Below are 71,540 nucleotides of genomic sequence, written 5' to 3' on the forward strand. Positions count from 1 at the left end.
GCAGTGCTGGCTGTCAAGACATTTTTTCCCTACCCAGTACCAGTATGCTCCAGCCAATGAGCATGCCAAATGCTGTGGTTAATTTCTTCAGTCTTCTGTCTTTCATCATGTTTTACCAGTGGCTTTAGGAGCCAGTAAGGATTGTACACACTATTACAAGGCCTCAAATAAATACTTGTATTTAATGTGTACATAAAGAGTAGTTGTGTTTAAAAAGAAAGCTAAAAGCAAAGAGATCAGCTCTAACCCCAGGTTTACCCATATAAACCAAGACCCTCTCCACTGACACCACAGCACCTATAGAAAGAAGGTATGTAAGAGTGGGAAGCTGGTGGCACTCTGCTCCATCGGGATCCAGGATTTCTGCACTTATTATCATATGTTTAATATTCACCTCTCAGATCGTGACAGGTGTATTAGCACTAAGAAAAGCTACACTAAAATACATTCTTGTATACATGAATGAGTTTTGTTCCATTGTGCCTGATAGTATCATCATCATCATCATCAACATATTAGCATAAAGATCCACTATGCAGGTCATTTTTGCCTTTGTATCTTTATGCTACAATTCTAACGGTGGCATATTCTACTCCTGAGCTATTTATTCATCATGAAAAATGGGGTAATAACTGGTGGAAAGCCACATATTTGTACAAACAGTAGAAGGAAAATAAATAGTTTTGTCAGTAAATATTCCATTTGATGGTTAAAATAAAAAAAAAAACCCCAAACTTCAAAGCTTAAAAAGTTTACTTACTTAAAACCACCTGGAAACCCAGAACCAGTGCTAAGCTTCACTTCGATACTGTGAGACAGAGGTTGGTAGGAGATTTGGGGGTAGAAAATTTGAGGGAGAGGAGGTTGCTTCTGACTGCATGCTCTGGAACTGCCATGTACTGGAGAAAGACAGGGTTCTGGCCTACTGATAGGTGGTACAATGATAAACGAAGATATGTACTCAATGGAAACGTTGAGAAAATGTTAAATATTTAATATACACTTGTACTAGTTTGAAAACAAACCAGTGGGAGGCACCAAGTCAGAATAACAATTTAATAGGGAAACTAAAGAAAAGGGAAAAAAAAAATAAGAGAACACTGGTTCAAACTGACAGAGTCAAGATACAACCTGACTCCCTGTTGTAGCAGTCTGGTAGAATGGTGGCTGCAGTCCTCTGAAGCGGTGATCCTGTAGAAAAGGGTCTGCTCTTCCTCAGGAGGTCCAGTGGTGGCTATGTAGCTCCTGTCCTCTGGAAATCCAGTGGAAGGGCTGTCCCTGAGTCATGAGGCCAAGTGTTGATTAGGCTCATTAACAGAAGATAGTCCGGAGGGAGTTATCTCTGAGTCAGTCGGCAGGACAATGATGGGCCATTAACAGAAAGATAGTCTGGGGGGAGGAGGCAAGGAAACACTGCCCCACCTGATTTCAACAGCTCATGAGGATGGTAATAGAACACACTGCAACTCAGGACAACACTTTTGACTCATGACTCCTTCTTGCTCATTAGATCTGTGTAATTTCAAGGTTTCAGATTGGTACTTATATTGTTGCAATACTGCTACAGATTAAGACACTCTTTTGGGATTCTGGATTTTCCCTGGCACTAAAAGGAAAGATTTTGTGGCAACTCTGACATGTATAATTCAGAGTGTCTAAAGTGAAAGACACAGCTGTATCTGGCCCATATAATAACCATTATTTTTATATATATTAAATTATATATTTATATAATAAAATTGTACATTTTTGTCTCTGAAATATCTCTCATGAACAGATCAAGATACTTATTAATCTTTCACATCCTCACTTACATTAAACTGACTAATAATTGAAAACATTTTAATTTAGATTTAATTAGAACATAAAGATTTATGTCTGTATATGCATTTAGAACAATTTAGAATACATATGTACATCAAAAAGACACTGATACAACAAATGTAGGTATGCTGATTTATAGCTCATTAATTTTAGCTTAATGAAACCCATGTTGCCTCATGCTTCAATTAACTCCGGCTTCTTTTCTTCTTACATTTATGGTTTTGGCTGTAAGTAGAACAAAGTTATTTTTGAGAAAGAAAAATAATAGCATCGTAATTAGAAAGTGCTTATGGATAACTCAGAATAGAGAATGTAATACTAATAACATATTCCAAAACAGAAATGGTCTGAACTTAAGGAATTTATGGCTCCTATTTGATAAATCCTTCTGAAATGTGAAAGAAATAGCACATATGGACATACATAAAAATAATGACACCCCAATAATGCTCACATTTCTTTTCAACCTTGCTGAAGGAAAAATATCAATTATCTGGTCATTATTTCTACATAATTTTCAGCCAAACTTGGTCAAGCTAGTACAACACCTTTTTTGCTCAAATACGTCTGTGTCAGCTTCTTCAAAAAATGTTTGCTATTTTTCTGTTTTCAGGGAAGAAGAGGCTGCATCAGCACCTTGCAGTCCCCACAGTTCTCACACACCAAATATTCTTAGACTCCTGTCATGATACTTCCACGATGATGACAGCTACAAACATCCTACTCCAAACTGATCAGAGCTGAAGTCTGAAGGCAGTTCACAAATGAGCCATCCGATGGGCAAGCAGAAAAGCACTGCAAGGCACCACCAGTGTGCAAGTCACAGCAAATGAGAACAGAACTGACTCAGCAAGACATAAATGATCTTCCCAAACCCCAAAAGTAATGGAAAGTCCTGTGTGCCTGTAGCGGGTTCAGTTTGTAACCGTGCACTCATCAGTCTCTCTCTCTCTCAGTCTCTCTCTCTTGCTAAGGGAAAGAAATACTGTAGGTGTGTAAGAGCCACTTCTAAGGATGTCCTCTAACAGAGAACATCAGTATTCATTAATTTGCTACTACACATAATTTTATATTGTATACACTTTTCTTTCTGTCCTCACAGTATGCACTGTATTACATTCATTGTGACTTCCAGCTCTGCACCTTTTTGTGATAGAGGTAGTAAAATATGAGTCATATGATGGTTAACACCAGACAGTACAAACATCATCATTGCGGTTGCCAGATGCAGGGTTGGATGTGGAGCAGCTGGAAAGATGGGTGGGGTGTTTAAGTTGGGTATCTGGAGGTTATCCAGCTGCCTGCATCAACAAAAGTTTGCCATCAGTCACCACATCATGGCTGCTCTTTTGTGCCCTACTGGTGATCACCAAAATCGAGTGAAAAAGTAGATTCAGCAAGTCTAAATGTCTGTTCTTATAGAGACATACACTCCATCCTGTTATTGAAACCAGTAGTTTTAAAAATATTTTCCATCAAGTACCAGATTATCAATGCCTCTCATAGGCATCCACTCAAAAAGTTAAAAGTTCCATTTATTTGAAGAGTTTGGTGTTGGTAGCAATAGAAGTAACTAATTAAAATTGCATTGGATATCTTATATCTGATTGTTTGCTTAGTTGGAAAAATCAACAGCGTCCTGACTTTGAGCCCTAACAGAATGTATTGGACCTCACCATGTAACACGACACTCAGAGGTGAATTCTGATAAGAAGTATCGAGAATGCTCCCAGAATCACAGCTCTGATTCCTGTAATATGCTGTCATTATATCAAGCAACTCTTGCCTTGTAATGCAAGACAATAAATCTAAGATGAGAGCAAATCTTTTCATACTGCAATTCCAGTTGCAGTAGCAGCTGTTTTGCCACATGAGTACACCCGCTAGAAATAAACTAATAATCCACAGCAACTCTGGCATCAATGACAGCATCAATCTTTATAGAGGAAATTGTGAAATTGCTTACAGCAAAGATTCAGTTGGGCTAGAAAAATTCACTACTTGGAATACTCCGCTATAAATAAATAAAATTATACAGTGGATGTAACCTGCAAATAATCTAATAGAAACACAACTGTCTAGAGATGAGACTAATGCACAAATGAGCACACCTCAGTAACAGTGAAAATGTGATTATCAGGATATAGAAATTCAAATCCAGGAAATCAAAAATAATCTGCAGAAAGATTCCAAAGTGTTTCTGAAAGAGGTGTAACAAAATTGATGGAAACAATAGAACACAAAAAGGCGAAGAGAGGATTTTTAATCTTGATATAGGTATACTCAAGACCAAAACCAAAATTTAATTAAGAGTAGCACTTAGATAGTAACGAGGAAAGTATTATTTTTTAATCAAAACAGGGTTCATTTAATCACAATCAGTGCATTTGTGTCAAGCTAATAAATGACTAATGGATAAAAGACCTTACCAGCATTGCTGGGAACTATCAATTGCTACTTGGCCAAATGCAAAACACCTGCTGCCTTTAAACAAGACAAAGTTTGTAGGGAAAGGCATTGCTTTGGGTTAGAATAGCTGTGCTTAGCTGAAAAAAAAAAAAGCTGAAAAACAACCCCCCAAGCCCCTAGGAGCGGAGTTCAACTAGATAGTTTCATCTATGTTTAGAGACAGAGAGATTTGCAAGGCTCCAGGTGACACTTGGCTGCAGCTGAGTGGAGGAGCGTGCCCAATTATTGCCTTTAAAACAGTGAGAGGCCTGTGGGAAGGGGATGGGAAATTAATCGTACCAGAAAATCAGTATTTCTACAGACTATGTGACTTTTAATGTCCAGTACACATATATTTTTCTGCTGCTTTGGGGAGGGGGGAGTTGGGGTGGTTTTGGGTTTTTTTGGTTGCTTGGTTGGGTTTTTTAAAATCTTTATTTTCTTTTTCCCCCAAGCCTGTGAGATTTTGTTTTGTTTTGGGGGAGTTGTTTGGGGCTGGAAGGGTGGGTTGGTAGAGGTTACTTAGGCAAAGCAAGCAGACAGGAAAAAAGCAAAAAACATGTAAAGAGAAACTAAGATTGTGGGTTGCTGTGGTTTTGTGTGTTACTAGTAAGTAAGTGGGTCTAATGTGTGTATATTGCTCATAATCTTTCATGTTGAATCCTAAAGAAAATATGGGTTTTTTTACATCATCTCATGTCTCCAAAGGGGATTGTCAGACTGCATCAAGGGCTGGGTTTGCAGGACAACTTATTTGCTAACAGGAATGCAACACCAACTTTAACGATATCTATTGATGAAGTAGGACAGTAAGCTAAACATTTATTTATACTACTGTAAAAAATACATAGATGAGGCCAGCAATGCTGAACTGGACAAACAAAAATTACATGATCTTGCAAGGAGTAGGAAAGGACAAATGCATGCATATCATGGTTTCTGTCATGATCCACGAGAATTTTTCAAGTTTGAAATCAGATTGCCACACCACATCCAAGCTGTAATGAATAAAACCAGGAAATTGGGAATAGCTGTAAGAAAAAAAAAAAAGTGTAGCAGCTAGGAAATGCTGACTTAACACAATCGAGAATACCATTTATTCTGTTAGTAAGACATCGTTTAGCTGATTTTTTCTCTCCCATTTCTCTCAGTGTTTAATCAACGTTCAGCACGCCACAGCCAAGATGCATATGAGCACATAGAAGATACAGCTCCCTGACGCTTGTCGGGAAAATCCACAAACGCCAGAGGTTTATGTCCAAAGAGGAGACAGAGGAATCCTGCAACTTTATTCTTATAAAGGGATAGAGTCCACTGGGCCACACGCCTGCAGGGTATTCTCTCTCGAGGTTTTGGAGGGCGCAGCCTCCTTTTATCCTGAACTCCGGGCCGCATGTTGCCGTCTTCCTTTCCCCAGTGGCTGAGGTACTAGGAAGGTACAGCCTTCCCGGACTGCCTACCCCATATCCCCCCTTGAACCTGTCGTTCTACCCCAAAGTTCAGAAGCTCGGGACTGTGTAGACCCACTTGTTTCAGCAGCCAAGCTGTCAGGGCTCTGCAACAAACCTGCTGGCCAGAGTTAACAGAGACATTAAGACCCATTTCAAAGACGTGAACACCCATACCTTCACCCATCAAATTGTTTGTAAAGACATTCGCTTTCCTTTTACGTTTGTCCTACACTTCACGGCCTGGCTGCGGGCAACCCTCGCAGCGCAACTCTAGAGTGCGAAAGACTCATCCTGCTGCTGCTGCTGCTGCTGCTGCTGCTGCTGCTGCTGCTGCTGCTGCAAGAAGCGGCCACTGAACTAAAGCACCGCAGATGACAGATTTCCATCTCCCGGCACCGCCATTTACCCGCACTCGCTCGCTCCGCCCCCGCCGCTGCCCCGCGGCTGCTGAGGCGGTGCCGGGGGTGGGCGGGGCCAGGGGCGGATGCGCGCGGCGCTCGCGCCGTGACGCGGCGCCGGGACGCACCAATGGGAGGCGGCGGCGGCGGGGTTTGAACGGCGCGTGGCGGCGGGCGCGGGTGGTGCCGCCCCGCGGGGCCGAGCGGTCGCTCCTGCGCTTCCCCGGGCGCGGCCGGAGCGGGACCCGAGCGCAGAGCGGAGCGCAGCCGGGCCGCGGGGAGACAAGGAGCCGGACGTGCGGAGAGGGGGAGGAACGAGCTGCGGGAACAGGAAAACTCCGGGCCGCTGCTGCCGCTGCGCCTGGACCCTTGCGGGCCCTCCCGCCGCCGCCGGGGACTCGGGCGGCCGCGGCCGGTCGGTAGGAGGTGCCCGGCTCTGCACTCGCCCTTCCGAGGAGGTACGGCCGGTCGGTGTGGGGTGCTGGGACGCTGTGCCTGCAGCGTTAGAGGAGCAGGGGGCCGGCTGCCGGCGCCTCGGGAGACCCCTCCCCAGGCCTTGGCTCCGGTGCCGGTGCTTTAAGCCCTCCCCGGGCCCGCCGCGGGCGCCGAGCGTTCTGCAGTTCAGACAACGCGCGGCCGGGAGAGCGGGCACGCTGCAGCAAATGGGGTGAGAAGGGCCAGAGCTGCGGGTCTTTTCCGGGTTGCGGGTCTTTGCCGTGTGTGTATCTCCGCCTAAAACTGCCACGAGCTTTACTCGTGTGTCCCTGTGCCTTTTCTTTTGGCGTTGGAGGAGCGTGGTGCAACCCCAGCTTCATGGGTTCTTCACCTCTTCTACTTTTAAAGGTAGAAGATGGCGGAATACTCGAGGAAGTCCTTTAAAGACAGTCTGAGTGACATCAAACAACGTATGAGAGAGAAAAGAACTCAGAAATGGTCAAGGCTGGGTAAAACTATCCAGTTCTCCACCGTAAAGGCCAAAAGAGCAAGTAAGATGCTTAAATATCTTAGGATTTATAATTTATTTGTTTTGTTTTGAAACCCAGTTGAAACACTCACTGTTCTCTTGCAGCCAACGACTCCAACAAAATCAAGATCATTCAAGCAAACAACAGAGATCTGGCTCTGTCCTTGCAAGAACAAAAGCTCAAACTGAGGGAAGCTGAAGCTACCATTCTTCAACTAAGGAAAGATTATCACATTTTGAAGATTCAGATGTTTGACTTGCAAAGAAATCATAGGTTCCAGCGAGAACAAGGACTTGTGGAGGTATTTTTAATAATAACTTTATGAGCTGGTGAAGCTGAAAATTAGAATCTGCACCAATCCACTGATTGATATCTTTATATGTTTTGATGTGTTTCATAAAACATTAATTCAGTACATACAACAGGGGTTTTTTAACCTAACTTGGTATGCTGGTTTGGATACCATGACGCCTGGTAATGAACTACTTTTTTTCTCACTAGTCTTTTTTATTTACTTAAAATATGAAAGAGTAAACCTAAAATCTTAATTTAAAAAATATTAAAGTCTATCTTCTGTGAATTTCATAGGGGTTTTCTCACAGGTGAGGGCAGCTGACAGGTTTCTTCAGATTTTAGTTATCATAATGCTGATAAATTTGTAGTTGGTACTGGAGTATGATAGTAACAGTGTTACTGTCCTTCCATTGTCCATCAGAATCGACTATCAGCCTTGAATGAGATAATTTCCAAAGTCTCTCAGAATTTACTGGACTCAGTCACTCTCCTTGGCCCAGCAAAGAATTTGTGTTCCATAGATGTGGTAGGTACCTCTTCCTCTTGAGGAGCAGGACTTCTGTTACTGATTGCCCTCACTCCTTCCACCATAGATGCACACAGATTTTTAGATCTGAGCCTTAATTTAGTGGAAGGACTACTCCCACAATTCCCAGTATGCCATGGTGTGCACACTGTGGGGCTGTGTCAGTAGGCTGTAAGTAGGACTGAGGCTCTGCTAGGAGGTGGTTGGGGCACCCTGATTTTCTGGGGTTTTGTGCACAGTTCCTTCCCCTGTCCACTTGCTCTAGGATTGGGCTGGTGATGAATGTGCTGATGTGCAGAGGCTGAGAAGGTGGCTGGGTAACAGCCACAGCACTTGGTGCTAGCAAGACAGACAGAGTCAAGGGCCTCTTTGGTCCTTCCTTGGGTAACTTGGCTGTTGTCTAAAATTTGTAGATGGTGCAAGCTTGTTTCACCCATTTAATCACAGTAAGATTTATTTTTTGACAGAATCAAAGAGTGCTTTCTTCAGGTCCTGGAAGCAGTTGCAGTGTCACAGGACCAACACATTCAATGTAAGTATCATTGATTAATGCCTGCTTATGTTTGGAAATTCTGTTACAGGAAGTTTAATTTTCTGACTGGAAAAAGGGAAGAAACCCAATGTAATGAAACTGTTCCTTGTCATAAATTTTATTGCTGTTCAGTAAATACTACCTTTGGTATTTTCTCTAGAGGACCTCTAAAGTGTGTTCTTGAAGACAATCCTGTACCTCCAAGTGGGATGGAAGCTGGTGGTGACAGAAATTCTTTGTCAAAGATCTGTGTGGAATCTGACAGTGACATTTCCTTTACCAAAATAATTCCAAGCGAAGGTAACTAAATCAAAGTATCAGATACTGCTCTATTTTGGATTAGGAAAAAAATGTGTGAGTACAAGTTTAAATAACTGCTGCTTTTGAAGGAACTGACAAGTAATTTTCTGCTTATTTGCATAAGGGGGGAATACTAATGCTGTCCACTGGTAAAATGTTTGAATGAAAATGCCCAGCAAAATGGGGAGGAATTTGAAGCTGCTTTATCTTCTCTATACCTGCAGTCCAGTTTCATTATCTACTGAACTGTTCAACCAAGTAAAATTACCTTTAGACAGGCATTAGCATTTTATGAAATCAATAAAAAATTGTTAACAAAGCGAAATACCCAGGAAAATAAATGACCTGTAAATAACCTTTCCAAAAGGAACAGTTTATAGGAAAATACTAATGTTATATACCTAACTGCTTTCTGCCTGGAACCTGCATTAAACAGAGCTTATCTCAGTTGCCAAATCCTAGTTTATAAAAATCTGGAGAAAACCCAAAGAATAGTCTGAATTTTTGACAGGTTCAGAATTTTTGCACAAAACCTTAACATGGTGTTTCCGTTTGGCTTTAATATGACATTTTTTCTTCAATCACAAGGACAGCCATCTGATTTTCATCTGAACAACACAGAGTCAGAACTGGAAAACATTTCTTCAAGTGTAAAGTTTGGATTTGGTAGAGCATTACCGAAAGGTGTGTCCACCAGACGTCACTTTTCAAAGATGAGGAACCTTGATATAATTTGTACTGGTGTCTTGGACCATTTAGAAGCACCTGATTCAGTAAAAGAACTTTCTGAACAGAATGAAATTAGGCTTGAGGAAAGTCTAGAGGAGTGTGCTGCAGAAAACATAAATGCAGCTATGCGTGACTTGAATGAAAGCAAGGTCGATTCAGGGCTCGTGTTGAGCCAGAAAAATTCTGGAACTACACAGTTCAAATTAAAACGTAATTCTGATCTTAAACAACTGGAGTGTAAAAGCAGAGAAAACCCTCAAAGAAAAGAAAAGCGCCAGAAAGGAAAACCGCAACGGCCGCTTACTTCCCAACAAAGACCAGGAAAACAAGGTAAAGAGGCTTCTAAAGAAAAGCTGAATTTCTTGAGTGGCAGCAGTGATGCTTATGACTTCCATTTGGAAGAGAGTGTCCATCTTACACCTTTCCGACAAAACAAGGTGAACAGCAGTGATACTGAAGTGGAGGACGAAGAAGACTCAGATGAAACCAATACCACTGAGTCAAGCAGTACTGCAGAGGACTCTGATGACAGCCTCTATGAGCCTTACAAGAAGAAAAGGCGAAGTTCAGTGGACAAGAACCCTACATCACCAATCCATGCAAGGCCAAGGTCTAAAAGATGTTTGGCACAGCGTGAGCAGAAACACTGTCATGAAGAAGAGACTGAAAACAACAAATCAAATGATAAGTCTACTAGTAAGTGCAGAAAGTGTTCTGTAATTGTTTTTGTTTCCTTGAAAGATAACATTGCTTAAGAGGTTTAGGCCTTTTTATTTTAGGGTTTTAGCAACTAAAACTAATGTTTTAAGAATGGTTAGATTTTCTTTTAAGCTTGCTTACCTGAATGACTGGACCTGTGCCTAATTTCTTCACAGGGCAGCCTTCTGAGCCATCTCGTGGGCATCTCTGTGATGTTACCAATACAGCTGCAGTGCCCCCCAGCACTGGGGATGCAGCAGCTGTCCCTGACGGTGAAGAACCTCAGACTCCAAAACGCAATCGGCGAAGCTGTACTGTTACTGTGAACTACAAAGAACCAAGTATTGTAGGGTAGGTTTCTTTACTTTCCAGTTTGATACAAAGTTCATGATATTCCATCCAACAGAGGACTTGAGAGGCCTATTTAGATCTTGAAAACAAGACCTTAACAAAAGAGCTCATTCAAAAAAGTCTGGAGTTAGTAACACAGCCTAGTTCATGTGGAATGGAACTCAGTAGCTAAAAGTTACTGTTTTAAGTGATGTCGGGAAAAAAACCTCAGTTTTGCCTTTTTTTTTTTTTTTTTTTCCCAAACAGGAAACTCAGGAGAGGAGATCCATTTACGGATACAAGCTTTCTGTGCTCTCCAATTTTCAAGCTGAAAAAAGACGCTAAACGACATTCTCTTAAGAAAGATTCTACAAAAAAATACAACGAGAAATTGGTTAGTTGTCTTTGAGATTTTCTGCAAAACCATGCTTGTACCATGAAGAAAGTAATTTTCTGGATGGAATATTTTGTTGCACAATATGTTATATAAATATGTAAATAGCTGTGTATCTCATATTAAGGATATCAGATGAAGGGGGCCTGGATTTTTTCTAGTGACATGTTTTTAATGATACAGATTGATTACTTTTATAACTGAAGTGATTCTATTCAAGCTTCTTTTGAATGGATCTGGCAGTATATGAGAAATCTGTGATGGATAAGATGGTGAATGTCATTTCATGGGTGAACCTTAGGCACTTAAGATGTTTTGGGCAGGAAGTATTTTTAATACAGATCTGTGTTTATACAGATCTGTGTTTGTACAGATCTTGTTTATGTGATGGTTGTAGTTTCATGTTGAATCTTACAATAAACATCTTAGTGTTTGGAAACAGCTCTGAGTGGGTTGGTGTTCCTGTGGCAGTTTCCATAGTTACTCCAAGGGCACTAATATCAGCACTGGGCATTACAGAAGCCTGTATACTCTGTCCCCATCTTGTGTGGTGGCATAAGCAGTGTTCAGAAGCAGTTTACCAGCTGTAATTTGATTCTGTAGCTGCAGCTCTCAAAAGCAGCAGTTTAGGCTTAGTCGGTCCTGCACTGAGTGCAAGTTAGAATCAACCAGATGGAAACAAAGCAAATTTCTCGTGAAGGTTGGTGAAGAAGGCTCCACGTGGGTGGAATGTAAACTATTAGTCCCAACTGTTGCAGGACATTCATAACAGTTTATAATAATTTTGTCCCTGCTTTGCACAGTGCCTTTCCCAGGGGAAGAGCTGCCACATTGGAGCTTGTGCTATCTATGAGAACAATTGCATTATCAGCTGTCCACCATTCAAACTACTTTTACTTTGCCTAAGACACACTTAAGTATTAAAGGGTACAATAACTACCCAAATGAAAGCTACATTCCAAATAACTAATGGGAAAGTACAAAAACTACACACTCTTCATTTGTTTTGCAAGATTGCCTGTCCCACTTCAATAGGTGCAAGATCTCTCCCTTTCTGTAATAAAAATGTTAATTACTCTTTTACTTGTAACTTCTTGCATGACTCTTAACAATAACACTAGCTGCAGCTACTGAGTGTTTGATAGTTGTTCACAATACAGCCTTCGAATGTTTGAACGGAAACTTAACTTTACCTTTGTATCCTAAAATTCTAGCCACAAGGCCTCACCATCTCAGTCTGGAATTCTAGTACTAGAGGAACTTGAGCAGAGTGGTTGAGTTGGTTACAGCCTAGTGCTAATAATGCCTACCTTGTGGGTTCAATCCCTGTATAGGCCATTCACTCAAGAGGTGCACTTAAAGATCCTCGAGGGTATTCTGTGAATCTCAGGTGCTTTCATGAAGCAAATCTGCAACAGCTGTCTTATCAGGGACAGAGAAAGGAACAGGGTGATTGCAAAGCAGCCCATGGCAGGTGTGGTGGGTCTGGGTGGGTTTTTTTTCTTATTGGATTGAGCAAGCTTGAAGAATTGAAGTGAGGGAACTGTGTAAGGAAGAAATCAGTCCTTCCTGATCTCAAATGCTTTCTCTAGAAGTGTTCAGTAAAACAACTCTTGGCCACTGTTGCTACCCTTTGAACAGAACACTTTCACAGGACCAAATCTGAGGGGATGGGGGAAAAAAAAAAAATCTCTTCCTCGATCTATAATTATCTGTCACATATTGGACAGGTGCAGGCTTTGTTTATGTGACCATCTCAGTACCATTATGGTGATGGTGCAAGCTCAACCTGGACTGTAGTTTGCTGCTATATATATTACGTATTGTGAGTAAAGGACTCCTGAAGGCAAATACCAGCAAATAGCATAAGCATGCTTTGAGGTGAAAACCCCAAAACTTTGGAACAGCTAAGTCAAGGAACTGTTGAGGAGGTGGGAGTAACAGCACTGTATCCCAGTTACCATAAAGCTGGGAATGCTACTTGGACTGGTCACAGCTCAGCCCATCGTCCTCTTGGTGAACTCAAAGGCCATTTCACATATTTTCTATCCGACCTGGAAGAGGCACTGACAGCACTCCTGTAGCTTCAATGTGCTTGGTTGTGAAATTGCTTCAGTATGTATGTTTGTATCATAAGTACTAAGTAATGAAAAAAAGAGACCAAAATAAGTAGGGTTTTGTACATATATAATTTAAAACTATTCTGTACCAGTACAATATATTAATTTGACAAATGTAAGGTTCATCAGCTGTTAAAGCATTTGCAAAACCACATATCCTACCATAACTTTATTGCACAGTATCTATGAAAATATCAATTCTTAAATTAGAAAACACGTTTCAATATAGAAGAGACAATCTGATTGAAAGACGATAAGAAAATCTACTCTGAAAATAAGAAAAATTCACAGGTTACCAAGCTTAACAGGTGCATCTGTAGGCCCAATCTACAAAACAGGTTTATAGCATCCTGTTCTGGCTATTAAAGAAAAAGTACTCACTGTACCTTTGTTATAGATCCCAATGCAGGTCAGATTAAATTCATACAAAACACGATGGCAAGTCCAGCATTAACATTTTGAATACCTTGGGTAGCACATTTACTACTTCTAGATAGTTCCTGACATCTTGCTGAATTGATCTGTGATCTAACATTGCACAGGCATTTTGCAGGAATAGATTCTTTGACTCAGCACAGGATTGCTTTTCTCAGTCCCATAACTTGAATTTTACCAGTGTAACGTCTGTAAATATAAAACACCAAGAATGAAAGTTTAATCTGTTTTTCACAAAAGTAGTTATAATTTACAGTTACAAACTCTAATTAGAAAATGTCAAGGGACAGCTTTTTGGCCTGTACTGATCTCCATTAAGGATTTAGGTGTACCTCTCAAATGTAGTGTAAGCAGCAAAATATATATATATATTTTATATATATATATATATATATATATATGAGTGTGTGTGTTCTTTTTGAAGATATAATAAGAGCTGTAAAATGTTAATATGTTCCTGGGTCTAAATAATCACAGTTAATAAGCATTTACAATAAAGCTTAGTAGAAAATCCAGTTTACCACAGAGCCAAGTATCTAAGCTTGAAGCTGTCCTATGTTGTCTTCTTTTGTGTACAATAGTCTTATTTCTGCTGAACAATCTAAAGAATTTAGCAGTGAAGAGTAGTAACTAGGGTGGATCATGAAGTGCATCAAAACCTTAACTCTACTAAGCCAATTAAAATTGTCGAGTAGATGCGAAATAGTCTCTAAAGTTATTTTGGGTACTTATGTCCTGCATAAGCCAAGTCACTATGACCTTACGCATCTAGCCAGATTTTTTTTCTTTTTCTTTTTTTTAAAGAGTGGTTATGAGATTACAATTTGCAGGTAAAATATTTATCAAAACTGAAAATGAATAGAAAAACTTGCATCTATCAATGATTACAGGCAGGCAGTCCTTTTTCAGAACTGACTGCTCTTCTCTCACAGCTTCTCAACCAGCTGAGTGTTTCTTTTAAAAAATAATATCTTATAAAAAGATTCTACAAAGAAACAAGTGTTTCAGAACCCCCCCACACCTGTTGTTTTCCCTTACGATTTTCTTTTTTACTGGAAAAAATAATAAAACTTTATCAAATAGGTACTGCATTAGGTAAGCTATAACATTTGTTGTCTGGGAATTTTCTTCATCTTCCCAAACATGTGCAACTTCCCCCATGTTTGTGGGGTTTCTGAGGCTGTAGCTGATAAACTTATTAGGAACATAAGGTAATCGGCACACAAAAGAAATTTTCCGTAATTAAATACATTATAAAGCATTTTAATAAAATAATTTTTGTAACTTCAGTATAATACATGTTTGCAAAACTAAAAGGGTTTTAAAAAGTGCTAAGTATTAAACAGAAGTTTCTTGAAAGTCCCACAACTCGGATATAGAACGACTTTCCCTGTCCATAACATAGGCACGCTATTTGGTTGTAAAAAAGACAGTGTCACTTGTCAATTAATCCAGCTTCTTTAATTTTTGTGTAGAAGAATTTCTCCAGTATATTGGCACATTTGTAGTATTCACTCTCGGGGGGGTTGTACTCTCTGCAGTTTGTAAAGACTCGCTGCAAGTCTGCCATGAATAATTTCTTAGACACGTAGTACCTGTTCTTGAGTCGCTCGCTCATTGTTTTGAGATCTGCACAGAAGAAAAATAGATTAACAGCGTTTGATTCAAATACTTTTTGTGTGCAATATCCCTTCAGACTGATTTGCCATTTAACATGAACTGGCAAAGGTAGGATTTGGAATGGAAATTGCTTTCATCTAAGGCATGGTCCAACTGACCTGCTGGAACTAAGTAATATTTCACTGTAAGGATGAATTCATGTAGAGTTTATTTTTAATTCTTTAAAACATTAAAGCTTTTTTTTTTCTGTTCTCATACTTAGAGCTCTGAGTTTTCTGCAGGTAGTAGATGTCTCTAATGCTCTTCTGACTGTCCTGAAACAACCTGTTCTCAGCTCTGCTGGAGGAGGCCTTACGGGTATATAGGCAAAGAATTCAAACATCACAAAACATATAGGTTAACCTAAAATCCTTACTGCTGTGCAAACACAGCAGAGAAGATACACTGGTCTATACCACAGGCAGGATTTGCAGCTTTGAAAAAAAGATTCAATTTTTTCTACACTCTGCATATATTTTTATTACCTCTTCAGAGTTTATAGTTGTATATCCTTTTTAAGAATCATGTGAGAACTGATGTCCCCTGCTTTCAGAGCATCATGCAAAACATTTACTTACAGAATATTCTTTAAGAACTGTTCTCCTTTATACTAAAATCAGTCAACATAAAATATGCTAATCATCTCAGTGCTCTCCACATAGTCACTTTCCCAGTAATTCTCATCAGGCGTTTAAAAATTCTGTCTACATTACAAGTGTTCTAGGAGTGAGTACAGGAATAGAAGTAGTGGGAGGTGTGCTGGATGCCTTGGCTTTTCTCACCTCAGATGCTCCAACAACTATTTTTTTAGCAATGCTTGAGCCAGGCATCAGCAGCACGTTTGTGAAACTGTAACAGAAGTAGCTGTAATGAAGAAGACTTAATGTCCATGAGTATTTGCAAGGACAACAGAGACCAAAGACCTCCAATGCAAAGGAATTAAACTTTTTAACTTCAGGTTTAAAAATATGGTTGTATTTTTGTTTTGGTACTGTTTTTGGGGGCTGGCTTTGGTTTTTTTTTAAGGGAGATTTGAATTTATTAAAAGAGAGGAAAACCCTGTCAACTTGACAAGATGGGATTATTTAAAGAAAGTTTGATGGATGCTCTCAAATACCTTTTCCAATGATACAGAACTTGCCACTCCCTAATTTTGCACAATACTGTGCAAAAGTAAATGCTCATTCAGCTCTCATTAAGTCTGAAATTCAGGTACCTATATCTAAAGTAGATATCCATAGACTAATTATAGCACCCAGCTGAGAAGGCTGTTCAGCTCACCCTAAAGGAAATGCTGCCTGGCTGGAGAGTTAAGCTATTCTCCTCTAAGTGCAGTGAAAGTTTGGTTCCATCTGTCACTCAGCCATACAGCTTTTGAATGGCAGATAAAAAGGGAAAAAAAAACCCAAAGAGTATTGCTTAAAAGAGCACCTGAAGAGCACTTAAAACAGGGGTAAAAAAGCATTTATACATGAGAACTGACCTAAGGAGGTAGTAAAAAAATTTACAGCCATACCTCTCAAAAACTACAATTTAGTCTGTACACAAACATAAAGGCAACTGTTATATCTTGTCTGAGCAACTTTTTACAGCATCAGCATGCTGGCAGGAAGAGCAGAAAGAAATCTGAAGTTAAACACAAATCAGGGCAGTTTAGTCATGCTGGGTTCCTTAGCTGAAAAAAACAAAACAAAACTAAACCAAAGACCTCAGTTTAATCCTCACAGTAAACTGCTGCCCTCACCTCTAGTGTAATGCATCTGAACAAGGAAAGGACAGACAGCATTCCTACTTCGGGTTTGCCAACTCAGGTAAATTCTTTGTAACCACTGTTCAGATTAAACAGTCAGCTAGATCTGCTCAAAAAAGCAAATAGAGAAAACTCTGACACAGAAGGGGATTAACATTCTTTTTCTTCACTGGTAGAAAATACATTTATGCCAGGGACACAGGAAGGCAGTGATTAGTTTATAAAGTATATGTACATCTGCTACTTGGGAATGATAAATTGAATAGAAAAAAATAATTAAACTAAATTGATATACATGGGCTTGGAGCCTATGCAAAGCAACATGAGCAAATACTTTTATTCTCTGAGAAACTGATGGCTAGTAGCCTGCCATGAACCTGTGTTTCATTTTCTAACAATATTAAAGGGTTCAGAAACTCTAATCAGAATGATAGAGGTGAGTATTGCATAAAGGAGTGCCAGAAATCAGTTTTAAATCTGGTGCAGTACAAATCAAGCATCCATTTAGAGTATCACTGAATTATCACTGAAATTATATGTCCCAGAAGTCAAAAACTGGGTCATAAGACAAGCAGTCAAAAGAAAAACATTATTAGCAGTTGTGTACTTCCCTTTGCAAGCAATCCTACATAAACAATAGCTGCATTACTTATGAGTAAGAATAAATAAATAAATAAATAAATAAATATAACACCTCAGACAACTGTGGCAGATCTAAAAGACAATGATAAAAGTTAGCTTACAATCAGTTGTATGAAGCATTTTCCTAAACTTAAATTGGAGCAAAGTGTTAAGACTTAGTTAGAAAACCCTGGGACCTTTGAAAATGTTTTCTCTATGTGATTTAGAAATCTTAAATCTCTATTTCAAAGCAACTCAAATGCTCAGGTGCTCCTGAAAATTTGCCTTCAGGTCTTTTAACATATGAGTAGGATCTGCAATGACCAGTTACGACACACAAGAACATATTCCTACAACTCACCTACACCATCTCAGTCCTAAAAGCTTCCAGCTGACTGCACCATTTAAGAGCTTGTTAGGGTTCTCTAGGGCACGCTGAGATTTCCAGTATGTACAACATACATGTTTCACAAAGGTCACAGAGCACTCATCAATCTCAAATGACAGCACCACACTCTTGACACTTTAGAACTTTGTATTCAGCTGCAAGTAACATACATCTTTTTTCATAAAACAATCAGATTAAAATTTATCTGCTAAGTCTGCAGCTATAATGATTTTTAAACGCTATACTTAAAAAATGTTAATGGTATTACCCATGGGAAACCTTATAACTTCATAATATCCAGGAGCTTCTGTTCTCTTCACGGGTTCCATGAAGGGCCAAGCGCTTTGATGGCTCTTTGGTAAAGAAAAAAGTAAGGTATCTAATATGGAAACTAGATATTGGAAATAATTTTAAAATCTTTACAGAAAATAAACTAGAACTAGCACTCACCTTCACTTGCTGCAGGATGGTTTTTAATGTGCTGTAAAGTTGATCTGGATCCTTGGGCTCCTTACTTGAAGAAAAACATGAATACAAAAAAATTAGTTTGAATCCCTTATCTTCATTCCTACAATTTGCATCTTACCTAAAAGCAACTCCAAATTTTCAAGCATTTTATGAAAGAAATAAAATTTAAAACAACCAAACAAACACAAATGAAAATACTCAAAAAAGAACCCCACTACCCAAATCACACTTGCCCACAATAAAAAGAAAAACAAACAAAACCAAAAAACTACTTAAGAACTCATCTCTTGCAGATTATTTATCTGATTTCCAGGGGATGGAAGGAAATATCAAGTGACATTGTTTAAAGACTCTTCTCAAAGGAGTATCCCAACTGCTTCAACATTTTACTTTGTCTAGCACTTACCCTCTTTCTTTTCCACTTGGTTTCCAGCCAGTCTCTCCTGTACACCAACAACATGAGATATTACATGGGAACTACAGTAGGTCAAAACATTAACTGAGTTATTGCAACTCAAAGAAGAAAAGCCATTTCAGCACTACTGCAGTAAAATTGGTTTGTTATAATAAAAGCTACTCCTAATAAATAACATAACCATCTAGGCCACAGCCCCATTCAATTTCCTACATGACTCTTCCTGCAGACTTGAAAAGATTCTAAAATATTTCTATATGAAACACATTTCTTTTCAATAATTCATACATATTTTACTGCAACCCACCCCTGTAAAGAATAATGAGGACAAAGTTATCCAATCTGATTCCCCAGGGACAAAGAATAAATTGCAGAAAAGCACAGCTGAAAAAAAATTCCTCAGAATATGATACTTAATTTTTTTAAATTCTGTTTTGTCCTGTGAGTTCACGCCTAGCACAGAAATCATTGCTGTTCAGGAGTGCAGTGCATTAAAATGGTGCTAAAGGGAAACTGCTGCCTATACTGTGATACAAATCAAAGAGGGATCACATGTAAGTAAAATTATACACACATACATAAAAGAGGATCAGCCTGGGATGCCTTGGGGAAATCTCAAAGACAGTAGTTGCAATGGAAACACAACAATCTTCACAGAAATCAAATCAGCAGACCAAAACAATTACATTCTAATCAAGAAGAACTATGTGACTACATTAGTATTTCTAGTCTTGGACCTTTCTTGGGCTATTCTGCTTCTGTTCTACATTAAAAGAGATTGATACATACTAATTCCAGGAATGCTTTCTATAGGGATCTGCCGTACTCCGTCTTTGAAGCAAGAAAGGCCAGGATAAACTTTTCGTATTTGAGCTTGCTTCCTTTCTATGAGCTTTTTAATGATCTGTAATAAAGCAGCAGAGAAAACAAAAAATAATTTATTTGGTCTAAAGTAACCCAGAAGATTAATGCAAAACTGTGATGAACAGAAACATTTTCACTTCCTAACCTTGGCAGCCCTTTTCCATGAAGCTGGTAATGGGGCTGAGCTACCCGACCAAACACTGATTCTGCAAATGAAGCTACCAAGTCTCTCAGCTTTTTTGGCACAAATCTAGAAAACAAGGAGTCATTGCTTGCTCTATTGATCACAAGCTGCACAGCTCCTGGGAAGACAGGAGCAGAGGCAGAGAAGGAAATTTTCTGGAAGAAGGTTTGGAAACGGGCTATAAAATTTTAACAGCTGGAGCTTCTGAAATGCTTCAGCACAGCTGGTCAAAAATTTCAAGGCACATACTCAATGTATGTATTTTGATGTACATACATGTTCATATCCCAAAATTTTAGAAGTAACCTATTCACTTCAAAGTCTCCATATATCTATCTGCAGGAGTTGCTTATGTATCAGTCAAAGATACTCTCATGGCAGATTTTCTCTGGAGGATGTCAGAATGATGCCACTCTTCAGAACCAAAATTCTACTCTGTTTGCTGATGCTAGGGAAAGGCTTTCCCTGCTCCTGGATACACTCTGTTTTACTTTGCAATCTTATTACCTCAAACTCTAGGCAATTTGCTTTGGTGCTCTTGAAAACCACTTAGATACTTATCTAACCTTTGTGTGTCCTGGATGTGTGACTTTCAAAACTTCCTAACTTGGAGCAAACAAATGCACAGCCATTCAGACCACCAGTTTGACAGACTATTTTCTTTGGAAGTAATAAAGATGGACATATTTTTATTTTTAAGGACCTTCACTCCCTCATACATAGTATTTCCTCTCAAAGAAGAGAAAAAGATAAAACCAGACTTTCAACAGAGATTAGAGATGTTAAGAGAAATATAGTATACAACAGCACCATGGCCAGATTACAGCATAATATGAAAATAATTTCAAACTAATTATTAAATCCAACTTAAGCCCTTCTTATAATTTAGGAACTAGTGGCTCTTCCTGATTCAAGCAAGCTGTTCAATCAGCACCAGTGATTGCTCACAAGTCAGTAGGTCACAAAGCTTTGCATAGGGGGATTTGTCATATTTTTCAGAATGATTGTAAAGAAGCTACTGGTACAGGTGATATGGTCTTAGCAGCCATAGGCATATACTCCAGTTCTTTAAATAAAAGCTTAGTTCCCATGAAAAACTTCACTTTTAAAAGGACAGGTCCTGAAAAGTCTGATGTCTAGTACTGGGCAATACCAGCATTCAAGAAAACTGGTCATAATACAAACTGATAACATTTTAAATTATTTTTATGTCCAGGTAGGATTTTCACTGCTTCTGATACAAGCAGACAAGCAAACACTCCTCATAAAGTTGCAGACTGTGAGGGCTATTTCTAAGTTTCTTTGCAACAGGGAGAATAAAAGGCCTGATCTGTGTTTTGAGTGTTAAACAGGCAATCCTAAGTTCCAAAGTTCCAAAGCTGTATGTAATTATTCTCAGAGAAGATCAACAGCACAGATCAGTGCATAACAGCAGCTAATAATTTTAGACACAAGAGGTCTGGAGGACCAAGGCACTTTATCTACAAGAGCAGTGTCTCCAAGTTCTTTAGAATAATGTGGACATCCCAACAAATAATAAGGGAGTTAAGAAAGTTAATAAAGCAATCTCAGAGCCAAAATCTTGAAAACTAACAGGTTTCCAGAAGCAGCATGTTATGGTGATGGTTTGGGCCCAGAACTGGGCAGCTGGCATGTCCAGCAGTAGCCTGGAACCTGAAGGATCAGGCAGCCAACCAGAAGTGAAAGGGGAAAACTTATGGTCCCTGTTGTATGGACACATGAAAACTTTCCCAATGAGTGAAATTAAAAACCTTGTAAACTAAATGTAAAGCCATCAGATACTGTCTTTCCTTCTCCACACATGGGCCAAATCATTCTACTGGAAGAAAAATTATTGTTCCATAAAGAAGCTTTTTAACAAAATAAAATGTCAGGTTTGGATAACCTTGAAAGAACAAATTATAATTTGTATTTCTTTAAAAACCCAGGAAGGTGTTTAAACACAACTGGAAACATCATAATTATTTTGCTAATAAACTGCCTTATTATATGGAATATTATTATGAACTAAATAAAGAACACGTCACATAAACTCAGACTGGAAATTAAGACAGTCCACCCTTGACTTATATAGTAAAAAATGGCAGAAAAAAGAATCCTCTTTTTTTCAAGTAAAATACAGGCCATGCAATACAGACACTCCATTTAAATGTCACTCTAATGAACACTACTGATATGGGGCGGGAAGGAATTGACAAAGCCATAAAAAAAAAAAATCAATCTCACAAGATTTTGCTTAGTTAACTACCACAAAATTGAACTGTGAATTACTCCTCAAAATACCAGTACTTTAACAGTCTTGTTCTTGTTAAGTCAGTAAGTTACAATTTGATACTTGAACTACAAAATTTTGGCACTGGGACTTGAATGAAGGGATTATTCTGACTAATAAAAGCATACACTCAATTTTAAGCACCAAAGCAAGAGAGCTAACCTGAACTGTTTCTAAACATCTGAATAGAGAATAACATTAAACATTTCATGTCAACCTTTACCTCTTTTTGCTTTTTGATGATGACGGAAAATTCCGTGTAGGGGATCCTTGGATTTAATTCACATCCCATTAATGTGGCACCCTCATAATCCTTGATGTAGCCAACATATTTTGCTTTTGGTACTTTAATATCTTTGGAGAAACCCTGACAAAATAAAATAAAAAAAAACCCTTATATTGTCATGATGCTATTTTCCTTTTACATTTGTACTGAAATGAGTGAGGATTTAGAACCAAATTCATCATAATGTTAAAATGCAAAAAATACAACAGAGTGAGTTACAGACCATGGTTCAGTGCTGCAAAAACCTTCTCACGGGAGGCACTTGATACAAGAACATTTAATTGCTAAGAAGGGAGATAGGGGAGATTGTATTCATTTTGAATGTGTGAAGAGTAAGTTGTGTCAGTTTTATATACAGAATCATAGAACACATTGGGAGGATCTTGAGGAGCTCCTCTAGCCCCAGCTCAGCTCAGAACCTGTCTCATCATATCTGGTTGATCAAGGCCATGACCACTCTTCAAGACTGTAAAGGACAGGGATTTCCCCTCCCTAGAGAGTATTTTCTAGTATTTCACCACCCCTAAGACAGGAAGGGCGAAATAAAAATTTCCCTAGTTGCAATTTCCCACTATCCAAGTCATCTTCACTGCCTAACGCTGGACACCTCGGAGAATAATCTGACTCCATTTTGCTGACCAGATAGTTGACACCTCTTTATCAAATCTATTTGACAGAACAGATATTGCCATCTTTCCTGAATTTGAACCTCATGCTTCAAATCAGGAGGAGCTGTAAGTGCAGGTCAGGTACGTTTTAGTCTATCACAGGTATGTCTCATCCTTTACTTCTTACAGAATCAGTGAAGGAACTCATATTTTACAAATTTTTAGACTAGACAAATTACAGACTATTCCATATACCTATATTCAGACTATTCTGTCAAAGTAAAATGTATTAGAAGCCAATATTACATGAGATGAACACATTTTATAGATAAAAAGAATATACATGTAAAATTGCACTATGCATTTTATCCAACTACTTCGCCATGTCTACTTATTTAGTTCATTACTGCTAGATGTTAAACTTGCACAAAGTAATTTCTTGCATTGAACTTACTTGTTTTTTGAAGTAGCCAATAGCATATTCATCTGCATATGTGAGAAAATTGAGAATGTTGTGTTTGATGTGGTACTCCTTCAGATGGTTCATGAGGTGAGTCCCATAACCCTGTGTGAAACATGAGGAAAAAGCCATGACAGAGACTTTGGGGACTGCACGTGTTAGAGCCTGTGGACCAAGGGTTATTACACACCGTTTTTCAAAATGCAGGCTTTCCTCTAGATCCTGTTTTAAAGATTTTCTCTTAATTAACCTGGTGCTGCACACTCAAGAGCAAACTCTTTTCAGCCTTGTAGGGGTATCTTTGTGACCCAGCATGGAAGCTGTAATTCAAGGTGCCCACCTTCTTTTTTTTGTTCCTCTTTTAAATTAGATATTAACCATTAAAATCACATACTTCACCAACAACAAAACTGCACATACTGTAACAATAGAGCATCCTTTCTGAGCCATATCACTTCAAAACCACAAAGGAGTAGCAATACTGAAATTATTCCAGTGTTCTGTGCATCTCTGGCAAAAGTCTCTGCCTCAAAGGATTTATTATCTAAGCTTATCATAAAGCATAAAAAGGAACAGTGAACAATTACCATAATAAGGAGCAGAAAATTATTGAGTCCACAATGAAACAAATAGCTATGCCTTCTGACTGCACACAGGCATGATTTCCATTTAAATTCAACCCCAAAGTAAACAAAAGGTTGCATTTATTCACATTACCAAGTAAGCCATAGTCATCCCCTTCTACTGTGATATGAAGAAACGTCAAGTAGACAGGAAAGCCCATAATAATGTTTTGTTCCTGCATACATTCCAATTTTCTCATCATGGAGACTAACTGGACACTTAGAGAAACCTACATGGATTGCTTTTGGGTACTCTGTTCTTGAAAACTGGGAAAATTTTTACTTACATACAAAAACCAGAAAAATAAATTAGAAAATACAAACTTCTGATTTAATTTACAATTTAATAGTCCCAAATATGGCAATTGCCAGATAGGAAACCAAGCCACATACAGTAAAATTTAAAATTATTTTGTAGCAGGGGACCAAACTACCTCAAAAACAATTCAATTTGTATGGGAAAACAGTTCCCATATTTTTTACTCCAGCCTCAAAATGAATTAAAATAGGAATTTATTTTTCCTAAGACTAGGCAGGTCACCCATGTGTGAACATTTGTTTTTTCTCAGTTACCTGTTGACAGGGTCAGCTTACTCAGAGAAAAAAGGTGGGAAGGCAAATTTTCAGAAACACTTAACTGATACAGTGAGGCACCCAGAGGATAAAAGAATAAATAGTGTGTTATACAACCCTGGGGGCAATCTGATGAGTCAGAATTATTTGCTCTATTATTTTGAAAGATTATTCCTAGAAAATCACAACACACCTTTGGCAGTCTCTGCGCTGTGTTGCGCAGTTAGGAATAGCTTAGGCATATTCTGTTAGGGTTTGCATTTGCTAAAACACTTTGAATGCTGACAGGTCACTGCTGAGTGTAGGGGATTGCTCCTCTCTAACACTAGAGTTGAATAAAAGCAAATATAAGCCAAGTATTAACAGCTGTTACAGACTTTCAATCCCACTGTGTTACCCTTTCACACCAGGGTGTATGATTTCTGCATGTTAACTGCTACACACTCTGAATTAACCCACATCTCAGCTCTTGCTGCTTGAACTGAAAATCATGAAGCTACAGCACCATCTAAAGGCACAATACTGAACCAAACGGTCAGAGTTAGATCTATCCACAGTAGCTGGAAAAGCTGGAGGAATCTCATGTATTCATAGTGCTCTGTATTCTTTCAACACAGATGCTAATTCTCAAAATTCTGAGAAAATGTTGCAACATTAACTCAAAAAAGAGTGTACAGAATAGACCCTGTGCTTGTTTCGAGATGTAAAACTAAATCTAATTTTTTACTACATCTCATTTTGATTGAAGTCATGTAATGTCACAAAGTAATTGAATACAAATTACTGCCCCACACAGGCAATATGTATTCAGTCAACCACGATGTGTTACACTACACAGAGACACAACTACTGGGGACAGAGGCGTGGAAAGTACAAGAATGGCAGACTACTGGCCTCTATTGCTCTACTGAGAGAAGAATTTATTTAATTAATTAATTACAGGTAATCCTACTGTTATGATGATGATTCTAAATCCACACATTTTAGTTTGGGTTTTGTATATTATATTCAGAATAGCTATATCTTTCAAAATCTATTTCTGTCTGGCAACTCAGCAGTGTATTCAACATGACTAAAAATATTAGGAGCACATGCAGTAGGTGAATGAGACTCAAACCCATTTAATAAACACTTCCAATACAGAATTCTTTTTACCTTGACTTGCTCATTGGAAGTCACAGCACAGAAAACAATCTCTGTAAATCCTTGGGAGGGGAACATCCGGAAGCAGATACCACCGATAACACGACCATCTTTTATTAATGCAAGGGTTTTATGTTTCCTGAGTAGACAAAAATATCAACCACTTTAATTCATGTACATAAAGTGCCATTAACCTTCCTTTCTTCAGAAACTTGATTCACTTCTTTCCACGATGATAATGCAATTGTATATGCCTCCTAGGTTAGCCACTTGTATCTAAAGAAGAGTTGTTATTTTAATATCAGGCTTTCAATATACCATAAAGGTCACATAAAGCAAGCTCCTGGCCTGGCCAAGTACTCTGAGATACTCGGGTAATGCCCAATAAATAAAAGTTGTATCGCTTTCATTAAATCTATTGCTGACAGTTACACCATTGCACAGTTCTCAGGATGATTTTGTCCTGAGTAAATAGAAATTAATGGAGTTACAGGAGAGCAAGTCCATTCTAAGGGATTCCTGTTTCCTTGCATGCACTCTCCATAGCTAAGCTATCAGTTTCAAATGCAGCTGGTGAAGTAAGAGAGGACACTTCTTATTTCTAATCACCCACTCCTAGGGGAATCAAGACCAGAATAAATATCCATTTCTGTTGCACTTATATTGACTACCAGGAAAGATGTAACAAGGTGCAGTCTCAATTCTTATGTCAAGGATAAAGAATTTTAGTATAATCCTCAAGGTGTGAAAACAGTGCACCTTTCTTTAGATCATTCAACACACGGTATCATATAAATCATATAAATGATACAGTTAATTTACAGAAGTTGTATTTGGGGGGAAAAGTTGGTGCCAAAATGTGCCCCTGCCAAAAAGCCCAAAGAGTAGTTATACGGTAGGTGCCACCATTGAAGAAGATTTTATACATGTTATACAGTCTTCTTTTTCTTGTACTTATTTTAGTGCTTTTTACTTGTGGAATGACAGCAGCAATGCAGTAGCTGGCAGTTTCACCCTGGCTGGATGCCAGATGCCCACCAAATATGCTCTATCACTCCTCTCCTCAGCTGGACAGGGGAGACAAAACGTAATGAAAGGCTCATGAGTTGAGATAAGGGCAGGGAGAAATCACTCAACAATTACCACCACAGGCCAAACAGACTTGACTTGGGGAAATTAGTTGAATTTATTAGCAATCAAAATCAGAGCAGGATGATGAGAAGTAAAACAAATCCTAAAACTACCTTTCCCCTCCTTCCTCCTGATCGTCTACCTTCTTCCTCAAGCAGTGCAGGGGGATGGGGAGTGGGGTTATGGTCAGTTGTCTATGTCACAGCTTCCTCTTCAGGGAGAGGAGTTCTCCGCCTGCTCCAGTGTGGGGCTCATCCCACGGGCTACAGTTCTTCAGGAACTGCATTAGCACAGGTCTCTTCCCACAGGGTCACAAGTCCTGCCAGCAAAGCTGCTCTAGCAGGTAGTGGAGGCAACTCTCTTCACAAGGCCACAGGATCTGCCAGGAACCTGCTCCAGGGCCACACAGCCTTCCTCCAATTCTCAATGGAAGGTTAAACTGCTGGAGCAGTTCATGAAGAGCTGCAGCCTGTGAGAAGGACCCATGCTGGAGAAGTTCATGGAGAACTGTCTGTCGTGGGAGGGACCCCACACTGGAGCAGGAGTAGAGTGTGTGGAGTCCTTCCCTGTGGAGGAAGAAGCAGCATACACCACAAGGGAACTGACCATAGCCTCCATTCCCCACCCCCCTGTGCTGCTTGGGGGAGAAGGTACAGAATCATGAATGAAGCTAACTCTGGGAGGAAGGGAGGCATGGGGCAAAGGTACTTTTAAGACACAGTTTTTATTTTCTCATTATCCTACTGTGATCTGATTTGTAAAAAATTAATTTCCCCAAGTTGAGTCTATTTTGCCTGTGATAGTTATCAGTGAGTGATCTCTCCCTGTCCTTATCTCTATCCAAAAACTTTGTACTTTCTCTCCCCTGTCCAGCTGAGGAGGGGAGCAATAGAGCAGGTTTCATGGGAACCTGGCATCCAGCTAAGGTCAACCCACCACAGTCCCACAACAAGGAGTCACTTACCATTAATACAGCCACCAAGATGGCAGTTGAGTACAACCCAATTAGACTGACCAGGAGTTATGAGGGCTTGAAAATATGGCAAAAGTGTAGCACAGGCAGAGGTGCTCTCCACACCACCTCTGCTGGCACCTTCCTACACCCATGCTGGCAGGCAAACAACACCAGACACCCTCTGCCTCACACGCCAGCCCCCTCTCCAAGGATACTCACGGATCAAACACCAAGCGGGTGATGTATTCCTTTGGCATCCGAGGCAGCTGATGGGAGAACACGTTCTGCAAACCAACCAGCCACATCATGATCTTCTTGTTGGGCTTCTGGCTCAGGGAGTTGCCGACCACATGGAATTCAATCACCCCCCTGCGTTCCTCCAGCCTTGCTGCCTCGTCCCGGGCCGAGTGTGCTGAGAGGAAGTTGGTCTGTACCACACAAAAGAGGAACAAAATCACAGTTTTGAAACTTCACATCCTCTGACAGAACAGCCTTAATGAACAAGCAAATAAAACCCACTCTCTTTTTCCAACAGAGCTGCCAATGATTGCCTTTGTAATGTGTCTGCAGAAGGGACACCATCAAATAAGCCAGATGTAAGTCTACATTACAGTCTATAAAGGCCTATCTGAATTTATATTGGTACAGATAAGATAAAAACAACTATGGTTATGACCCAAAAAGTCCCAAAACCTCTTAAGAGATAGCGCTCATCCAGTTGAAGCTTATGACACTAAGTCTTCATATTTTAGTTAGTCCTAACCGGTTTGGGCATGACTTGTGGATTCGCCTACACATACTGCAAATCACACATTTTAATGGTACTGCAGGGGACGTCATATTTTTTTTAAATTTCATTAGTGCTTTCCACCATCTCTACCACTACTGTAAGAGCCTAAAAAGATTTTAATTCCTACAGTATTTGCTGTTATATATCTAGCAATTGCATCTGTATATCTGAATGCAGATTAAATTAATACAGAAAATTTATTTCACTTATTTTTTTTTTCAAGATCATTTTACAATGCCAAAACATCTCTGTATGCCCATACTGTTTACTTTTTTGAGCAAAGTTTGGCTGCTGGGTTTCTATTCACTGCCAGCCCCAACAGCCAGGCTGGCACAGCATTTGTAATATGCAGAGCCATCAGTCACAGTGCATAGTTTGAATAAGAAATGTAGGTGGTTCCAAATCTTCAGCAGTTTCTAGCTAAATCTTGGCAAATGAGCTGCTGGCAAAACATAGCCTGGCAGAGGGAACAGAAGGAGGAAAAGCCAGCCAAGGGAAAAAAAAAAGTGCAATTCTGTACATGGCACAATTCCGCAATTCTGTTTGTTTTCTCCTCCAGCCGAAAAAAAGAGCAACTGGGGAAGACAGAGCAAATAACTGTTTAGATCAGTTTCTGCACTAGAGAGAGGTTTTAACTTCAGATATTTCATTCTGCTGCAATTTTTGAACCCCATTTAACCTTATCTTACAAGGTCTATCTATGATTAACAATAAAAAGCATACTCTGGAACTGTTCTGTAATAGAAGTACCTTCCAGGATAACCTGAGATCTACCATTTTACTATCACCAGTTTACAAGTCTCTTTGCTAACTGTACACAATGCATGAAGAAAATTGTAGAACTATTCCTCATGTTAATGATGTATTTCACCAATGCTTTTTGCTCACCTAATCATACTCTTTCAAAGTCTATTTTTCTTGACAGGACTTCTAGCTTATCACATTCTATCCATGTGGAACATTTACTAAAACCACACCATTTACAAACAGACCTTTTGCAACACCAAGTCTGTATCTCACCTCTGGCCCAAGCATTGCTGCAGGATCTGTAATTGTTGACATTACTTCGTTGATTAACTCAATAGGAATATCTCCTACAACCCTTGGTCTTTTAGAATCATCCAGAGAATAGGGTTCATTATTTTTTCTCTTTTCCCCTATAAAACAAAACTCAGACAAATTAGAAATAACCAAACTGTCACAGACTAGCACTATGAAGCCTAGCACTTGTTATATCCTTTAGCTTATATTACAAGTTTAGGGTGGGTTTTTTTTTGGGGTTGTTTTTTGGTTTTTTTATCCACATAGACAAGGAGAAAGCAAAATAAAGGAAAACTGAAAAATATTTATCACTTCTCAATTTTGGCTTTGCACTGGGGTATTAGCATAAAGCAGGGTGAATATATCTCTCCTTCCACTACACCTCTGTTAATTCACTAGTTGCTTTTTCTTTTTGCTTCAAAATCCTCTGCATGGAACCTCTGTGCAGCTGTCTTGGAAGGTCTGTGCTCAATACACAAATTGCAGTGCATATTTCTGGATAACAAGAAATCCCCATTTTAGGATTCACTGGAACTAAGTAACCATCATTTATTTCTTTCACCTTTTCTGTAAACCAAGTAGCACGTACAGTCTGATGTGTCATACATATTTGAAAATCCATATAAAGTTTTCAAATCAAAATGTACCAAGTTAATAATTAACTGCCCTTCTAACTGCAGAGCCACATGTATTGTATAGCAAAAGCAACTAGTTAAATTCATGGAAGAAAAGTCCACCAAGGACTAGCAGAGGTACAGTAACAGAGAGCCAGCTGCTAGCTCAGGATTATCCCACTCATCACCCTACTCATTCCCACTTCTGAGGGAAAAGTTGAGAAATGACCTCAAGGAAAACTGCAGTTTAGGAGCCGCCTTGAGTTTCTCTGCAGTGAACACAGACTAAAAATTCACTTTGGTTTTGCTTTTTCTCCTTCCTTGAGGACTCACTTTACATAAGCTTGGGATCATCTCTCTGACCTACAACTTCTCTTGACAGGCTCATTAATCCCGAGGTGTTTGAAAATGGATTTATTAGGAGAATTTATGCATTCACCAACCTTTTTTCTTACAGCATTTTTTTTTTTGACCTGACCTCATTCAGGTTTTAAACTTAACCTGTGTGGTTGTCTGTGTTTTTCTTTACTGCGCAAATGTATGCACTTTTAGTACTTTGAAAGATTGAAAAACCCAAATGTGATGGCCCCTTCTACTCTGCCATTATTTAAATCAAGCTTTTTCTCATGGCTTATAATAGATGTACTCCAAGAAAAGTATTTTTCAAAAAGCTCTGACACCATCAGACCTTTCCCCATTTTAATTTCTTTGCAAATACAGTTGCCATTTCTGTCAGTTAAACATTACCATAGTGGAGAAAAAGGTATGTGTGCGCACATCTTTCAGCAAAAACACCTCAAGTTTGCTAATGTGGAGTGAAGGCAAAGGTGACCATACATTGCAACTGACAATATCAACAGAAACCAAAAGGCAAGGCTCCTTCTCCATTACCTAAGTTTGGGTCAAGGGCAGAAGAAACTTTACAAGCTGGACTCATATTCCCACTGTTGGATTGCTCCAGAGATGATGGACTTGCACTGTATGCAACAGATCTTGCAACAGGAGGTGGACTGATAACTGCAGTGACATAAAAAACAAACGCAAAAAAATCAGGTCATGGAACCCATTCTGGCGCCGATGGAAAGACTGTCACAAAGATGGACACCCACCACCCAAAAAGTAACAGTGAATACTGTGCAACAGAGCAATGCCACCAGTTCACAAATAGAGACATTAAAGGTTTAGCTCAGTGTATTTTTCTAAACTAAATTCTACCCAAGCAAGGACTGCTGGATAACAGGGGTTGCAAACATCAGGCTTTATTATTTCACAGTGCTGAGCAGAAGCTAAGAAAACAAACTCCCTTCACATACCTGCCAAGCATGCTGGCATTTTGCTTCATGAAAAGGTTTTTTGTAGGGCTCTATTGAAAAGCAAAATCTCATCATTCAGCTTCAGCTGTCCACTTTAACAGTACTCTAAGACTGGTTGGACAAATCAAACTTAATAAAAGGAGAAGCTGTTTCACCAATTAAGAGAATGAAACTATTATTTTAAAAGGTCACAGACTAACATCTCTCTCTAATATTTTAAACAAAAAAGCCCCATATTAGTCCTAAAGAATGCAGTTTTCATTTGTGTTATCCATCACTAAATGCAAATTACCTGTCTGGATTCCCAGCTGGCCAGTTCGGGAACTAGACACCATGAAATCCTGATCCCAAATGGGAGAATTCTGGCTGTACACTTCTTCTTCCAGCATAGACAGAAACCTAGGCACAAAACCAGGCAAAATATCAACTTAATGGGGTCATTCCAAACAGGTTATTTTTCAAAATAAGCACTTGCAATGTTTTTAAATTAAAAACATTTACTAAGTCAGTAAGAAAATGCTGTTGGTCAATGCTATTAAAAAGAAAACCACACACACACAAAAATCACAAGCCAAAGTTGACATAAAGTATCATAATTCAGTAGAGTGCTTTCACTTACGAAACCTTACATGTGATTACAAGCAATATTTATCTAATTGCAAGTATGAAAGTAGTTACAAACTACTTTTACAGAACAAAACTCCACTAATAAGAAAACTATGAGTTGACTAACGTTATACAATGATGGCAAAATATGTCTGTTTTGATAAACCAGTGTTTTGCAGATGCACTTGCTTTCTGCCTTTTATAAAATCCCAGTGTTACTAACAGTGCCTCTTAGGAAGACATTTTCATTCCTTTAAGTGTCCTACTGTAACATTTAATTGCGTGTTTGTGATTGCCTAACAGTATTTTTAACCTTACTTTGGTGCAGTTACAGTAACAGCACGATTTTAAACCTCTCTTAGCATCATTGTATTCCACAGATCAGACTCTCCAGCACGCTCGCCTTCTCAGGGCTAATACACCAATTTCCTCTCAGCAGCAAGACAGCTGCTTATCCTATGTGGCACAAAAGGGGTTTTCAAACCAGAAGTTGACATGGCACATTTCTACTCTCTGGAGTCATCTATATGTATAGAAACTGTTCAGCTGAAACCAACAGGACTGTTGAGTAAAACTTTGTTGAGCAGGATAGGGATTTTCAGGATCAAGTCAGATTCTTGTACTGTATATACCGGACAGCCATACCTAAGCAATGTGCAATGTTTACTGCTGTCTATACAGCTGATAATAGCTAAAAGGTTTGTAACAGTGACCTGACCATCTGTGACAGAGCAGAAGGACAAATTCGACTTTAGCTAAAGCTCCACTTCCAGGCAGCACAGAGGCTCTGCCTTCATCCCTGTTAGTGACTACTTCCTAGGTGTGCACAGACACAACCCGTGGGTGCTCCCTTTGCCCAAAAGGAGAGCCCTGTGCCAATGCCAGGCTCCCTGCTCTAAGACACAGGTCTTCTCCAGGGTTTACTCAGCACAATGCCAGAGAAGAGACAATGCCTCAGAAAAGCACAGCCCATTAAATATTTAAGTCGTTATTCATATTTCCCACAGATCATCTGCAAACAGTACTTGTCCTTTTTTCCCCAGCAGAATATCAAAAAGAACTGCAGTGAATAATAATGCTTTTCAAAATATGGCAAAAGGCTTTAAAAGGCAGTGAAAACAAGGGCATATGCACACCTACTTCTTCCACAAGTCTGCTCCTTTCATCAGTGAGGTGTTAAATCCTTCTTTATATCTGTTTCAGGGCCAGATCATGATCCTGTTCCCAGATAAGCACCAACATTCCTGTATCCATAAGAGCCTACCCCAAAGACAGTGTACATTTTTTCAAAGTGGTAAAATAAACTATTAATAATAGTAGGAACAACAAATCCTGGCTCTGCTCAGCTTAGGAAAGTTCATGTTGTTTTTCATTCCCCTGAGCTCTAACCCATCTTCTGGCCCAACACAGTAGCTTGCATAGATAGCATCAGTGCCACCAGGTCTTCTGCAGATTCAGTTCATTTGTTGTTAGGAGGGACAGGCTTTGAAGTATTACTTGGAGAACCAAGCCACCCTCGTAAAATAAGGATATTTTTAAAGTGATACATTACTTTAACAGGAATTCATTACAATGAATGATCCTGTCACCATCACTGCCCCTCTTTACCACCAGTAGAATGTTTGAAATTAAGGACTGTCAAAGTTGAGCATGTTTCAATACTCCAGCATGTAACTATTGCTGTTTTACTGTGAGAGATCACCATCAACATTCCAGTACTGGAAAAGATAGTCAGTAGGAAATTTAGGAGTTTAGGATTCATTGATGCAGTTTTATACTGACTCCTCCCTAATAAACCCATCTCTTCTGGGGGTGGGGTGACTACTTTGTTCATTATTACAATGTTGAATTAAACTGAAATTCTTATAAACTCTGTACAACACCTGCCCTTTAATGCTCCATCACCAAAGCAGATGAGAACACGTTTTTAGAGGTCTGGAGCTACATTGTTTCCAAGGACTACAGAAAAAGAAAGTAATTGACCTACAATATCTGCTAATAGGCAAAAAGCACAATCCCCCAGCAATATGAATAATTCCTTTCATAAAGTAAACCCTAGGACAAAGCAAAGCAAGCACCTGTGTACATCAAATACACTAGTCTAAATTATGGCAGTAAAGAAAGCTGCAGTATCTAGCTGCTACTGAATAAAAAGATAAATTATTTTAAACTGCAGGTAATTTCTCCCTTTCCACAACAAAGCCGCTGGTTAACTTTGAATGCAGGCACACTGTGACCCCTTACTTTGGAAAATGAGTGAGGATTAGTGTTCGTTTTTCTTGAGGAAGCTTGTCTTTTTCTTGCCTGGCCTGCTCCAGCAGTTGTCGTCTCATTACAGTAAAAACAGAGCGAAGCAATGTCCTACCAAAAACCTGGGTGGTTTCATACCGAGGTAGACTGTCACAAAACTGAGGGACATTGCAATAACAAAGCCACCTGTAAAGAGGAAAAAAGCCAGATAATTATTACCATCTAACATATGATTTAATGCAATAAAACCACTACCCGCATCATTTATAATGCAGCTGAAAGCTATATGACCATATAAATCAGTTCCACTACAAGGCTGGACAGAGTTAAGCAGCATTTATATTGCCTGTTTTTTTAAAGACATGGCAACCAAGTACTTACAAGTTTCCGTATATTCTTTTTCTCTGCAGTCTAGTTTCCACAAAGTGCTCTTGTTCCAGACAATAATCATAGATTACAGACAATTCATACTGATGTCAGGGATTCTCTCCACAGCTCGTTCATTCAGCCTCACACATCTCCTGCCACTGACTCCAAAGACCCTAAGCATAGCCTGTTTTACCCTCTAAACGTCTATCTTTCCCCACATAGAGGCAAAGTGGGTGACACTTTTAACTAGCTCCATCCCAATCCAAGTGGACTCCCACCCGTTGGCTTCTTCCCATTATACTCTGACTTGTTACTCTTTCATTACCAGTATCTCCATCCATAATATGCTTTTCATTAAGGAAAATTACAGCATGTCATGTTTCTTTTCTAGGAAAAGGGATTATGGTACCAAATAGATAATTCAGGAGGTACACCGCCTAAGTAGGTCACAAAATCTGTTAATTGAATAAACAAGATTTTGGTATCTGTGTGTAAGTGAACAGTCATTGGTATCTGGAGCTTTAGCAGAATCAGACCACAGCCATTATGAAAGCTCCAACAATGGAAAGAAAATATTAGGAATTGGATGCAAACATATTGTGCTGGATCCTGCACACGTTTCCTCATCCAGACCTAAAGTACAGCCTGTCTCGAAATGTTCTCCCAAACTCTAGTGCCTTAATCTTTGCAGACAGGAGTTGCAAAAGAGTTGCGAGATAGAGTTGTTCACAGACTTCTACTCCCTGTTCTTGGCTGATAAAGCACAGCTCTCAAAACACAAGAATGCACGTGAAACTCTGATACAGTTTCATTCAAATCCTCAGGTTCTCAAATGAAATTGGTGACTGGAAAAATTCAGGCGTGCCCATGGTTCACAGCAGCACCCAGAGCAATGCCTCAGACAACCCAGAGGAGAGAAGCTCACAATCACAGGTGAGATCTGATGGGAAGAGCACTTTGGGTCAGGGGAGACCTATGGGACTATGGGTTTGAGAAAACACAAGTGGCAAAGTAATTAACAACAAAAAGCCACCAACCAGAACCAATTAGCTGGTGATTCCTAACCTAAGTTAACTCCTACCCACCCCTGGCTGACACCTGTTATCACAAACAAATGGAGGTCAAACACCCACCAGACATGGTTGTAGGAGCACCATGGATTATAACTGCTCTTTATGGCAGTTATTCCAGGTGACAGAACATCTGAGTCGGACACAGGCACAGCGCAGTCTGCTCTGTCACTAGCCAGAGTCTCAACTCATACCAGGTTTGCTGTTCTCCTTCATGGAGAGCAGGTGTGTCAGAGGAAAGGCCACCAGGAAAGCAGCCAGAAGGTGGTGCTCATCCTTGGCCAGCAGAGGTGTCTGGGCCGTTCCTGAGAACAGGGTGCTGACAGAGGTTACCTGCTGTCTGCACCGGCAGGACCCTTTACTGCTCTCACTGCGCTCAGTGAAAAAGGCACTGCACTACTCTTGTGAGAAAAAGAAAATAGAGACATGTCTTTTTATCCTAGCTCTTCTTCCTCCAGCGACTGAGTTATCCCTTTGAATTCTAACAACACATTAAAAGGTCGTAACAAGAACTATAATTTTAAGGAACCTAGTAATATCTGTTCCCCATTTAGCATTCAAGCACTCACAAAATTAGTTTGATTTTTCAACTCCTCTGTGATTTGGTTTCAAACAGTGATGCTTTACAATGCTTAATGTTATCTTCTCTCTTTTTCTAAGTTGAATAATAAACAGGGATCTTACACGAGGCTCATATCTTAAATAGACTGGGAGCGATTCACAAACAGAGAACTTGCAAAAGCATCGCTAGATACAAGTGTTCCAGCCTCTACTCCCTGTTCTTGGCTGATAAAGCACATCTCTCAAGACACAAGGATGCATGTGAAACTCATATAGTCTCACTAAAACCCTTAGGTCTTCATGTTAAATCCATGGCTGCAAGAATTCACAAGGTCCATCTGTGGCATAAAGATACTGGTGTACCCCTGAAGTTTGTACGTGCCCTATTCGTAAGGAAGACTCCTAACAAGCAAAAGCAGCATTACCTGGTATAATTCACTTTATACCCTGCAATATCATCATTGGGTGATCTTAGTCTTCGCTGAGAAGGGGTCTCCAGGTGCCAGTAGTTAATGCGGTTCAGGAACATTTTAGCCAGTTCCACTATTGTTTGCCTTTCCTTCGAGGGTAAGTGGCTAAATTTGTACTGCACAAAATTATTCACACCCTTAAAAAGTAAGAAAATTCTGTTTAATAATTTAGCCATAATTTTTATAGGAGCATCCTCAAACAATCCTCACTTTATGTTTATTATGAACTTGCATTGCATGGGAAAGAAAAGAAATATTGGAAACCATGAACTCCTTGCTCAGCTACTCATGTAACTGCCACAGGCTGGTACCTGTGTACACAGCAGAAGGTACATCCAGGTATTTTTAACCTACTGTCAGCAGCTGATGTAAAGGGAAAGAAGAAAAAATTCCTTTTTTCCTTCCTTTTTTAAAGTCAGCAAACAGAGAAAGTTCTGGTAGGCTTTCATCTATACATAAACCAACTACCACCCTCAAAACTCTCCAGCTACTTTTCGGTAATAGATTAGGGCTTATGGACTTCTACTTAAGTTTATGTCGACAAATCACATTATTTCTCCAAGAAATCTTAAAACTTCACAATCATGTCTCATTGCATGTTGGATACTGTCCAGTTTGAAGAAAAATCTACTGAAAATTATTAAATAGGTGACTAAAAGTACTGCAACACATATTTTATAAATCCATTATAACACTGGTACTTAGCAAATAATTTTGTTTGATTGAGTTGTTGAGCTGCTAAAAACTGAATTGAAAATACTGGTCTTTTTTAAAGGGAAAATTATTTTAAACCATAAGAAGAATTACCCTTTAATCTTTATGCTTTATTTTCTTAAGCAACTTAAACATTATGAAGAATTTGACCAAAAATTGCATTGTACAAAACCTTTTTTAAAAGTGTATTTTAAGGATTAGGAGCCTATGGGGATTACATACACACTAAAGGAGAACTTAAAGTGAAGACTTCTCAGAAACTCAGCAATGAAGTGGTTTGATCTTCCTATTGATAAGAAGTGAGAGTTGTAAAGAAATAATTACTACGCCGTCACAGTCTTCACATTTAAAGTGTCCTGTTTAACAATAGAACATCCACTCATCCACGGATGGCAAAACATTGAGCTCCTGTTTCAGCGAGGTATGTGAGCCTCTGCATAATCTCACTGGAGTTAATGGGCCCACTTGTCTGCCAGAAGTGCATTCTTAGGAGCTTGCTTAACCAAAAACTGAATTTGTTGTATGTTCTTTATCTACTGAGAGTTACAAAAGCTTCAATTATTCTTTGGTTTCAGCTTTCTTTTTTTCTTGTGTACCCTTTGAAAGAGAAGGCTATGATCTCACTGAATTGGACTGTAACATTTTTCTTGATATACAGAAGGCAAGTGTCATTTTAATACCGGATTTCAAAACTTCAACAGCATCTTTCATCACTTGAAACAAAGAAAGATTAGAACTGCCCACATAAAAGTAGCATTTCAAGTTAACTCTCTAAACCCACAAAAAAGTCAGTTTCATTAAAGCATAAGATGAATGATGAGAGAAGTCTAATAATGTAACTATTGTACGAACACTAAAAGAAGCAACAGCAATCTCCTATAATCCCATTTTGTCCTAAGCAGAACACAGAAACATCTGCAAAGTGCCTAAAATGCCCTGTTTTCAAAACTAGTGCCTGCATTTACAAAAAGAAAAACAAACCACAAAAAATCCCAAAACAAATCCTTCAAGCCCCCAACAAAATAAAATTTAAAAATAAATATATAAATAAAGAACAACAAAAAAACCTACCACACACTGACCAAACCCACATTTTGACTCTTTACCTGTTCAATGCTAGGTTTCTCGAATGGGGGACTTTCCAAAGATCCTTCTACTACAGGTTTTCCCATCTGTAAAATGCACTTCCTCAAAAGCTGTTAAAAATACACAAATTTTTTAAAGTTAGTATATTTGCATATATAGAGTCAGTGGAAGTCACGAGGGCACAACACACTGTGAGCAGTGTTGAAACTCTCCTGGATATCTATCTGTCTGCTTGTGTAATCATCTGAATTTGTAATTACTAAACTTCACTGTGAAATCACCTCTGAAATGTGTACAAGAGGCTTCTCTGAGGAAACGCAGGCAGCTACATTACCATTCATGTCAACTGACTTTTCCTGGTATGTCAGTGAAGAAGACTGCAGTTTATAGATGGGACTCAGGGTCAGTTCCTGAATCATCTGGATGACTTTTGGAGTAAGAATCAGTATATTGTGGCTGGACACCAGAATGTCCAGCCCACAGTTACTCAGGAGAGCATCATCTTAGAGAAAAACTGTCTCAGCAGATACAGACAATCCATGCCCGAGGGGCAGTGAAATTGGCTTATGTGTGAGAAAGTGAAAAATCTGAGAAGATTCTCCACAAGTTCAGCTTACTTTGAACAGGTAGAAATAAACTTGCTTGGTGTCTGCATCTTCTTCTTTGTGGACACATGTGAACAGATATTCCACATCCAAAACAATCCCCAGGAGCCTATTCATTTCTTCTTCAGACACATTCTCCAGGTGAGAAACATGAGCAGCTAAACAAAATAAAAACCCAAATTTGTAAGAGCCTACTTAGAGAACCCATAGCATAGCTATAGCCCAGGAGATCTCCAACTAAGCCTGAACTGTCAAGGCACAGATCCTGTAATAAACTACTCAAACAGAACACAACTTATTAGAGGTTAACTGAAACCTGTGTCACATCAGAGCAGTTTGTAAAGGTTGACCAGGGCTGATAACTTCCACAGCAGGGGAATGACAGCTGGTTGGAATCACATCATCTGCTCACACTTAAAACAGACTACCAAAGCCCTGTCTGTATTAATATGTTGCATTATATAACTAAGTACATACATTTTTGTCCTAAAGCTATGTCTGTCTTTGAGACAAGGTTTCTTGACTTAAGAAAATAAAACCATAATTTCCATAAATTATGTAATTCAGATGTAAGCAGCACCTTATTTTGTGAAGAGTGAAAAAATGGCTTTTAGTTTTAAATTGGGCATAAACTGTTTAAACTGGGGAAGTCTCTTGCTTTCATATCATGTAAGATCAAACTGTGCTTTGTGCACACTATACTAACAGAGACTTTGCAAACTGTACAGGCTCATTTGTTCAGAAGTTTACACACATCGCAATTTCCAAGTCACAAACTCCCTTTTATCATCACCAAAGGTAAATACAATTCCACATCTGTAATTTTCAAAAGCTTGAGGTTTCTCCCTGTAAAGCAGGACATTCATTTCAAGCTGGTTTGAACAAACGGCCTGGGGAAGAAGGAAGGCACTGTAAAACAAAAACAACTCCCAGAAAGAAGATATTTGCATTACAAAAAGCAATGATCTTCTCTGACTCCAGGCCAATGTAGACGGTATGCATATCCTTTCCTCTGAAACGACAAGAAAATATCCTTTCAAAGAAAGAGAAAAATATTTTAAAGTTTGGGCATATTAGCTTTTTATATTTTATTAAATTTTATCTCTATTTACTTCTTAAGATCAACACAGTTTTTGAAGAGAAATCTGACTCCTTAGTTGGGGAGTTAGTGAGGAAAAATAACACTAAACTTGAAAACGATCACATTTATTGGCCACCCAGCAAAGATGGTTTGTTTTGAGAAGTTCAGTATGATACCAAAACATTTAAATTCAATATCTTTGTTCAGCTTCAAGTAAAAAGTATACTGTAGCTCAGCACTTCAAAAATATGCCAGCAACTGTTTCCACTTAAATGAAAATTTATAATATAGTGTCTTAGGCACATGGCCATCATGAGCTTCCTTTGAGGATAAATATCCAGTATTCTCGGTAGAATAAAATTATTTAATTTCTGTCCTTAAGACAGGTATGAAGGGTTAATATTCCCAGCTGTGTGTCCGGATTGTTTGCAAGTAATAAATACCCTCCTAGAGGAGCTTTGCATTAGAAACTGATAATGCGCTAGAGAAATGTTGCATTCAACTAATAAATGAATAAAACATCGGCATAAGAAGCCATTTCTATGCAGTTTCCATAACAATACTGAACTACTTGACTACTTAGTGGCAGTGTTTAAACATCTTATTAAACTAGTGAATTATTATTCATACTGTGAATCTGAAAGTTAAGTGTATTACCAGCTTGTATTTACCAAAGAGACACCAATGTTTATACACCAGCCCAACAAACTATCTTTCTTCAGATGTTCGCAGCCCATTCCCAAACTCTGTGGCCATTAGCAAGCGTTTTATTAAAATTAAAGCTTTAGTACACTGGCATCAAATACTGCGTCACTCTTGACTAGAGTTACACAGTCCCAATCACATGCACTGCCCAGCTGGTACACCCTTCTTCAGTTGCTGTTATGCCTGAAAAAAAGAATTTAAATATCACATGTATAAGTTGCTACAGCACGCAAGGAAAAAGCAAGCAGAAAGAACAAGGCTCAGCGATAGGAGGACCTGCAACTTCAGCAAGCAAGCACTGGAGTGTACAAATTAGGAATAGTGGAAAAATGGATTGACAAGGAATGTGTCCACAGTCTATCTCAAAACAAGTAAATGTACACTGTAGTGTACACTGAACAAGCAAAAAAATACTCAAATATGCTATGAGAAGGTGCGTAGCAGGAACTGAGGACAGTGCTGGGGAGAAAAAAAGAGAGACTGAATGTGTATGCAGTGTATTAATTAACTAGTTTTAAAAGTGATTCAAGACTGACAATGTTTACCAATTAAAAAATGTGCCCTGCAACACAGGAGAAACAATCAAATAGGAAAGAGAAGAGCTCACACAACACCTGGTCTTGTGGCTTGTGGACAGTGAATTCTCCCAGCATCTAATGCAGTCAGTGTTAGAAAATATGCCACCCAAATAAAAGAAATATTCATTAAAACAACCACATTGGGCCAAACTGTGGGGCTGGGCACCAAAAGGACGAATACAAGTTGTAGGTAAGTAGACAATAAAACACACAATCAAATAGATTTATGCACCAAAAGCTGCACTGACTTGGCTCTAAGATCAAACCACACCCCCAAAAAGAGATATCTCAAGCAAGTCCAGTATGTAGGACTATCTCTGGATGAAAAGAATAAATTCTAGAAAAGAAAAGAAAAAAAAAATCCTATCTTTTACATCAGGTACAGCTTTAACCCGTACAGGAATTTCTACACTGCTACTTCAATGGCTTTCTGAGGAGAAGAAAAAGCAGGACAGATAATGTGAAGCCCACACACCTTGTGGTAAATCTGGTCTTCCAGGTATTCAGCAGAAACACGCTAATTTAGAGGAGATGAATAGGAAAATTATCTTGGAAAACACAGCTGAAAGACATATTCTTTCCAGTAGTATGAGGAAGCACACAGCAAATCATTTCAGTTATTTTAAATGAAACATCTTCCTCATTAGCTGCAATCAGAAGAAGCCTTTTCTAAAAAGAGCAGTAAATAAAAATACAGTTTCTTTATAAAATACTTTTACTGGTTTTACAGTACTGGTTTGCCCTGATTCCTAGCTAAATTACTTAATATTTTTTAATAGGCCAAAACTAGGCCCAGCCTTTAGAAGAGATGAGTTTTTTCAACAAAATACAAAGCATCCACAAATTCTGCTGAAGAACAGAGAACTGACAGGCACATCTTGCAAGTTTAAAAAAAAAAAAAAAAGAAAAAGCTCTTTCTTCAAAGGCCAGGATTGAAAGGGATGGGTAACACAAGCCACCCTAATTGCATAAACAGAAGCAGCACAGAGAAGCTGTGTGATGAAAAGTTGAAACTAACTTGGCTGAAGTGACTGAATTTTCCGTGATATTATGTATTTGTTAATCTTCTCCTGCAAGCAAACCCAGAGATTTGGAATATCAGGAAAAAATTCTCCTGAAAAGCCTAGAAATAAATCACATGTAATGAAAGCATAAAAAAGAAGAGAGCAGAAATAGCAATAAATCCCATGCAAAAAAAAAAAAAAGTATTCCATTCAAAGTACAACATTTTTTTAAAAAGTAAAATAATAAATGATCCATTGTGAATGTTTTAGATTTCCCTTTTTTTTATTTCATTGTCCTAAGTTTTGGGCAGCAACAAAAATTAAATAGCAACTGCTTCTTTTCAGTTAGTTCTGAATTTTATTTTAGCTGAATTTTTGTTCAATATTTGCGAAGAAGGAAGTGGATCTATGCTGGAGCAAGTCCAGAGGAGGGCAGTGAAGGTGATCTGAGGGCTGGAGCATCTCTCCTATGAAGTCAGGCTGAGAGTGTGGCATTGTTCAGACTGAAGAAGGTTCCAGGAGACCTTAGAGCAGCCTTCCAGGACCCAAAAGTGGCCCACAAGAAAGCCAAAGGGGGACTTTTTCAAGAACACTTAGTGACAGGACAAGGGGTGGCGGCTTTAACCTGAGAGCAGGTTTAGATTAGATATCAGAAAAAGGATTTTTTACAATGAGGGTGGTAGAATACGGGAACAAGTTGCCCCAAGAGGTGATGGATTCCCCATCCCTGGAAACATTCAAGTTGGATGGGGCTCAGAGCAACCCAGCCTAACAGAAAGTATCCCTGCTGACTGCAGGAGGGCTGGACTAGATGATCTTTAAAAGGTCCCTTCCAACTCAAACTATTCTCTGATTCTGATATATACAGAAACAGCCATCAGCTTCTATTTTGGATAAGTTCTTAAAATTATAACACAACTCATCACTGTTTTTCAGGCTATGTGGGTAACAAATTGTTACTTATTCTAAGTCTGAAAAACAAAACCAGAAACTACAACAGTATTTAACAGCGGATTTTGAGCACTTGCGTCCAAGGTATGCAAGCTGTCTGCAGAATCATTAAGACCATTCCAAGACATGCAACCCTAGTTTTACTTTCTGTGACACAGAAAAGACACAGTTCTTTTTGCTGGTAGGAGTACCTGCTTTAGTGATGTTCAAGAATATTTTATACTTTGTTCTAAAGCAAGGAAACATAATGCAGCCTACAGGAGAGAGCTACTCGCCTTGTAGCAAGGGATAAAGCTAGGCAGCTGACAGATAAAACTATGTGAGGTTAAGACATATGTAACACAAAGTATTGAAATTGTTATGGATAGCTTAATGGTGCTTCTGCATTTTAACAACTTTGAACGTCAGTGTTGTTAGAAGTTGTACCTTAGCTGCACTTCTTTAAAACAAATTTTACGATATTTCCATATTAAACACATTTTTAAAATATTAAACATACTTTAACCGAAGTTATTCACATTTACACCTAATCGTGACTCCCATTCCTAGGCCTTGGCACGGCATCCTGACTGGGAATTTTGGGGCCCGGCCCGCGGGAGGACGGGAGGAAGGCTCACCCAGCGCGTGGCTGCAGCTGCGGCAGGGCTCGGCCAGGCTCACGGCTGCCTGCTGCAGCTCAGCCCGCGGCGGCGTGGGAGGCGGGTTCGGGTTCTTCCAGCCATTGCATTTACAGGATTCCTCGGCCTGAAACCAAAGCAAATGGGATATCGATCAACACCATAAAGCACAGGAACTTGCTGAAACGGCTTTATTTCAAAAGCAATAAAAAGAATTACAGGTTGCTTCCTCTTCTTAATTTTTTTTTTGGGGGGGGAAGCTGAGAGGAGGGGAGTTGGGGTGTTTTGCTGTTGTTCAGCTTGGGTTTGCATTTTTATCTACCTCATTACTAACCCTTATTTTCTGGAAATTATCAGAAATAGAGTAGTATCCCAAACAGAGAGATTAACACAGTATGGTAAGCAGAATACAAAACAAACCCTGTCTAGTTCCTTTAGAGAAAACCCTCACGCTAGTGAAAAAAGTATTCAAACATTTACTGGTACATCAACACTTACAGTTCCTGACACCGAGACAGATTTAATGATTTAAACATAAATAGGTTATCTAACAGGCAACACATTTGTCACTGCTTCATCAGCTACACTGGCACCAAGGAATCACACAACTGAAACCAAGCCCACGACAGCACAGGCAGGGTTAACTAATGCTGAAATAACCAAACAAATAAATGGACTGTTGGAAAAGGCTATTTAAGGCAAGGAAGGCTTGGCCACAAAAGCAACAGATGCCAAAGACAGTGACACTTCCACTGCAACCTGCTGCTTTCCCTGGAAAATTTACTTACCCTCACTGAGTGTGAAACAACCACCAACAGACTGCAGTTTTTAAAAGGGAAGACCATGAAGGGAGAGGTTGTGACTTTGGAAACCATGTCTCAAACCATTCAGAAGTTCAAAGTATCGATTCCAGTTATCCAAAGAGCAGCTTTACAGGAGGAGATTTTCTTCTGCATAGCCAAAAGACCTTGGTTATTCTAACATCGCTCATCACTCCCATTTGAAGATCTAATTGAAAGGAAAGCCTGCTTTTCTACTCTTCAGAGATATCTGTGCACTGGGTTGTAAGAAGATACTCATGAATTTGCACTGCTGAGACCTCAGTGAGGAAAGTATGCCAATTCCTGCATAATATTTATGGCTGAAACAATCTTAGTAGGAAAAATTGTGATGATAATATATGCAGCACTAATGTATCATTTTTCAAAACTGATTCTGCATACATTTAGTGTGATCTATTTCAGGAACCTATTTCATTTTCCTTTTAAGTTTCCAAATCCCATCCTACCTAAGGAAGAAGAGCCCAGGAGAAGCAGAAAAGATCACAGCTTGACAGCTCCTAACACTGACAGCTTCGTAAATGGCTGGTAAATTGTTCTTTTAAACTCATTTCAATATTCAGCAACCTGAGAACCAAGAAAACTGCTGCCTGAAGTTTCCTGAGCACCACATGATGTTTTTACCATCCCTACGGCTTAAGCATTTATCCAGCTGGGCTCCTGGCCCTGGGTGCCACGGCCTCTGCCTGGCCCAGGGCGATCTGGCAGGTACCAAGGGCTGTGAGCAGCATTTTCTGTAGCCAGAGGCAGCAGGACGACTCAGAAATCCACCTGCAAGTGCCCAGCAAAACCATTTCCACATACTTCCCTTGAAGAGGGGACAACCTGTTTTGCTCTCCAAACTCACTGAGTGGGTGCAGATTGCCTGCCAACCCATGCATTTATAAAGTGAAATCAGTGAGGCTTCAGGATGAAATGAGGGGAAGATTAAAACAAATTTTTTTCTAAGTCTCATAAAATGCAATCTGAAAAGATTTATGGTGAAGCTTAGGTTCTTTTTCTATCGTGTTTTCTGTGAGTAATATGATTGGCAGAGAACTGAAGGCAGCCTGGTGTAATTTTATGGCAGAAAGCATAAGGCACACAGGCATTGAGCCAGCCGTGTTTGTCATCCAGCCCTACAGGCCCTCAAAGTTTATTGGACCAGAGAGATCAGTGATTGAGTGATACCTGTGAACCACAGATTGCCCTGGTGCAAGGACTCTGGACATCTGGGAGATGACATGAAACCCCTTATTTTCAATTAGCATCCCAACACAAAACCTATGCCAAATAAACTACACACATTTGTTTTGTGGGAGAGACAATGTTGCCATGAAAGTTTTTGCATTTAATATGAGGATAGAGAAACTGTCAACAACAACAACAAAAGTCTGAAAATTAGATTATTGACAAAAAAAATGCAAGAGACAATTGTGAAGGACTTGTCGATCAAAAAAAGGATTGAGTATTATTTTAGTGAAGTAAGATTTGACTCTTCCCATGCAGCTGTCTGGACAGATGCTCAACACTCTAAATTACTGACATATCACCATGCTTATTATTAATTGCCTTAAATCAGGCCACAATGAAACACATCCAGAACTCCCTCCTAAAAACAGGCACGAGCTTTTTGAGATGTTTTTCTCCGAGTGGAAGCAGTATGTCACAGAAGCTCACCAAACAATGTTTACTATCAAGCCAAAAAACTGTAAACAGTGAGTAACTATGCAAACTTTAGCGTCACACCATAATTAACAGCAAAGATGCAAACAGATGTACAAATCGTGGTAACAGCTCAGTTAAACTGACAAAAATAAATATCAACCCACCCACAGAAGAATAAAACCAGCATGTTTAACAGGAATTTTTTTTCTGCTGTTGTTGGTATTTCCTCACCAGATCTTTTTGCAACAGCTGTTAATTGGCATTATTCTAATTATTCTAGAGACCTTACTCAAACAACCACTAGGGTGGGTTTTTTTTGGTTAATCTCTATAAAACACCAGAATCAGCATAAACGTTCTGTTAACCAAGGGGAAACAGAACCTAAAAAGGTCCTCTTTAAAACTTAGCTTTCATTGTAGATGTTGACAGAGCAAGTATTTTGCAGTGAATATGCAATGTGCATTCCTCAGTGGCTTAAATTGCTGAGTTGTTTTAAATCTTCCACAGCATTTTGCTCATTCAATCCTTTCTTTGACTATCTTCAGCTTTTTCCTTTCTTCCTTTTTTTTTTTAATGCCACTCATCTGCTTTTCATTAGAAAATAAAGTATGACTTCACCTCTGCAAAAACTTAATTTAAGATCAAAACAGTTTTGAGGGAAGGAAGGAAAAGTATTTGAACTAGCACATCCAGTCCTTGAAGCCTTGTTTTCTGGGACATCTGCAGAGCTTTGAGAAGTCCACTGTAGAATGATGGGGACTTCTGCCCTAATGAGGCCTGCAAAATAATGACTGTCCTCTTTGCAGGCCCAGGGATCAAGAACACCACACCTTCATTGGTGGTTTTTAACAAAATTAGATGAGCGCAATAAAATAAAACACAACAACTACATGCTGTTGCCTGGCCCCCTCACTACAAACAAACAAAAAATCCCAGTGCAGAAATTATGTAAGAAATTATTTTGCACTACACAATTTCAATTTTCTTTTTAACTCCTTCCATGTTTGGTGGAGTGTAACAATGGGAGAAATCAAACTGTCCAGTAGCTCTGGGAAGTGAGAACTGTAACTCTAGGCAAATTAGGTTACCGTTTCCTTTAGAATACTGAATATACTGATAGGTAAAATATGGACAGTGAAAAAATACAGCACATTTTAACACAAATTGTCAGTATTTATATTTAGAAAGGAAGCACCTGAATGCTACAACACTGCACGTATCTCAGCCCCCTTTAGGTGGGTTTCAGCTGTCCAAATAATAATGAATAAATGAAGAATGTTACAATAACCTATGGATTACAACATCCCCTCCCCCTTTCAGATAGTGAATAAGCCTAAGAATGTGCAAACTTCAAGCTAACTTAATTATAAGGTAAAAGACCCCAACAGCTCTAAAATTGAGTTTCAAATAGTTGTTGTGCTGGATTTTTATTTCCAACTTAAAATCATACAGGTTACCCTATTTGGTAACTGAGATGCATAGCAGGCTCAACAGATTATACACAGAACATCACAGATCTTCTCTATTTCCAGCAAGTATAATTACTCTAGAAAACATATTCTTCCTCCCGACACAAAAGCTGTGTAAAATACCCTATAAGTTTTTTCCTGCCAGCAGCAAGCTCAAAATGATTACTTTATCAAAGAGAATCACATAGATGACAATAAATACATTGATGAATTTAAACCATATATGTTTCCTACTCAGATGTCCACCACCCAACAACCAGACAGCTGGACACTACTTGGAGAGCCACTCATACATATCAGGGAATTAGCTGACCCATTTAACTTTAATAATACAAAATAAGCAGTTCAATGGGCAGCTCAAAGGGTATGTTCTTCCTTTATTGATTGATCCAATTATTTTATTCCCTGTATTTTACAGTTTCACTTATGGAAGAGAAGTAGGCTACCATATAAAGCTTTTATTAATAATAGGCACCCAGTTCCTACCTTGTAAAGTTAAGAGTAGATTTCCTATTTAAAGGAAGATGCTTTAATTGGGCCTGTATTATAAAACAGATTCACCCCACTATGAAAGTGATAAGAAAGATTTAGATATCTCCTTTGTCTCGTACATGCTTCCGCAGAAAACAATCTTAATACCTTTCAAGTTGAGCTTCAAGGAGCTGTACTCCCACTATACAGAGCCCAGCAGTAACATGGCCAAATTGGCCTCATCTTAACCTGTCTTATAAAAATCAGGAAAGAAAATATTTTATTATGGAAAAGGTGGTACAGGTTTACCTTATGAACTCAGTTTTTTTATGTGTGGGAAAACTAGAGGTCACTCTAGAATGAGAAGTGGGAAGAAGTGCTTCAAGAAAGGGTCAGCAGCTGGTCTGGAACCTAGGGCTGGGATTTTACTTCCACATCTGTACACTGCTCACCTGCTGCAGGGCCTTGGCCAAGTCATCTCATCACAACCCTTCTCATTCTGTCTACTTTGCTTATCTAAAGCAAAAAGCCCTTCTTCAAGGAGGTATTATTGCTTGTGCAAGTGCTTTAGGCTACTGGGTTCTAATTATATTTATAAACACCCAGGCATTACTGTAAGATACATACAATGAAAAATAAACAAGTTTGCAGAAAACTTAGTGTACTAAAACAGTACATATTTCACCTTGTTTACAAGAAAAGCTCCCAGTGAGACTGGAGAGAGAGTTGTATTTTCACATACTGTAAACCAATAGGGAAAAAAAATGCAGAGGAGACTTCCTCCTACATCTTCATTAAATATATTTATGTGTGTAAGTCACACAGTGCTGCTTTTATACAAAGCGCTGCAAGCTCGCATGCCTAATGCTCAATTTCACAGTGGACAAAACCAAAACGATGTATGCAGCCATTCATACACGCACAGATACAGCAAGTGCCAAATACAAAACCCCTCACAGCACACAGCACTACTGTGTACCTCCAAAAGTAATGGAAACTGTACCAACTCCTATTATATATCTTGTTCAGAATCCCACCCTCCTCCTTCAGACTTGGGCTTTTAAGAAGGTTTTTTACTCAGAAGAGCCCGTTCTGTGCCTTCCACACAGACTTTTCTCACAGAGGAACAAGTCAAGTGGAGCAGCTCAACAGCTACAACTCTCCAGTTCTTTCATCAGGAAGAAAGACCAAACCCCACATTTTTCTAGCCTCAGCAGCAGCCCCCTAAACTTCAAGCTCATTCTGCTCAGGATACGTGCACACCAAACATGTATTTACCGGCAGTCTTTGTCCACATTTCCCATGACAAAAAGGGATGGGTTGAAAAGAAGGACCAGGAGGTCCCTCTTGAGGACCAAGCACCCTGCCCCAGAACAGTGCCTTTTACTCTGTTCTGCTCGGCATTTCTGCTGTCACCAGTGAGACGTCACCCTCTGCACGGTCACTGACCTCTCCACCTTCTTGTTTTGTGACTCTTCATCCCTAGCAGACAGATGCTCTCTGGCTGTTACTCCAAACCCCTCTGAGGTTAAGCTCCTAATAAATTCTGCATGCTGAATTTTGCAATGAAACTTATGTGGGAGAAGGTGATTGACACTAAGGATGCCATTACATATTTTAGCACTCCAACTTGTACAGCTCTATGAAGATTTACATAAGATCCATGTACAGTCACTACTTGAATGAAAACAGATGTCCCCTTTGAAGATGGTGCGTTTGCCTTCTCTCACTCTTTTGCATTCACACACACAAATGCAAAACCAATGGAAGAGAAGTTACAGCCCGAAGAAAGAAAAAGTTCAAAGTTACACACTGCACTGCTACAGTTGGCAAACCAGCTTCTTCAGGCTACAGTTTCTGACAAGCCACTAATGTTACAAGCCAAGAAGTGTCCTTCTGAAGCAACTGTCAGGTGTTCAGGAAGAAAAATAAAGCATTTTTCCACCCCGCACCATCCTTCCCACCTTATCCCACTGGAGAAGCTGCTTGGTTAGCTTACAAGGAGCTTCCAGTCTGCCTACTTGCTTCTGTTATGAGATCTGAAAGCAAGCTGTCTGCCACTGAACTACTGAAGAGAAGTCAAACAGCAAAGGTAGGGTTTGCATTTTAATCTGAACACAGAGCAGCATTTAGTGCTTGGAGCTGTGCCTACATCCTGGCAGGAGGAAGACCCCCTGGCCATGGGTCCTGCTCCACTCATCCCTGCAGTACCAATGGGACACGCATCCAAGCCTTGTCACAGATGAGGGCCAGCAAGGACACCCCGGCAGGGCACTGACTGTTCCTGCTCTGTACCCCATCACCAGAGTCCTGCAAGAGGGAAAGAGGAGCTGACAGCAGGCCATGGCATGCCCTCCTCCCCTCCCAAATAGCACCTGCAAGAGAGAGGCCGGTGAGTCCCCAAAAAAGCAAAGGGTTTCAGAGGAGACAAAGCTTCTTGATAGCACGGCAACCTCTACGGGGCAGAGCACCACAGGAGAAGGCTTTCACCCTCAAAAACATCACCTGGAGGTGCATCAGAGGGAAAAAAAAAGCACCAACCAGGGAAGAGAAAAGCAATTCAAACACACACATACTTCCCTAACAGCCCATGAAAAATTTACCCACTTCACAACCAGTTTGGTTTATAGCAAGTCTTGCTAACATTAAAATACGGAGATGTAAAGGGGACTCATCACTGGGAAAGCGTCAAACCAATATCATTGCCCACAGTGAGTGTTGCAAAGTTCAAGTACACCAGCTGCTCTTTAACCTTATTGACACTGGTGTAATCTTGCACTGTCCCATGCATGCACCAAGGCTGAAGCGTAGGTGCCTGCACATTTGGAAACAGCTAAGACATTGCAATGTGTGTGGCTTCCGAAATTTGCCCTCCCACGATAGCATTGCACCATGCCTTCAGCAGCTTTCAGCATACAGCTAAATCTCCTCGCACCACCAGACAGGACTATAGAGCCATAAAACGATGCTTTGTCTTGTTTGTTAGCTTGGCCTTTCACTTAACGTCTGCCGAAGTAGGAGAACAGAGAAAACAAGATGCACTTTTCTCACAAACAGCTACTCTCAATGCTGAAAGCATTATTAGAGGATCTGACATCAGCGCTGCCAATCTAAACATGTCAGCCCCGCTGTGCATCCACAAATTGCCCTGACAGCAGCAGCGCAGCCAGCGGCCCGTGCTCTGAGCACAGGCGACAATGCCCGCGGTCAGCGCTCCGAAGGCGGGAGCGACAGCTCTGACCGAGCTCCCTCCCTCCGCAATAAACAGGGGAGTCCCGCTTCCCCACCAAGGAGAAAATCGCAGGTGGACAGAAAGTGCTTGTGATGGGAAACCAGGAGCAGCACTCCTGAATGCGAGCGCCGGGCAGACACGGAGCAGAGAGCTCCGCTGGGGCGGGGTACAGGTGGATGGGGGAGCCCACCGCCGGCTCGGGCACCAAACACCGGACACCGGCCCGGCGCTAACTGACCGCCGGGGACACAACTTTCCCAAGCGCGGAGGCCGCGCCCCTTCGCTCCTCTGCCAGAGCTGCTGGCGACGGTGCCAGCTCCAGCCCGGGGCAGCGGCTTCTGCGGTGTCAACAGCTCCGCGCTGCGAGGCCGCCGCCACGCCCGGGCCGGGGCCGCGACCTCCGGGCAGAGAAGAAGGGTGCCCAGCTCCCCGCCGGGATGTTTACGCGGGGAGCGCTGCGACAGCGCTGCTAACCCAGCGCTCACCGCCGGCACCGGGAGCCGCCCCGCCCGCAGAGGGACAGACGGAGCGGCGGGCGGAGCAGCGGCGGCGCCGGGACGGGCAGCTCCCCGGGCGGGAGGGAGGCGGCGCTGCCCGCGCGGTCCCGTATTCTCTGCGCGCGGGTTTAATTTTTACGGCCGCCGGCCGGAAAGCTCCGGGGGGAGCGGGATCCACGGGCAGCACCGTAGCGGCCACTTCCGCGGACAGCGCCGGGCGGCAGCCGGGCCGCCCCCACGCCCGGCAGGGCAGGGAAGGGCACGGTACTTCCCTACCGCCTCCCTCCCCTCCCCTCCGGTAAATCCCCACCCTCCGTGGGCGGGTGGGCTCCTGCGGCCGCCCGGCCGTGTACCTTGCAGGCGGAGTAGACGCCCAGTTTCTCCAGCTTCTTGGCCCGCGGCGCGGCGCGCAGCTGCGCCTTCTTCCCCGCGGTGCGCGCCGAGCCGGGTCCCCCGGGGCTCTCGGCGGCGCTGCGGACCGGCCCCCCGGCGGCCACCCCCGCGGCGGCCGGGGAGCCCTGCTGCGGCCCGCCGCCGCCCGCCGCCCCGGCCCCGCCGCCGCCAGGCTCCGCCATGCCCGCGGCGCGGCGGCAGCCGCCCGTCCGTCCGGCCAGCCGGCGCGGCGCGGTGCGGTGCGCCCGGCCTTAGACCCTCCCCTTCGCCGCTCCGCCGCCGCCGGCTGCTCCCCGGGGGGGCGGGAGGAGGGACCCGCCGCTCCGCGGGCGGCTCCTGCCCCGCCGGCGGGGGCGGGGGGGCCGCACCCGCCTCCCGCCGCTGCGCACCGCAAGGGCGCGCCCGCCTCCCTGCGCGGGGGCTGCGCGGGGGCTGCGCGGGGCGGGCGGCACCCCCGCGGGAAGGGCGGTGGCGGCGGCACCCGCTGCATGCGGAGCCGCTATGGAGCCATCCCGGCCCTCCGGGAGGCTGCGCGGAAAGTTGCCCTAGAAAGAGGCGGCACTGCTGTCAGTGTCGAGCGGTCCCGAACCCCGGTGAGCCCGCGGTGCTGCCGCAGCCATTGTGGCCCCTCGGAGTGCCGCTACTTTGTTTGGCTTAACCACTGACTTCCCACACTGTGCACTCTGCGGCCACCTATGAAGGGTTCAGTCTTCTTCCCCAGATGATTTCTAATTGAATGTAAAAGTACGGGTCAGTTTGTAATACCAGAAAATTCAAAAACTCTCTGCTCAGTTCCTCATGTCTTGGTTCTGGGTGTTGGTTTTTTTTTGTTTCGGTTTTTTTGTTGTGTCCAGAAACAAGTGTTGAGAGCAGGTCAGTTTATCTCTTAAAGGGATTACCCTTTAATTGAAAGTTAAATTAAGCAAATGGTCCTGCCGCAGAGAGTGCACTCCATGCACAGCAGCAAGTGCACCGGGTGTGAGGCGGTTCTGCCCCGTTGCACATATGTAAAAACGTGGTTGAGCCGTGAGAAACCGCAAATGGCAATTCCGTAGTACGGCACCACGGTTTAAAGGGTTGGGATTGTGGCTGGGCGTTTGCGTGGGGTTTACGGCTCTTTGATGTGTAAAGCTGAAGAATCAAAGTAGCAGTATGAGTTTGGAAGGGAGTCACAGATCAGGGAGAGTTCTTGCAGGCGCAGGGCCTTGGCACCTTGCGTGGGGAAAGCAAAAATAACTCTAGGTTTATGTGAAATAGTATTTGGGGGGAAGGGTAGATGACAAAACCCTGCGGTCTCCTTCTTCCCTCGCAGCTCCTGGGGATATTTTCAAGCCGGTGTTATACGGCGAGTTAGCATATTCATGAAATTATAGGAAAACAGAATGGAATAAAATTACGTATTTCATGAGACAAGGGGGTCTGTTGTTTTTCTTTATTTACTTACTTATATTTTTATTTTGCTGAGATTTCGAAATCGACAGGGTGTTGATGGGGGTGGGGGTCGGGACCTGCTCTCCGGCCTCCGCCGCGGGCTCGCCGGAGCCGCGGTACCCCGGGGGTCGGCGACGGAGGCCGGGGCTGGCTTCGGGCTTCCCAGCAGCTGTGACAGCGACCCGTAAGATGGCTGCTGCCATCCCCGGCGCTTTAAGACGGACTGGTTAAGGTGGAGGAGCCGCTGCCCTTGGCGGTAGCAGCCTCAAGCTTAACAGGAAATTAAATGCGATAAAAAAATCCAGTTTCTCTGAAATTTAGGAGAGAATTTTCTTCGTCTTTTATTTTTAAATTTTTAAGTGTCCGAATCGCGTTTTAAAATAGCAAATAGCCGCTGTATGTTAGCAGCCACCTATGAAGCCCTTTGCTTGCATTTTCTTTATGCCGGTTAGGTTTCTCCTTTCGGACTTGAAAATGAAACTGTTCTTGCTTAGTTTCACTTTCAGCTTTCCCACGACTCCTTCTCGGCAGCAAATGTTACATGCAAAGAGCACATCTGGAACAACACGCTGGCTTCCATGGACCACTTAATATCCATGACTGAACATAGACTCCTAGTTTTCCTGGGAGCTGCTGTACCTTTACATCCCCCAGTATGTTTTTCCTTTTTTTTTTTTTTTTTTCCAAATCACCAGGTTCTCCTTTAACCAGGTAGTTAATGATATTTAACCCAGGGTTAAGTTTGCACACTTGCATGTAATGAACTACAGTTTTGATTCTAAAAATACATTTATTGTTTTCACACGGGTGAATAACTCCACTCGTGCATTGAGGCCGTTCAGTGGCCATTTATGTCTGAAGCTGCACAGGTGAATGCTCACAGGATCACAGCCTAGGTGAACAACCTTATTCCTTATGGTCCTTAAAAGCCTGAAAACCTATTAATTCCATTAAAGTAAAATCAAAGATAAAAGTTGTCAGGAAGCAAATAATTTTACTGCAGTTCCTTCTTGAATCCTCAAGAGCATGGCTGCCTTACAATACCATGTCTTTTTTTTTCCATCACACTCTGATGCTCACCAGATAACCAGAAATGTAAGTCTACCAGCTTGTGGCTACAGATACAGTTACTATAGTAACATTTATAAACACTAATTTCACTACACTTGCAGAACTGCTGCCTGCTAGGAGCATCTTAGATAGAAACCACTCTAACTGCAAATAGGTACCTCTTTCTCTTTTTTTTTTTTTTTAATATTAAGCCTGATCATTGCTCACATTCTAACTTCGTGCAAATATATTGTTAAAAAACAACAAAAAAAAAGCTTTACTTTGTCTTAAATTGCTCTAGTGAAAAGTAAAATATTACATTCAGAATTTTATCAAGAATCAGGAGTGAAAAGACCATTTACTGTCTGGAAACATGGGTTGTGCTGTCTCCAGTGAATGTAATTAGGTCATGACAGGTTGCACTGCATTAGGGAAAAAACCAAAACCCCCTATGCTTTGACATACAAGTGGATACATGTCATTGTCGGTTATATATATCCAAGCTGTTTTCTTCTGTTGGCTGAATTCACAAGTACAGTACATACTAATTTTCTAATTATAATGCATCCATAAATCTGAGCACTACATAATCCCACTGTTGCTTGTTTTTCATCATTAAACATGAAGATATTAAATTAGATTCAAACTCGAACTATTGTCTGAAAAACCCTCACCACATTTTTCAGTTTCTGTCCTTTGGGGCATGTCAGTGGGTTTGCACGAGTCGAGCTGACTCTGAAACCTGTGTTTAGGAAGCACAGGTGGGAGCAGATGATCCTGCCTGCCTGCCTGTGCTGCTCAGCTCCCAAGCTCAGGTGAGTAGCCAGGTGACTTCAGGAAGGCTACTCATCTGCATCAAATTAAGGAAGCCGGGAGCTAGGTGAGACACCAGTGCCAGCTCATGTGGGTTTCAGGTCTCACTCAGGTTGCTGATAACCCCGAGGAGGTGCCTGCTCAGAGCCCATGCTCCCAGCAGATCAGACATGCATTTCACATGCAGACGTGCATGGATTCACCGTGAACACCTGACAGGCTTAAATGCAAGAGCGTGTGTGTTACCATTATTCCAGCAAAGGAGGCAGCTGCATTCTTGAGTCACAAAAGGGGAAATTAAAATGCAGTTTAGGGTGTGCCTGACTTCTGGTTATTACTTAGTTGTCATTTAGGGCTTTTGGGGCCTATCTTGCTTCCATGAATTAAAGAATGACTCAGCTAATAGCAGCCTAATGCTGAATGTACTGCTCTGACAGGGACCACCCAGCCTGAAGCTGAGCTCTGGGAGCCCACCCCTAACCCTCATCCCTGTCTTGCAGCCCAGTCAGATCCAGCATACCCAACCCAGCCTTGTCTCCCTCCTTTTGTTCAAGTGAGATTTTCTTCCAATGCTCCCACCTGTTTTTATTCTTGTCATTCAATTCAAATAGGAAAAGTGTAGCTCTTGCTCTTCCAGGGAACCTTTCTGAGTAGAAAATCCTGTTGTGTCCTTTCATTAGTGCATTCCTTGAGGGTGAAGTGGCCTCCCTCTTGGCCACAGTGCATTCAGGACTGCTATCAATATTTTATGAATCACTGGAAGTATTAACAGTGCTGAAGTTTTGCCCATTAAGCTCTCTAGCATCTCATCAGCTTCCCATGGTGCTTACATGTGACTCTAATAATACAGATGGCAGACCTTCCCATCAGGTTTTTGCTCTTGTAGGAAATCTTACACCCCAATTACCCAGTTTTTAAAGGAAAAAATGCATAAAAGTAAATGGAGAAAATGTCATTGCAACACCCATGGCTGCTTCAGTCACACAAATTTCTTGTTAGTGATGGACCATTTAGCAGTTTTTATATGCTTCTTACCCAGAGAATGCTCTTCTTGACTGCAGTCAGACTTTTGATTTAACACAAACCAAGTGAGAAAATTAAAGGCTGGAGTCACACAGCACAGGACAATCACTCCTGCCTTTGCCCAATTTGAGCTGTGTGTGTGAAGTCCAGAAGCTGTTTGTTGAAGTTATTTAACCATCAGCAGTTAGGCTTACACATAGGCTACATAGGCTTACACAGTGTTATTTTCTGGTAGCGAGAGCTCTGGATTTCTTCATGCAAACATGGGATGTACTATCTATTTTTCTCTTACTTTCTCTTTCTTTTGACTCCTCACAATTCTTTTGTTTATTCCTTTCTCTAATGTATTTTTCTGTTCTTTCTGCTTTTAATTCATTGCAGAGATCCCTGTAATCCTCTGGGACTCCCCTTGGTGTACTTTGACTGCATGGTCTGTGTAGGGCAGGTGATTTGGTGCTGGAAGCCTGACAGACCCCTGGAAGACTGGCACAGGCATAGCTGGCAGGGATGGGAGAGCAAGGACCTCCTTTCTGCTACCTGCACACAAGGTGCAGGTGCCAGCCAGCACCCTTGATACAGCACTGCCTTAGATAATAGAACTCTGCATAGAAGATCCCTATTATTTCTGTAAGATGAAGTTACAGTGACCTAAGCACTGATTGTGCAAACCCAGTCATGGGCCTTCCCCACATCTGTGTGGGGGACCACCTGGAAATCCTGGGAACTAGAGACACAGCCACAGGCACCACAGCTAACCACTAAGCAGCAGAAACTAAACAGGCTAAAAACTTCATTTGGACCAACTGTAACAGTGCTGTGTACAGCTGAAAAAAGCAGGGGAACCCCAGGAGTACAGCACCAACCACAGGTGGGGGTTTGTGGGGTGAGGGAGGCAGGATGTCACTGGGAGTGTAGAAGGCACAGTTATGTTACCACCACCCATCTTCTACCTTCTGCCACAGCTTTCTTTGTGGATTCCCAAACCCTCACATTCCTCCCCTCCTGTGCCAAGGCCAGCAGGCTTGCCATCCCCACTCGATGTTTCGTGACCTCTCTGCCCCACACACACCCTTGGGGGGTAGCAAACTGCTATCTCTGCCCCACTGAGACTGACCCATCTACCAGGAAGAGCTGCAAAATATCTGGAGTGTAGAAAGAGCTGGTTTTGTCATGGTTTCACTACTCCCACTTCCCAGTTCAATGTTTCCTCCCAGCTGAGGAGTTGCCCCTCTGCACAAGTGGACGGTGTCACAAATAGTAACTCCTGCCTAGGACCTAATGACAGGGACTCCTGTTTTATAGGGTGGCACAAAACCAGAGGGCCTGGAATCCTGGGATTCCAGTTTTGGACAACACTTTAGAAGATAAATAAGGAGACTAATTATCTTAATTTATTCCATAATTATTTTAATTATTAATCACTTCTTTCTTACTTATTATCAGGTTTACAGGTGGGAGTGTTCCCAAGTCCTGAATGCAGGCTCTGCCCCTGGCATGCTCCCATGACTCATCAAGTTTGTCTTTATCTCTTCCCACACCTTTCATAACTAGACTTTCTTGAAGCTGCATCATTGCTTCTGGGGATGGAGTAAGCAGGCTATACTGTGCACTCCTAAGTTGACTTGGGAATGCACAGTATAGCCTACTTACTTGGGAGAAGATGTCTTGTTCCTTCTGCACTGTTCCCTCTGCAAATGGTTTTAGAGAATGAGAGGGCTAGCTCTGCTAAAAAAAAGCGATGGAAGGTACAGGGCATGGCTCCTGGGTTAGCATATGAGTTTGGTTTTTCAGCTGAAGAGCTTTTCAGAGCTCTTATATGAGTTTAAGGAAGGCTTTGTAAGGGTTTTCATGTACGGTATTTGCTGGCTGCAACTGTGCTGCAGGACATGAGCTGCACAGCACAGTCACACTGCACCAGACAGATGCTAATGTCCCACTGCCCACCCAGAGTGGCTCCTTGCCAGGTACTGGTGGCATCAGGAACCCTGCAGCTCAGGGACAGACAGTCCTGGCCATGTTGAGAGTCTCTGTCATGGTTTCTGTATGGGGGTGTGATGCACTCACAAGTTTTCCAGGGGAGGTGCTGCTGCCAAACTGGGTGACAGGCAGGGGGGAGGGAGGTCAGCCAGGACAGGAACCGTGCTGAACATGTGGAGGCAATGAAGCCATATCCTGGCATCACAGGCGCATGGGAAACAGAGGACTGAGAGGGAAGTGCTGACTGAGGCATGAGCAAGAAGTAAATCAGGGAAGAAGGAAAAGACAGGCAAGGTTGGTGCTCATTCAGCAAGAATTTGCAGCAGTGAGGCCTGTTTATATGTATTAGAGGATAATATTTTGATGAGAAACTCAGGGAGATCATGACCTCCATTTTACATCATACAGCTCATCTATGCTTCTTCCCGTCACCCACAGGCAGGCAGGCAGGCAGGCAGGCATCTCTCCAGTGTTGGTTTCAGCATCAGTAACAGTCAGCATTTGCTAAGACCACAAGTATGTAGCAAATAATAAAAGCCCCAAGTCTCACAGAGGAAGGAGCTCAGGCCTGGAGATTGTGCAAGCTAAGTTCTGACTGTGTCAAAAGGGAAGTGAGGAAGAAGCCATGCTCTGGGTGGAGATAGGAATGACATGTGTCAAAGGGAGATAACTGCATATGGGACTTGTCTGTTTGGATACAAATCAGGTCCTGGATCCTCTAAGCTTAGGAACAGCTTCCATCTTTGCTAATTAAAAATGATGATTGTAGTGCCAAACTGCAGAAACAGAGAATAATCTTGCCTTACCTTATTAACAGCAAGCAGCTCCAAGTGTCATAGCTAGGAAGGTTTTCCAGATATACGAGATTTACTGAGACAATGGTATCCTCTGCCATATGAGCCTCATGCTCTGCCTCAGTTCTGTCCCTTTTAGACAGGCCAGTGTATGGCAGAGGTGGAGGAGCCTCCCTTTCCAAGCAGCAGGACTAAGCACTGAGCAGGAGGCTCTTTGTTATGACACATACAGTAAATACGATTTTTTGCCCTTGAAAACATGTACAATCTTAAACTGTGGTTCACTCCCCATTCTTCTACATCTAATTTCTTTTTATCTGCTTCTATTTTCATCTCAGAACATTAAACTGTGTTGGGTTTTGGCTCCCTAAATAGGCACAGGGAAACTGCAGTGAGCTAGAAAGCTGTATTTTATCTTTCACTGTGAGGCTGGGAGTGTTTTAGCTTGTTGTATTGTGCTGTCAGTATCTCACTGTTATCCTTTAACCTGACAGCAAAAAACCTCCCAGTCTGTACCTGTTCCTAATGAGAGAAATGCAAGGAGAGAAGGAAACACAGAATAATCTTTTTACTTCATAAGAGATCAACAAATCAAATGTTTTTTGGTTTTTTTTTAATTTAATTTTTACAAGGTTTTCAGCTATTAACATAAGCAATTTATGCATACCATAAAAAATTAACATCAGGGCTGCCCTTTTAATAATTATAAGAAAAGTTATTGTAACTAAAGAGTTGTAGCCTATCTTGCTACATGAATTATTATGTATATTATCCTGGTTATTTACACACTGTAATTAACTGGGACTGTTTTGGTGCCTTGGAAATACGATTTGTTAGCACTTACAGCCACTTACAGAGATACAGACCCATGTAAAATGTATGTGAGTGTTAAGAATTCAGTTTGGTGAGATCAAACTAATATTTTGCTGGAAGTTTTCAATTTCCTGTCTGTAATCCCAGGGGCTTTTATGTACAATGGATTCGTATTTAAAAGACTAACAAAAAATAGCTTACCAGGTGTTTTGTATACATTAGTCCTAATTTTTCTCAGGCCTGAATGCATCATTGCAATGAGAGCAGTGAAAAATCTTGTGCCATGTCTCAGTCTCAAATTCAAACTATGCAGAATAAAGGAAGAAAGATCTGCACAAGCAGTTTTATCCATGTACCTCCTTACCTTGCCCTGAAGTCATGCAGCATTTTCAGAGGAGGCTGATGTTCATTCTTGTAGATAGACAGACTTTCCTATAAGCTGCTCCTACAGCAGACTGGGAGCTGTAGCCAGCTGCAAGCCACTTCTGCAAGGATAAGCTATACTATGCTGTCATAAGGAGTTTTTAAGTGGCTCTGCTTAATACTATCACCCATTACAAAAGATACATTGTAATTGATCTACCTCAGCTGATCAGAAGCACTGGATTCATTAAGATGTATTAGGATTAATTTGGGCTGGAGGAGGTTAGGGCTTTGATTTTAAGGAAATTTTATCTAACAACTCTCACGACAAGAAAGGGGCACACATTGAAACACAAACTGAAGAAATCCATATAATACAGGTGATGGAGAGAAGTAGTGAGACAGAAAAAAATGTACTTCCCTAGCTGAAATCCTGGAAGAGAAAACGGGTGCAAAATAGTTTATTCAGGTGTGGCTGTATCAAGTGTACAGGAATGAGGTTAAAGTAGGATGAAACTCCCAAAGGCTGCTCTTGTAACGTGGCTGAGGGATATTACTGCTGCTAAACTACCTCTGTTTGCTCTTTTGATGAATTAACAGCAGTTAACAAATATTAACTGAAACAGAAAACTCATAGCAGAGAATACAATGGCATATGCATTTTTGTCTGATATTTCTCATCCATAAATGCTAACTATTGAATATAAACACTGTGTTTTCATACTTAGATGATGTATAGGCTGGCAAGCTTAGCTGCTCACATGGTGTCAGGATTCTGTGTTATGGTGTCTGTGCATGTATGTCACGTGCTGGCTTAGGGGGAGAGGATGTTATGCAAGAAGCAGTTCATACTGAAATTTTCCAAGCCTGAAGCAGAATGACTTGGAAAAAAATTCTAGGTAAAATGGCTTAGCTGTTTCTGAGAATATGATTTGGAAAATATGTTGTTTTGAATGTATTAAGCCAAAAGTCTAATTTTTTTCTAGAGAAGCTCCAAGACCGTCACATTTTGAACTACCACTTGGCAATTTGGCTGAAATGGCACCAGCAGTGCATCTTTTGTCATTCTTGTCAATTTGCCCAAATCAGAGCAAGTTACAGTATTTAGAAATCAGCATCACTTTGCCTATGCCAGGTAGAGACGTGCCAGTGTGCAGATACTGAATTCAGGCAGGCCCCTCTGCATCACCAGGGTCCTATCAGGAAGCACCTCACGAGGAGGCTCTACAGCTCTGACTCTTGGCTTTGCAGCACCAGCTGCTAGACTGGGAATAGTACTGAGGATGCAGAGTGAGGTGAAAGAGACTGAGCTGATGGGGGAGACTGGAGCAAGGGGCAGGAGTGGAAAAAACAGAGGTACGTGCAGATGGGGAAGATACGAGCTCTGGCTGGAGGATGGGTAGAGAGGCTGGTGCTGACTAGAGTCAGGTCCTTGCAGTTCCTAAATTCTAGAGTGCTAAATTCTCTGACACACACAGGCAGAAGATTCATTATTCAATTGAATTCCTTGTGGATAATCCCACTCCCACACCATATTGTGATCTTGCCAATATCAGCAATACTTCTAAGAAAGTAAGTAATTCTTTAATAAAAGCACTACTGATTTGCCAAGATAAAAATTCCACATGGCAGCGAGACATGGAAGACAGGTTTATTGTGCAGGACAACCATGAAAGTAGGTCAGATACATATTTTCTGGAGATTCTTGATGGCTGTCACAGTGTGACAGCTACAGAAACAATTGCAGCAAAGCTTCCATTTTTATTTCTTGACCAACTTCCTCAAATAGGTACCTCCTACAAAAATAATAATGACAAAGAGCAAATTTTAGTTTTTTTTTTTTTTTTTTCCCACGGTAATCAAGGCAGATTACAGGGAAAAAGAGAAGAACCAGACAAGGAGGAGACCAACAAGACCAGTCCCTATGAAAGTGTATGCCAAGTCCTTTTGGAGAATGCAGATTTTTACAACTGGGAAGGAATAAGGTTTCCAAAGTTCACTGGAGTGGTTGTTCAGTGGTAAAAAGAATTCCTACTGAAGAGATAGATGACACTGGGGAGGAAGAAAGAAAACATTTTGAAAACAACACACACAGTCCATTAGCCAGGACAGTCGAAGGTGTTGCTGGGCTACCCCACGCTGCTATTACAGGTATGTCTTTTCCACACTAGGATTTTTTTTTTCCCTTCATCCAATTAAAAAAAAAAAAAAAAAAAAAAAAAAAAAAAAAAAAAAAAAGGGCAAGCATAAATTAATCTAGAGATTTGTTGGCAGTTGGTATCTGGAGATAAAAAGCAGCAATTCCTTTAGCTTGACAATGTGAAAGAGACATGATAAATTCCCTCACAACTGATATTGCTACCAGACAATAATATTGAGCTTATTAGATAAGTAGCCTGTGCACAATATTTGAATTAAAGCATTTAAGCCAATTTACTAATGTAAAAGACAGTTAGGAAGCATTCCATAATAAACAAGTGATCTCTGTAAGAATAGTATGATTTTTTAAAATTTTAAGTCAAGAGGTTTAAGGTATCATTACTTTAGAACAGGCAATCACAAAACTTTTGATTTTTGATCTGATACAGTCCTTGTGTCAATGAAACATGCTTAAGATACTTTTAATTCATTTATTTCATTGGACTAAGTACCACCACATTTTGCTACCAGCAAACTGAAAACATGATTTGAAGGAACAATCTGAACGATTACTTTCAGAAAGTAGGAATCTGTTGTATTTTACTGTTATGAAAGAACTATTCAGACCTGTTTCCTTATGAAGCAGAGCCTTTCTTTTCTTTAGTACAGAATCAGTTATTTATTACAATCAGAAACAATGAAACACTCCTAATGCTTCTGCACTCACCCCTGCTACAAGGAACACCAGAAAAAGCTCTGGCAGACTAGCAACTCTAGGCATTGTATCTTCCCACCTGGTGATTTTTGTTACCAGTTAAACCCTCTTGTGTACATAAGACAGCTGTAAGGTTACAAGCAAGATACTTGCTTTCCCACAAAGGAGTGCCCAAGCACAGTTACATAAAAAAAGCTGGTGGATGAAGAGTTTCAAATGTGTCTACAGTTACAATCTCTTCGTCTCTGCTTGAAGCACATGCCCAGCACCACATCACTTTTCTACTACTCTCCTGGGCATTAGTAAGGAGTGGGCTGACACTGCAGCTGACATCAGAAGCACTCTTTCTTCCTGTCATGTGTGCATTCACACAACTTGTAAGACTTCTTCGTATTTCTCCATATGAAATTTGACCAAAATTAATGAAGAGGGTCAAAGATCAGTAGGAAAAGGGAGAACCATTTGAGAGGCTTCACTGTTGTCAGGATGAAAAAAGTCATGTTCCACATTTGAAAACAACACCACCAGATATAAAAAAAAATGGTTTTGCTTAGGAAAAATTTGTACTCATCTGCCAGTCTGAGAAACACTGTAAACCAACTTGATGATGCACTGACACTGAACTAGGTAATGGTGGTGTATCCCACCACCTCCATTCTTCAACGCTTGCTGCTACAGCTGTACTTTACCTCAAACAAGCTTTCTGCAGCTATGTGAACTTTACTGGCACAGGAATCCAAACAGGTAGTTTAGCACTAGCTCAGTTTTCTTTCAGGAAATGCAGTCACACCTTTACTGGAATGCAGCATTAACTCACAGAAAGGTTGCAATGTTTTCAGATGCATTTGTTTCCACCTTATTCGGACAGAAACACATTTTATTCCAAACAGATTAATAAAGGCAGGAACTTAGGCTGGGTGAACTCTCCACCCAATTCCTTCTGGATCTTGTTACCTGCCTCCATCCATTCCTTACAGAGAGGGTTTCATGCTGGCTGCAATTAAGGATACCATAAATTCAAGCTCTGCTAACAAGTTAAGGTTTGAAGGTCATCAGAGATACTTTACACCTTTTATGATTAAAATCCACATTTTTGAACCAATGTCAAATAATATTTATTTAATCTAATACAATTAATTTTCCACCAAATGTACAATATCAAAGGAAAAAATTCACACAACATGAACCTTCATTTTCCCCCAAGGAGTGTGTTCTTACAGAAGTACAGACATGTTCCTTCAGCTCCAGATAAGCAACTAAAGAGGATGATCAGATACAAGGAGCAGGAGATGGTGACACAGGCCATCATCTTCATTTAGTCCCATATTGATAGGTCAGCTAAGTTCTGTTGATTCTTTTGCCCTGTCTGTGGTTTGCAGACAAGAGACTTGCCTCCAAAAGGGACTAGATTTTACTTTCTTTCAGTCAAATTGTTCCACATGGGTTCTATTATGCCCTTTGTTAGGCTTACAGTTGGCGGTCTTCCTCCAAGGGTTCAATGGATATTTTACACATTCTTCTAGCTCTCCATGGAAATCAGAAGGGGGAAGCAAGCACAAGGAAACACACAGAGCACAACTTAAGGCATCTACAGTTTATAATTAATTAAAAAGGTGCGTCCTTCAGTTTGGTATTTTGAATCATTTTCTGATTTAAGGCAGAAGAAATCTGCCTTCACAGACTACACTTAGCTGGCTCCTACACTCAATGATGCCAATACTGCCCAAGAAACACAATCACTGTGTAAGCAACGCCTACTTACAAACCTGTTTTAGAGGTCTGTGCCCCAGAACAGCCAGATGATATTAAAAATACAATATAAATGATCACACCACAGCCAACTTCATGTATAGAAAGCTACCACTTCCCAAGCAAGTTCCTTCTGCCTGGCATAGCTTTTGCCCTTATGCCAACACATTGGAGCAGACTGAACACCTCCCCTAACCCAAGAAATGGTCTCCCAGAGCGCCACAGAGGATCCCAAACAATACAGCACTTTGGTTTGGAGTGCTTTCCTTTATGCTCTCTGTTCAAATCTGATATGACCAGTCCCCTGCAGTGTTGCAATTTCCAACACTTTTAATTCTCAGGTTTCAGAAATGTTGAGGGAAAGGGAAAAACACCTCTTCCTACTAAAGCAAAGCAATTAGTCCTCAACTTCCCACAATGACTAAGAATTCTTGCTCCCTTGTGTGCCTTAACCAAGTAAGAGATTTAAGGCAACATGTAAGTAGACAGTAAATCCTACATCACATCCAAATTATTTTCAGGTACTAAAAATTGTAAGCTGCTAGAAAATGTCTGAGCCTGAAAGTTCTTGATGAGTTCATTCAGACACCTGAAAGCACACATTCTCATAGGAGGGAAAAAAAAAGTATTTGAGAAAAATGGAAAAGTTGCACCCTGACTGGTTTTTAAACAAGAGAGCTTATTTTTCATATTAGACTGCACTTTAAGCTGAATGAAATGTCACTTAAAACTCCTCATAAGTTTATTTGCAGTCAGGAGATTAAGATTCCAGAACAGTCTTCTAAGAATGGAGGGGGAAAAAGCACAGAAAACTTTGCTGTGACAGAACCAGATTCAATGATGGACATATTGTTGCCTGTGACAGTAGATTATTAACTCTGATCTCAGGTTTTTTTCCAGTCCTTAACAAAAGGCTGTTACTGTAACAGCAGTATCTTTAAAAAAACCCAGCATGCTATAAATATTATTTCAACTCCAGATGATGTGCAGCCTTACATAAAAATGGAAAGAGTCACTGTCTCTCAAGAGCACAGCACTTCTAATGTAAGTGAGAGGAAACACTTCAGAACAGTGGAAACATCAGCACTAATAAACCAGGTGAGTAGAGGGATACCTGAGAACTACAAGCAGAGAGATCCAGTAAAAAAAACATCTGTCATACCTGTACCTCATATTGTATCTGTCCCTACCAATGTTACTTGCCAGTTTCTTATTTTGGCTTCTAATGAGCTTTGAGGGGGTTTGGATTACTTCTAGCACTTGCACCAACTCTTAACATTCACTCATTATTTGAGAATGCACAAGCAGTGTTCAACAAAACAGAACTTTGTGGGTCAGTATCTGATATCCCTCACTGGAGACAACTTAACTGACTCAAACCCTATTAATCATCTGCAGGATGGAATACAGCTACTTTATTCCAATAAAGGTATTTTTCAGAGTGACTCAAAAGGCAACCTGAAACAAAATTAGTGAAAATGTTCTCGGAAGAATTATAGGCAAAGTAAAAATGGAATTCCTAAAAAGGAAACCAATCACCACAAAAAACAACCTAATCCAGAACTGTCTCTTTTCAGTAACAACAAAGTAAATTCAAAGAATAGAGATACACTACTCCAATTCTAGCACACAAGGTGACTCCGAAGAACTCGGTTTGAGGACAGAAAATATTATCTAAGTTTTCATCCACAGTGACAGACTTCAGAGCAAGAAGAAACTGACATCGTCTGTGCAACAGGTCCAAGTCACAGCCATTACAGCTGCAAGAGGATGTGCTGGCACCAAGGTCTAAAGCCATGAAATTGCCCCCAAAATAGACAAAACAATGCCCTCTAATTCTGACTCAAGTACACAGCTGGCAGAAAAAATGGACTCCAATGCATTTTGTGACAAACTGTGATGCTGGTCAAAAACTGCTAAAGACTGTATCACCAGTGGGTTCTAAACCACCACCACAGTTTGAAAAAGAAACAAAAATGTACTCCATCAATTGCAAATCACAAGCTGCAGAAGAGACACAGTCAGCTCAGAGACACTACAATGCAACACAACAAGTCACTTTGTGAACAACTGGCACAGACTGCATTAGCTGCAGGTTCAAGAGAGATTATTACTACTTTGATCGTACTTCTAAATGGATATGATAAGATACCCAATTACCTCAACATTTAAAAATTTATCATAGGATAACTGGAGTGCCACTATATATATATAGGACAAGCTTATATTTAGCTGTGGCATGAATTTACTTGTAAGCATCTTAAATGCTGACCCATACAGTGAATCAAGACATCTTGTCTGGAACTGTACAAATGCGATAAAACTTTCTGAAACTCTCAATAAGAAACGGTAAACAAAAAAATTTTTAAACCACTTTATTCAAACCTGAGCACCTCAATATAAAACTAAACACTGGTGAACTGTCATTTTTCTTGCTAAACCCAGATTACTGCAAATTTAAAATCTGCACAAGTAAGTTTCTATCAGTTCAACATTTAAATAGACTAATTCATCTCTTCTGACACACCTTGTAGATTTCATATAATGAAAATAACTAAAAGAATTAGTGCAATATACTGGACCGATCAAAATAAAATGTACTTTGGAAAACAAAGTTGCGAAGTTCATTACTGACAGACAGCAGTACTTATGTTACAGATACAGGAGCATCATTTATTACTGTTCTAGCCATAAAGGAAGAACTCAGAACCCCCTTTGATTAGAGAGGAAAAAAGTTAGCTTTAAGTAACTGTACATTCTGTATACCTTTAAGCAACTCTTAAATATTACAGAAAGTATTAAACAAATGTAGACTACAATGCAGAGTACCTATTTACAGTACATTAATATCCAAATTTAAAATCAAGTTGGATGTACATAATCGTTAGTGCACTATTTTTTTTCCTTAGGGGAAAAACAAACTGTAATGGCCAGCAATGATCAGAAACAAGAAAGAAGTCACAGACACCGAGTTTGTTGTGGCTTTACTTGAAGAGCTCTTACAGTTTGTAGAGGACAAAAACCCCATATCCTAACTTGTAGAGTTGAATTTACTGGTCTGTACCCTCTGAACAGATTAGAAATGAAGTTAGACTTGATTCATCACTAATTCGTTAAGATAACTAACTGGTTGATATAATTTACATAGAGTGTACCAACTAAAACTCCACTTTCTGGCAAGCATAAGATTCTTAAAATTGCTAATGCAAGTATTATTTGTAATAAAATTATTAAACTATGGAATGTATAACTAAACAGTGGATACCTGCAGAAACAACTGGTTGCATCAATACTGCAAATAAGTTTAAGTAATTTTTAGACCCTGTTTCTAAAGAGGTTTTAAAGCACAATTGAGAATTATGAGAAGACCCAATTCTATTTATTATGACAGTGATCAGTATTGAGGCTACAGGAACCGGCCAATTAGGTCCACAGAAAGCAGTTCTTCTACACCCCTAATAATAACAAATTATTTTTAAAATCTTTCAACCGAAGGAAGTTTATTCCGCTTCCATCTCTCCTCTACTGCTGAAACACTGCAGCCAGTGGTGGATACATGCATGTTAAAATTTTAGGTCAAAAGAAAACTCTGTATCATGAACTTGACTATTATCGTAAGTCTCTTCGCTGTTTGGAAGCTTGTACTGGACCAGGTTAAGCACTCCAATTCCATGGTTATTAACTGTTAGGAAGCAGAAGAATATTCAGAACAGTTTAAAGCAATTGCTCTTTTAGTTACTACAACATTGACTCTTGGGTGGTTGTGTGGGTTCAGTAAGGTCTACTCCTCTTCCTCTGGCAGAGCTGGCTCCTGCATTCTGTGGTTCATTCTTGGGCAATTTCTTTGCTGTAAGATGAACAGGAAATAAGAGTTAAACCTGAGATTTTACTAAGATTAAATCACCTGAGTAAACAAAACAACACATTATACGCATATCAGTATACTTACTGTATAATCTGATTTGATTCAGTGCATTGGTAATGAAAGAAGTTAAGACACTTAACTTCTTAATGCTCAGCATCTTATCTATGGTTTCCAGGAATGAAATACATTGGTAACTTGAGCAGTAAAATGTATCTGCACAGGTGTGCTATGCCACTATATGACAGCTCCTGTGGGAATCCACCCACACAGAACAGGCTTTAAGATCAGGATGTTAGTGCAAAAAGATACAGAAACACTGAAAAGGCACAAAACACAGAAATGGGTCAAACAGCTCCCAGATATCCAGCCAGAAATGAGTTTTTGCAAACATATAAAATGGCCCTCAGCACCAGATCAAGCCTCTCCTATTTTTTTCAAGCTGCCTCTTCTGTTCAGCTCTTATGAGTCAATTGATTGGTAATTTCTTTGTTGCCCTTGTAGCTCCAAGGTTCCTCCTCAGTCTTAACATGAAAAAATAAGGGTGAAAGCTGTCACCCTTCTGAGCAGTAGCTTCTCCTAGATTTCTCTCCATCAGAAAATTGCTAAGTTCTACACAACAGGACTTCCATGGGCCTATCTTACCAGGACCCAACAACCACTCTTGTTCCACAGTTTGGTTTCCCCCCCGAAGTAGTTACTTCTGTCAATTTTTTAAAGAACAACTTTTTCTAAAATCAATGAAACACAGCCAAAAAAAACCACAGAGCGGACATCAACATGCTGTGGTCCAAGATAACCTCAGGGTGCTGGGCAAAAGGGTGGGCCACAGGGATCTTCTGAGGTCCCTTCCAACTTGGGCTGTTCTACAGATCTGTGACAAAACCCAAGAACCCACACAGTACTAAGCTGCTGAGCCAGTACAAAGGGACTGTGCACCAACAGAAAAATGTCTTCAGAGAAATGTTGTTTTGAATTCTAGAACTATATCTAGAGCTGAATTAATATTATTTTTTTTAACTGGAAGTTCTGAATGAGTGCTGAAGCAGTCAATTTACAAGCAGCTGCAGCTTGCACCCAACAGTTCTTTCAACATTCTCATTTTTCATTTTCTCTCCGCTTTAAGATCATATTTACACACGGTCCTGAGAACTGCATCCACATTTTGCAGGCCATTCCAAATTACATGCGATACTTAGAGCCTCATCAAAATTTCCATTCAGAGTCTACTGCTGCACAGATCTTGTTCTGATGCCCTGACAAAGCTGAATTTCACTCCACTGATGCAAAATACTCACATGGCCTAACAACATTGCAGACAAAAGACAGTTATTAAGTGGGCATCTTTTTCCTCAAATTTACTTTGCAGACTTCATTAAAATACAGAGAGGGAAGAATTCTTACCGACATCTCAAATTACAAAAAAAGAAAAAACCCTCAGTTTTTTGGGGATTTTTTTTTTTTTTACAGGATGCAAACTGCACCATTAAACACATTAATTTTGAAATTTCACAAGCGAAACACAGAACAGTGTAACTGAGCATTTCTGTATCATTAAATGCAGGCCTATCTTGAACATTCATGAGAAAAATATACTTTCCTGTCAGACAGTTAAGTGTTTGTGTCTATCCCCCCTCTTCAAGTATTTATAGTTAATATGAAGCAAGTACTTGTAATAAAGTGTTGCTATAGTGATAATTTAATTTGCATCTGCTGGAAGTTTGAAGGACACCACAAATTACCTTATGCTCTCCTGACTTAAAAAGCAGAAGATTAAGACCTCTTTAAAAACATTTAATTTTAATATCAATGATGTTTTTTCACCAAAAGTAGGTTAGAGAGATGCAACATACAAAACAGATTTAATGAAGTTATTTGATGCTATACATTACTATTATCCACTAGCAAAGCATCTACTATAATTAAGGTTACTACTAAACAGATTAGTGCCCAGCCTAAAAATTAATTATTT

At 40.5% G+C, this 71,540-nt stretch overlaps 4 protein-coding genes across 8 annotated transcripts in view; 2 read left to right on the forward strand and 2 right to left on the reverse strand.

Annotated features, from left to right (window-relative positions):
- The first annotated feature begins 6,294 nt into the window (after positions 1 to 6,294).
- Positions 6,295 to 11,331, forward strand: SGO1 (shugoshin 1). Of its 2 annotated transcripts, XM_032108305.1 has the most exons (9): positions 6,295 to 6,579; positions 6,965 to 7,107; positions 7,191 to 7,387; positions 7,802 to 7,906; positions 8,374 to 8,438; positions 8,599 to 8,738; positions 9,327 to 10,163; positions 10,343 to 10,517; positions 10,764 to 11,331. In XM_032108305.1, exons 2-9 carry the CDS (start codon positions 6,972 to 6,974, stop codon positions 10,903 to 10,905), a joined length of 1,797 nt encoding a protein of 598 aa, XP_031964196.1. In that variant the 5' UTR covers positions 6,295 to 6,579; positions 6,965 to 6,971; the 3' UTR covers positions 10,906 to 11,331. The 2 variants fall into 2 exon arrangements, with proteins under 2 accessions (XP_031964196.1, XP_031964206.1); XM_032108315.1 differs by lacking the exon at positions 7,802 to 7,906.
- A 1,729-nt stretch (positions 11,332 to 13,060) lies between these two features.
- Positions 13,061 to 53,021, reverse strand: KAT2B (lysine acetyltransferase 2B). 2 transcript variants are annotated; one of them, XM_032108281.1, is made up of 18 exons: positions 52,800 to 53,021; positions 44,292 to 44,418; positions 39,368 to 39,513; positions 38,771 to 38,860; positions 36,906 to 37,087; positions 34,475 to 34,666; positions 31,917 to 32,023; positions 31,203 to 31,328; positions 29,677 to 29,813; positions 28,086 to 28,294; positions 25,793 to 25,919; positions 23,436 to 23,546; positions 22,311 to 22,454; positions 19,536 to 19,650; positions 18,738 to 18,774; positions 18,314 to 18,377; positions 18,132 to 18,216; positions 13,061 to 15,074 (listed from the first exon to the last, which is right to left on the reverse strand). In XM_032108281.1, exons 1-18 carry the CDS (start codon positions 53,019 to 53,021, stop codon positions 14,881 to 14,883), a joined length of 2,415 nt encoding a protein of 804 aa, XP_031964172.1. In that variant the 3' UTR covers positions 13,061 to 14,880. The 2 variants fall into 2 exon arrangements, with proteins under 2 accessions (XP_031964172.1, XP_031964183.1); XM_032108292.1 differs by lacking the exons at positions 44,292 to 44,418; positions 52,800 to 53,021 and adding an exon at positions 44,174 to 44,244.
- A 9,448-nt stretch (positions 53,022 to 62,469) lies between these two features.
- PP2D1 (protein phosphatase 2C like domain containing 1) lies at positions 62,470 to 67,883 on the forward strand. Its single transcript, XM_032103934.1, is given in 12 exon segments — positions 62,470 to 62,502; positions 62,556 to 62,933; positions 62,935 to 63,059; positions 63,061 to 63,258; positions 66,686 to 66,721; positions 66,723 to 66,763; positions 66,766 to 66,804; positions 66,807 to 66,830; positions 66,833 to 66,935; positions 67,188 to 67,293; positions 67,524 to 67,766; positions 67,768 to 67,883. Coding segments are annotated over 12 exon segments (1,437 nt in total). The 3' UTR covers positions 67,879 to 67,883.
- A 182-nt stretch (positions 67,884 to 68,065) lies between these two features.
- Positions 68,066 to 71,540, reverse strand: part of RAB5A (RAB5A, member RAS oncogene family) — a 16,577-nt gene continuing 13,102 nt past the window's right edge. For all 3 annotated transcript variants that reach the window (XM_032108346.1, XM_032108329.1, XM_032108338.1), the window contains exon 6: positions 68,066 to 69,553. In XM_032108346.1, coding sequence (XP_031964237.1) covers positions 69,438 to 69,553 — 116 coding nt within the window. In that variant the 3' untranslated portion in view covers positions 68,066 to 69,437. The remainder of the gene's footprint in view (positions 69,554 to 71,540) is intronic.

Source organism: Corvus moneduloides, chromosome 1 (assembly GCF_009650955.1).
Source record: "Corvus moneduloides isolate bCorMon1 chromosome 1, bCorMon1.pri, whole genome shotgun sequence".
NCBI lineage: Eukaryota > Metazoa > Chordata > Aves > Passeriformes > Corvidae > Corvus > Corvus moneduloides.

What these genes read in the sequence shown, in the direction of transcription:
- SGO1 (XM_032108305.1), top strand. Translation starts at nt 6,972, where the DNA reads ATGGCGGAATACTCGAGGAAGTCCTTTAAAGACAGTCTGAGTGACATC. An exon ending in ACAGGACCAACACATTCAAT is followed by an intron (nt 8,439 to 8,598) that starts GTAAGTATCATT and finishes TATTTTCTCTAG; the next exon opens with AGGACCTCTAAAGTGTGTTC. An exon ending in CAAAATAATTCCAAGCGAAG is followed by an intron (nt 8,739 to 9,326) that starts GTAACTAAATCA and finishes TTCAATCACAAG; the next exon opens with GACAGCCATCTGATTTTCAT.
- KAT2B (XM_032108281.1), bottom strand. Translation starts at nt 53,021, where the DNA reads ATGGCGGAGCCTGGCGGCGGCGGGGCCGGGGCGGCGGGCGGCGGCGGG. An exon ending in ACCCGCTTGGTGTTTGATCC is followed by an intron (nt 25,920 to 28,085) that starts GTGAGTATCCTT and finishes TTGTCTACTCAG; the next exon opens with GAAACATAAAACCCTTGCAT. An exon ending in TCATCAAAAAGCAAAAAGAG is followed by an intron (nt 19,651 to 22,310) that starts GTAAAGGTTGAC and finishes GCTTTATTACAG; the next exon opens with ATCATTAAAAAGCTCATAGA.